General features: G+C 41.1%; 2 protein-coding genes across 7 annotated transcripts; one reads left to right on the top strand and one right to left on the bottom strand.

The window, feature by feature from the left end:
- Positions 1-12,188: 12,188 nt before the first annotated feature.
- LOC101487288 (interferon-induced protein 44) lies at positions 12,189-16,090 on the bottom strand. Its single transcript, XM_014410723.3, has 9 exons — positions 16,061-16,090; positions 15,452-15,497; positions 14,990-15,028; positions 14,838-14,871; positions 14,447-14,645; positions 13,912-14,058; positions 13,490-13,661; positions 13,289-13,389; positions 12,189-13,164 (listed from the first exon to the last, which is right to left on the bottom strand). The coding sequence occupies exons 3-9, from the start codon at positions 15,024-15,026 to the stop codon at positions 12,994-12,996; spliced, it is 861 nt and encodes a 286-aa protein (XP_014266209.3). The 5' UTR covers positions 15,027-15,028; positions 15,452-15,497; positions 16,061-16,090; the 3' UTR covers positions 12,189-12,993.
- A 7,606-nt stretch (positions 16,091-23,696) lies between these two features.
- On the top strand, positions 23,697-48,864 carry spag9a (sperm associated antigen 9a). 6 transcript variants are annotated; one of them, XM_023153810.3, is made up of 31 exons: positions 23,697-24,189; positions 27,647-27,767; positions 29,749-29,819; positions 29,916-30,004; positions 30,126-30,276; positions 32,319-32,405; positions 33,410-33,545; positions 33,670-33,763; positions 33,861-33,982; positions 34,965-34,979; positions 35,262-35,319; positions 37,232-37,384; positions 37,637-37,688; positions 37,789-37,919; positions 38,075-38,131; positions 39,697-39,858; positions 39,985-40,114; positions 40,371-40,460; positions 40,562-40,678; positions 40,788-40,974; positions 41,054-41,269; positions 41,349-41,568; positions 41,850-41,966; positions 42,207-42,287; positions 42,403-42,470; positions 42,656-42,804; positions 42,957-43,128; positions 43,388-43,501; positions 44,864-45,046; positions 45,364-45,501; positions 46,699-48,864. In XM_023153810.3, exons 1-31 carry the CDS (start codon positions 23,890-23,892, stop codon positions 46,815-46,817), a joined length of 3,900 nt encoding a protein of 1,299 aa, XP_023009578.1. In that variant the 5' UTR covers positions 23,697-23,889; the 3' UTR covers positions 46,818-48,864. The 6 variants fall into 6 exon arrangements, with proteins under 6 accessions (XP_023009578.1, XP_012776564.1, XP_023009579.1 ...); XM_012921110.5 differs by having other exon boundaries at positions 42,653-42,804; XM_023153811.3 differs by lacking the exon at positions 34,965-34,979 and adding an exon at positions 34,471-34,482 and having other exon boundaries at positions 42,653-42,804.
- Positions 48,865-71,796: the final 22,932 nt, after the last annotated feature.

Below are 71,796 nucleotides of genomic sequence, written 5' to 3'. Positions count from 1 at the left end.
ACTACTTTACAGAAGAATCAGCTGTTCTGCATCAGATAAGAAGGCACACAAATTATTTATGCAACTCCAAAAAATAGTTTGTGTCCACTATAACACAGATGAGAACAGCACAGGGATAAACCTGCAGGTCTGACAGCAGGTGTGTCACTCAGCGTTTACACTACAATCTGTCTTTGGTGGCTTTTTTGCAGCAACTGTGACGTTCACTAGTAGAACTGACACACAAAGCAAAACACGACTACACTACACACTAACTACACAAGACAACACACTAACTTGAGACACGGCAAACGTCACAAACCTCTCACATATCAAAACTCTCTCTCTCTCTTTCACTCACTCTCTCTCTCTCGCCGGTCACTCCTACTTCCCCCTCTTCCCAAACAACCAAATGCCACATGTTGCCATATCATTTTTTGATTGGTTGACATGGTACATTTTTCCACCAATAGGGAAGGAGTGTTTTTTCTTTTTGTTTTTTCACTCACAGGCAAAGCTGTTTGCTAGCGCTCTCCTTAGAAAATAGTTTTTACCGTTTCTTAGTTTTACCGAAAGCGCTTGGAACCATAAGCCAACAACAAACTGTGAGAAATAAACTCGGCTCTGCCTGTGAATCACTCCTTGCTTCTCTTCCTCCTTCATCTCCTCATCTCATATATCACTCTCCACTTGCTGTCCATCTGAGAACAAGGCACAACTTGCTATTGCAATAAACTATTATTTAATATTCCACACCTAATAATTCCTGCACTTAACCTATAATAAAACGATGCCGGAAAAATGTTATAGAAGCAAAACATTCCTGAATACCTCTCCAACATCTGGTACATGTGTTAATGTTACATGTGCTCTTTGTAATCCAGCTGCTGAGGGATCCACTGCCTTTAGTAGCCTCACACAGCTATTTCTGTCACTGTTTCGTACTCGTGTCCTTACCAGCCATGTCTGGACAATGTTATATAATGAGTAATAATTTTAAAAAATCTATACACACACAAGCAAGTACATATAGTGACATTTTAGACCTTCTTCAGAATACTGTATATACTATGGCCACAAGTTTCCATCATGGTGATGATCCAGAATCCTTCCCTTATTATTTATAACCAGAGCTACAATATACAATATAGATGATTCCATTTGTTTCACTATCCACTGTGCAGGCAGAAAGTTTATTAAATGTTTAAACTGCAGAGATACAAGAATTTTACTGGCGTAAAATAAGCATTTTGTCATATTTAAAATATCAATCTAATATTATCTATTTCCTAATTTATGTTCTTTAAGATACAGCGTGTGTTTTTTAAATATCACAATTTTAATAATCCATAATTATGTGGACATGCATATTACATCGTTTTTAGTGCAATATAATCCCCCCAGAAAGGCAGGAAAAGCCCGCTAACTTACTTTAAAACTAAATATGTTCCCTAAAATGGTGATAGAGCTACAGACATGTGAGTGAAGTTGGCCCCCCCACCTTCTTCAAATCCAACAAAAGTGGTATCAAACGTTTGTGCTGGTTTGTGCTGCTAAAATTGTCATTTGTGCTGCTTCTGTTTTAAAGATATTAATGAAAATGTAAAGGTCAAAAGGTCAACCAGCCCCCCCACATCACCCAAATCAAACAAAACTGATGTCAAACGAAACAAACGAGTGTGTGTGCAACAGCGCGACGAACATTACCTGTCCTTCTATTAACTGCACAAGTAGTGCTGGTCATAGCTGCTGGCTGACTGGTTAAGGCTGCCATGGGTCTGTAGCATGTGAGTGAAGTTGGCCCCCCCACCTTCTTCAAATCCAACAAAAGTGGTATCAAATGTTTGTGCTACGTTTGTGCTGGTTTGTGCTGCAAATATTTTCGTTTGTGCTGCTATCATTTTAAAGATATTAATAAAAAATTCTAGAGGTCATCAGAGGTCAACCAGCCCCCCCACATTACCCAAATCAAACAAAATTGATGTTAAACGTTTGTGCTACATTTGTGCTGGTTTGTGCTGCAAAAAATTTTGTGTGTGCCGCGATCATTTTAAAAATATTAATAAAATAACGTCTTGATGCGTGCTTAATCATCCAGGTAAGTAAATCCCAAAAGGTTGATTCTGTTCATCTGGACATTTTCAGTGGGAGAAACGTTTTGTCCCTCATCCAAGTGACTTCTTCAGTCTCAGCTGACTGCAGGTTTCTCCAACCTTATAAACAGTACATTTGCATAGTGAAGGAAACTAGCGCCACTGAATGAACAATGTGCTGGGGGGTTAGTTCCATGATAGGATGCAAATTCTTATGACCATTGATCAATGACAACTAATCAAAGCCTACTGATCAATGGCCATGAGTACCATTCACAGAAAGTGGGGAATGGCTACAATCACAGCACTGTAAGATGGCGAAAGATGTACCCTTGGGCCCCCCTTCTCAATTCAGAGATGGTTAGCATCCTGACAACCCAATGGACGAAGCTGTCTCTCAGTCTGCGTGTTCTGGCCCGGAGGCTCTTCAGTATCTTTCCTGATGGCAGCAAACTGAAGACACTGTTGAAGGGATGAGTGGAGTCACCTGTAATGGAGAGGACCTTCCAGATGAGGCAGGTGCAGTAGATCTCCTGGGGAGGGAGGCAAGAGAGGTCCCCACAATACTCTCGGCTGCTCTCACTACCCGTTGTCAATTTTTCCTGCAGAACCCAGTGCAGGAGTCATACCACACAGTGATGCAGCTGGTGAGGAAACTCTCAACTGTGCCTCTGTAGAAGGTGCTCATAATGGGGGTTGAATCTCTTGTGCTTCTCAGTTTGCAGAGGAAGTAGAGTCGCTGTTGGTCTTCTCCACATTCAGGGACAGGTTGTTGTTGCTGTACCACTCTGCCAGATGGTTAACTTCACCCCTGTAGTAGATCTCGTCGTGGGTCAGCAGAGTAAAGAGAAGGGGGCTCAACACACATCCATGGGTAGCCCCCGTATTCAGTGTTCTTGGGCTGGAGGTGTTGCTGTTGACTCGTACTATCTGCTGTCTTCCTGTCAAGAAATCTAGCAGCCAGTTATACAGCAAGGTGCTGATCCCCAGCAGATCCAGTTTGTGAATGAGTTGCTGGGGAACGATAATGCTGAACGCTGAACTGAAGTCTATGAACAGCACTCTGACATATGAGTCTCTAGTGTTGAGATGTGTGAGGGCTGAGTGAGGGGCAGTTGAAATTCCATCATCACTTGAGCGTTTTGACGAAAGCGATAATTTGATTTGATGCATGACTAACCGTTCAAAGCACTTCATAATGATGGAGGTGAGTTTGACAGGACGGTAGTCCTTAAAGCAGGAGGTAGATGACTTCTTGGGTACAGTAATGATGGTGGAGGCTTTGAGGCATGTGGGAACGGCGGTACTGATTTTGGCATCGGATCTCCACACACTGTCTAGGGATTGTGTCACCACGGTCTGCAGAGTGGGCTTGTAGTCTGTGATGGTTTGTATTCCTTGCCACTGCCTCCAAGTATCTCTGCTGTCGCTGAAGCTTTGCTGTAGCTGATGCCACGTGACAGGTTTGGCCTTGCTGTTCTTTGGCTCACCTAATTCCCGGCTCTGAAGGCTTGCATTTTTCAACCTTAGGAGCATTTAAACCTGACCTGTGAGCCATGGTTTCTGATTGGCCCAGACAGTGATAGTCCTGGTGTCACGACCTGCAGGATCGGCAAGGTGCTGATCAGAATCTCTCCACTCCTAGCCCTCCTTCTCTTCTCTTTTTCCCTCTCTCTCCCCCCTCTCTTCTTCTCTGCCCTGTTTTGCAGGGGCGGAACTCATGGCGGCTTCACGCCCTTGGTCCACGCTTTCCTGGATTGGGAACACCTGGGCCTCATCAGACCAGCTGGTATATTAGAAGGAGGAGATCAGCTGTTCAACGCTGGATTGTTGTGAAGGCTCTAGTCAGTACACGTCTAGCTCAAGTTTCCTGTGCCGCCATCTCAGAGACTTAACGAGTGTTTCTTTGTTCCTAGATTCCCGTGTTTTCCCCGTGTGGAGTGTGGAAGGAGTGACTGGTCGCTAGCGGAGAAGAGAGAAGTTGAACTGAGCGCGTGTGTGATTTTCCCTGGAGCCCTGCCCCTCACGTCTTGTATATAGCACTAACCCCGCACTGTCTGTACATACACTTGGTGAAGATCTGTAAATAAACCGTCTCTGTTTAAACGCTACTCATGAGTCCTGCGAGTGGATCCTCTAAGCAACCCGTGACACCTGGTCTCTGTGACATCATCGATGCATTTTGGGATGTAGGCAGTAACAGTTTCTGTATATTCCTGAAAGTCTGTGGTGTTGTCGTGTGTGGCAGCCTGTGGTGGAAAAGCAGTCTTGCAGTGCCTCTGAGGACCCTTCTGGCTACACCTGTACCTGCTTACGAACTGGTTTGGTGACTTTGACCAGGGGCCTGTGGGAACCCATGGCACACCTAGGTTTCTGCCTGTACTGACCCTTATGGAAAATAGGTGGAATTAAGACACAGTTCCAAAAGCAAACACAACTGATCAGTGCTGAGAGTGGTCCTGTTGCTGAGGTTGGCATGATCCTGTAATCTCTCATGAACGACCTCCAACGCTTCTATGACTGGGATGCAAGTGAAGACAGATGTAACATCTCTCTCTCACTGTACATGTACTGTTTATAAAATTAGGGAAACATAATCTGCACAAACAAAATAATTTGCAGGACAAATGTTTGACATCAATTTTGTTCGATTTGAAGAAGGTAGGGGGGCCAACTTCACTCACATGTGTTTATAAGGTTGGAGAAACCTTTCTAATCCAAGTCACTTGGATGAGTGACGAAACGTTTCTCCAACTGAAAATGTCCAGATGAACAGAATCAACCTTTTGGGATTTACTTACCTGGATGATTAAGCACGCATCAAGACGTTATTTTATTAAAATTTTTAAAATGATAGCAGCACAAATGAAAATTTTTGCAGCACAAATCAGCACAAACGTTTGACATCAATTTTGTTTGATTTGGGTAATGTGGGGGGGCTGGTTGACCTTTTGACCTTTACATTTTCATTAATATCTTTAAAACAGAAGCAGCACAAACGACAATTTTAGCAGCACAAACCAGCACAAACGTAGCACAAACGTTTGATACTACTTTTGTTGGATTTGAAGAAGGTGGGGGGGCCAACTTCACTCACATGCTACAGACCCATGGCAGCCTTAACCAGTCAGCTAGCAGCTATGAGAAGGACAGGTAATGTTCGTCGCGCTGTTGCACACACGCTCGTTTGTTTCGTCAGTTGCCACAAGACAACTTAACCAATGTGTACATAATAAGCTAAAACTCCTGTGTGCTATAGACTACAGTGTATGCTGTACACCTACTTACTGGTTTTGTCGCACCAGTCTGTCCGTCAGTTCATTTGCATTTCTCCTACAGCTCCGGACCAGAAACAATGCGCGTGCTCTTTGTGAGCTTGTTCCCGGTGTCGTGCCAAACTAGGTATCCCCGACAGAATTTGTTTCCCCTGCGTCGGGAGCACACGCTGGACTGTCCAAATCACGGACAAACAGTATCCCACATTGTTAATTTTTAGTTTACAAACACTTCTTATAATGACTAACTACTCCTGACGTTTTTGAGATGTTAGCTCTTTATACAACGAAGTTATAGTGGGATACAAATAATATCAGGCTGATCCTGCCACAATTTGTTCCCCCTGTGTAAATCACGGACAAACAGTATCCCACATTGCTGATTTTTCGTTCACAAACACTTCTTATTATGAGGCATTACTCCTGAAACTTTGGAGGATTTAGCTCTTTATATAGTAAAGTTACAGGAGAATAAAAATAGTTAACCTGCCAAAATGTTAATGGTTTATTAAAATAATCCCATCTGATACCCTGTGAGCAATAAATATATAATTTTCTGTTGTAACCCTCAAACTGAATGGTAATGTAACGATACTAATTTTTCACTTTTTCACAAAATGAAAACATCAGTACTTCCTGCGTGCTCCCAGCGCAAATTCTGTCGGGGATACCTACTTTGGCACGACGCCGGCTCGTAATCAGCGCCGTCAAGGGGGATTATTGGTTAATGGTCATCATGTGACTGATGCAAGCCAGGTCCTTTTATTTAGTAAAATGTGATTAATAGTAAAATATTATTGTGGAGGGGAACAGACAGGACTCCTCAAACACACACACATTAAAAAACAACATTTAAAAAGAAAAAAAAATTGCCTCAACAAAATGGCACTTTGGGCACCCACCAGGAAAGGGGGGGGGGGGGGGGTGCTCAAACCCCTCCCGTTTTGAAGAAAGACTGGGTTTGTGCTGCTGGATTATCATCTTTAGGTTGGTGTTTAAGTGGATCAGAAAGTGTGGAACAACCTTTAAGACTTCAGTGAGAGAATTTTGTTTTTAAAGCACAAAAAAACAACAAATGTTCAAGTTACATCAACCCAACAAAACCATTCTCTGGCATTAACATCAGCACAATAACTGTTTGCTGCGAGCTTCATGCCTCCAGTAGGTGTAAAGTGCGGGTGGCTCATTTTAGTCCACTAGTAATCTTAGCTGTAAGGGAAAACAGTTTGTGTGGAGAACAAAGGAGTGGTATCCTTTGTTCTATTGGTACTATATGAAGTATAAAGTAACCCCTGAATATCACCAGAAGTCCCCAAAATACTGACCATTTCCAGGTTTGCAAATTGCAAATCCAAACAATGCAAAATTGTTCATTATCACAAAATATACAAAGTGTAAAGTACAAAAACTATGCAGTACAAATCTGTGAAGCAGAACTGTCGGCTTGCACACTTTTCCTCAGTTCAAAACCGCTTATATACTGTGTTTAATACTGTATGAACTGCATAACGCTGTTTGATAGTCCCAGCCAGCATGAAAAGCATTAGCATCTCTTTAGGTCTGAACCTGGTGGCTTTCCTGGTGATTGTATTCTCCTACTCCAGTATGTTCTGCTCCATCTTTAAAACCGGCATCAATGCCACCGACTGGAGGAGCAGACTGCACAGAGATGTAGCTGTGGCCAGCAGGTTTTTCTTCATCGTGTTCTCTGATGCCCTCTGCTGGATTCCTATATTTTTGGTGAAAGTCCTCCCACTGCTGGAGGTGGAGATACCTGGTAAGAAGTGAAACAGCTGCCTTATAGTATCTTAGAGGTTTTACATGGATTTTTAATATAGGTCACTGTGTTACTTTATAGAATAGTTTGCTGAAAAGCATCAGCACAGTTATATTTCTCTAAATGTCAATCGCTTGTGAAATGTTTCCTTCCTCAGGATACCATCTCCAGCTGGGTTGTCATCTTCATCCTCCCCATCAACAGTGCCTTCAACCCCATCCTGTACACCTTGACCACCAGAGAGCAGGTGGAAGTTTTACTCTGTCACTGGCAGAGGAGACATACATTAAAGAAAGACGGCAAAAGCCTCACCTCGTCCAGATCTTTATGGAGACGTCACAGGGTCTGTGCTACCAGCCACCCGTTTACCTCCAGCAGGTGTCACTTATAAGCACAGAATCTCACTATGCCTGATGATGTATTTGTAGAGATACAGCATTTTGTAAGCTACTTTTTATTGTTTTACTCCATCTTTAAGAACAAAGTGTGCTTCAACAAGACTTTAACAGACGTTTGCTTGGAAATAATTAGCAGTCACTGTGCCGTCTCATCGCGCTCTGACATTTATAAAATGTGATGACAACCCCAGAAACAAACACCAACCACCCTCAGCAGATCACTGTCTCATCATACCGTTCAAGCTACGTGTTGACTTTATGTTTGCAATGAAATTTGAAATGAAACCATTTCCATTTATTCACTTACGTTCCTCCTTCTTCATAAGGTGATACAGGTACATCCTGGAGAGTCACGTAGAGGCAGACATCCACCACTGTTCACATTCACACTCACATCCAGGGTAGAATCACCAAATATCCTAAAATCAATATATTTGGTCCCAGATAGTGGTTTAACAGCTTTTTTTCTACTGATAAAGACCTGGCTTCCCCCCCCCCCCCAATTTCCAGTGAAAACATAACTTTTCTTGGAAATTAACAAAAACCATCTTTTTTAATGTCTGGGCAATGAGCTACCTAAGCTTTTTATGTAATTTCACACATTTATTTCTTACTATCAAAGCCCCAAAAGTCATTCTGTCAGATTTATTTTATTTATTAGCATTTCTTTATCACGTAGAAAGAGATGCACAATTTAAATTGCACTTCATAGTAATCTGTTATATAGGAGGGAATAAATGTGCAGTTAACTTCTTTAAACCGATAGAAAAGGGAGTTTCAGTTAAGATGAAAGTGAGCTATATGTGGCCCATGATGTAAAATGTGTTTTTCATCCCAGCCTTAAAATTCCTTAAGTCAATCAAGAAAAGTGTTTAGATGACTCTTGTAAAATGCACACATAGATCCTAACCCATCACTGTGGTGAACTTTTTATGAAATTTAGAAGCTGTGGGACAAACACAGAGGGACTGGCAAATACCAGTGACACAATATTAATGAATCACATATTTTTATATACAGATAAGCTTTCCAATTAATCTCTCCCCACCTACTGGTTTCTTTGTCTTCTTGCCCTTTAATTCCTCCATCCCCATCACTTTTTGGGTGTTTATCAGCTTGTTTAACTGTCCTCATTATTCTTGCTTTCATGTCATATTCTTCCATTTACATGTACTGCATCTGCTTTGACTGGACTAATGTTGAAACTGAACCAATATGCTGCAGACTCTTTGTGCTATAGTCATGCTGAGAACTGCTCTGAACTCCTCATTTGACTGACTGCAACTGGATGAAAGCATTTTGTAATTAACTAACTGACCAATGAGGAGACTGAATTGTGACACTCGAGACGTTGCAGCTGGACTTTTGCAGCTTTCTTTCATGTTTTGATGACTCTGATTTTTTCTATACCAGTCCACCAATGTACCTTTAAACAGCTGCTTTAACTTAGTGACAATCATTAAAGGTGGAGGAGTTTACACACTGAGGACATGAAAAAGGAAAGCTGCACAGATAAATAAAAATGGTTGTTTAATGCTTGCATACATTTCTCATTAATATGCCAAGCAATGGAATCCCAACAAGGCCCTTTTTTCCTGTTATGCTGTTTTGATGTGCATATGTTTACGTTTAGTGTATAAAATTCGGCACGGATCCTGTGAGTTGTGCGCTTTTATCAAGAATCCCTGTTACCTGAATACTGCAGCAGCTTTATTCCTGGGGTCACAAATCTTTACGTTTTGATGGTTTGCTGTAAAACACACACACACACACACACACACACACACACACACACACACACACACACACACACACACACACACACACACACACATCAAAAAACAGCTCCTCAAAGCACAAATTATGACTCATATAACTTTTGCAGATCCAGGCTCACGTTAACAGTTTCTAACCGTATTCAAAAGTGTTTCTCTCTATCTGCAGTGACACCAAATTCTATTCCTTAATAGCGCCATATAAAAGACTTCTTATAACTACATTGGTTCTCACTATGGGTAATACAAATTGTCCTCCTTGCAGATTTTTTTTTTGTATTAAAAAATATTAATAAAAAGTATACATGTTTAATACAAAAAATTATAAAAAATATTTGAAATAAATTGATTAGAAAAAAATTTCTAATCAATTTAAATGAAGAATGAAGTAATACATTTATTCAATTTAAAAGCATAATAAGTAATGTTTTTTGTGTCGTATGTTGAGGACTTTGTATTTTTTGTATTTCTAGCTTCATTTTTGTTTTAGATGTTTTAGGTTGTATGGTTGATAGTGTAGCAAGATTACTTTTGTAAAAGACACTCTGTTATCAATGGGAGTTCTTGGTGAAAAAAAAAGGGTAATAATAATCATGATCCAAAAATGAAGGTGTTTCACCTCCATATTACAGGGAGTGCAATATTATTAGGCAAATGAGTGTTTTGTCCACATCATCCTCTTCATGCATGTTGTCCTACTCCAAGCTGTATAGGCTCGAAAGCCTACTACCAATTAAGCATATTAGGTGATGTGCATCCTATATCAGGTGTGCATAATTATTAGGCAACGTCCTTTCCTTTGGCAAAATGGGTCAAAAGAAGGACTTGACAGGCTCAGAAAAGTCAAAAATAGTGAGATATCTTGCAGAGGGATGCAGCAGTCTCAAAATTGCAAAGCTTCTGAAGCGTGATCATCGAACAATCAAGCGTTTCATTCAAAATAGACAACAGGGTCGCAAGAAACGTGTGGAAAAACCAAGGTGCAAAATAACTGCCCATGAACTGAGAAAAGTCAAGCGTGCAGCTGCCAAGATGCCACTTGCCACCAGTTTGGCCATATTTCAGAGCTGCAACATCACTGGAGTGCCCAAAAGCACAAGGTGTGCAATACTCAGAGACATGGCCAAGGTAAGAAAGGCTGAAAGACGACCACCACTGAACAAGACACACAAGCTGAAACGTCAAGACTGGGCCAAGAAATATCTCAAGACTGGTTTTTCTAAGGTTTTATGGACTGATGAAATGAGAGTGAGTCTTGATGGGCCAGATGGATGGGCCCGTGGCTGGATTGGTAAAGGGCAGAGAGCTCCAGTCCGACTCAGACGCCAGCAAGGTGGAGGTGGAGTACTGGTTTGGGCTGGTATCATCAAAGATGAGCTTGTGGGGCCTTTTCGGGTTGAGGATGGAGTCAAGCTCAACTCCCAGTCCTACTGCCAGTTTCTGGAAGACACCTTCTTCAAGCAGTGGTACAGGAAGAAGTCTGCATCCTTCAAGAAAAACATGATTTTCATGCAGGACAATGCTCCATCACACGCGTCCAAGTACTCCACAGCGTGGCTGGCAAGAAAGGGTATAAAAGAAGAAAAACTAATGACATGGCCTCCTTGTTCACCTGATCTGAACCCCATTGAGAACCTGTGGTCCATCATCAAATGTGAGATTTACAAGGAGGGAAAACAGTACACCTCTCTGAACAGTGTCTGGGAGGCTGTGGTTGCTGCTGCACGCAATGATGATGGTGAACAGATCAAAACACTGACAGAATCCATGGATGGCAGGCTTTTGAGTGTCCTTGCAAAGACAGGTGGCTATATTGGTCGCTGATTTGTTTTTGTTTTGTTTTTAAATGTCAGAAATGTATATTTGTGAATGTGGAGATGTTATATTGGTTTCACTGGTAAAAATAAATAATTGAAATGGGTATATATTTGTTTTTTGTTAAGTTGCCTAATAATTAACACACAGATATCCCCCTAAAATAGCTAAAACTAAAGACAAACTAAAAACTACTTCCAAAAAAATTCAGCTTTGATATTAATGAGTTTTTTGGGTTCATTGAGAACATGGTTGTTGTTCAATAATAAAATTATTCCTCAAAAATACAACTTGCCTAATAAGTCTGCACTCCCTGTAAAATCACACTTCGTGCACAGCTCTCTCTCTCTCTGTACTTCAACAACAGTTTCCCGTCTAAAAATCTGTTTTCTTCATTATTCGCTTGCTTGTTACGCACAAGTCTACCGTTGTTTACAACGCTGTCGGCCGCTGTTTTTTTTTCCCTTTTACTTACTTCCAAAAAGAAAACCTAATTTCTGCCATTCAATAGGCTTCTGAACAAATTTAAACTTTTTAAAATTATGCAAAATGCAAAAAGCTTAACTGTGTCTCTAATAAAACCGCTGTAACTTCAGAGGTGATGTTCATATGTTGATTAATGGTTTTCTTTCGTTTTTGATGTGCTAGAATAGAATAGAATATTTTTTTTATAAAATCCCAGGCCAGGAAAACCTTCATGTTTTTCTGTGTTTTATCTTCAGCTACTTTGACACAAAGGCATCTGCTGTGATGCTCACACCTTTGATAAAGTCTTGCGAGTGTCAGCTTCCTTTTTATAGATACAAAAATATGTTAATGTACTGATCTGAATTATAATATTTCTGACTGTCTGAGGCAAAATTTCCCAGATTCAAATCAAATTGAATCGAATCGAATCAAATCAAATCAAATCAAATTGAATCGAATCGTGGATCAAATCGATTCGAGACCTTGTGAATCGGAATCAAATCGATTCTAGAAATCAGTGACGATACCCAGCCCTAATTTAAATAACCTTTATCAGATTTGATGGTTTTGTTACAGACTTCTCAAAAAGTGTTTTGCTTTTCTTTCACAAATGTGGGGATTCAATTGTGTTAAAATGTACAAAACAGTGATGTCATGTTCTGTGACGAGGACCCAGGCACAGAGAGACTTGATGCATTTAAGAATCTTATGATTTAATAAAGAAATTTGCAGACTTGCACAGAGATGGTAAAATTATGATGACTGATAACGGAGACGAAGACAACAGACGATGAGGACAGGGAGGAACAGGGGTTTAAATGCACCAAAGTGACAGTCAGAGAGAACTCGGGACAACATTTAAGGATGCAGGGACTGACAGAGACAGGTTTATCTTGCCTGGCTGGGCAGCTCTCTGGGTGCTCAGCACCCCCAAAGCTCTGATCCAAGAATCGCCCCTGAATTTCAGTACCGTCCCGGTGCTGGTAATTTTTCTTATACAGTTGAGGCCTTTTCTCTGTACCATTATTTAATTCCAGAGGTTTTCAAGTTATTTTCTTTTGCCCTTTAAGCAAACAGTATTATTAAAGTACTTCATGACTGGGCCAAGTGTCCTCTTTTTGGAAATCAAAATATGGTCATCCTAGTATAATATGAAAGCAGTATAGTTTTCTTACACAATTACATGTCTGTTCAAAGGTTGATAGATACAAGAGCAAAACACAAAAACTGAAAGCCAAGTCTACAAAGCAATCACAGAAACTTTGTCATGCAAGCAAAAAAAAAAAAGGCCAGAAGAGTTTCTAGTCTAAGGGTAAATGCTTTAGCCAAGGAAATGAGAATCAGCATGCAAAGAATTACTCTGACATTCTTGTTCAGACCCAAAAGTCATTTTAACACAACAATAAACAAGGTTCAGCAGGTCTGCAGTTTGTTGACGTAGTCCTCTCCAAAGTCGATCATCTGCTTCAGAGCAGCCAGTATCAGTGTGTCGATGTCATCATCTGTTTGGATCTCAGAGTGGTAGTTCTTGACAGGAAAGATGCAGTACAGTGGAATACCTGATGTCGCACTCACTATCTCCATCTAAATTTCAACAGTTTAACATTTGTTAGCATTTATTTTACTTAAAATTTACTTGAATTAAACTGTTGGTAATAAATAAATAAATATTCCAGCTAAATACTGAAAATTACCGCTAGAAAAGTACCTGTTCCTTCAACCAGGTGCTCTTATACACATTTCGTATATTTTTTTTGACTTCTGGACAGGCTTCATCAATTTTGGTGAGAATTGCCATTTGGGGAATTCCTGTCAATACACAGAATATTAAAGAATATCAGAGTTGGTGATGTTTGTCAGCTTATTGAATTCATTTTGGGTTTATCCTATAACCACGCTTGGCTCTTACCCATGTCCCTGGCTGCAAGTCTGACAGTCCTCATCTGTTTTATTATATCATCACTCATGAGTTTTATTTTGTTGGCATCGATCACAGACACTAAAACATGAACTTTGTCATTTAGAGTGGGCTCCTTGTTGTACTTATGATCATGTTCGGATAATGAAGATTGAGGATTGAACTGGAAAACAATGAAGTTAATTAAACTAAACAAGTATACGCAAATGTTTCACACACACATATACACATATGTATGTATATACATATGTGTATGTATGTATATATATATATATATATCTATATACACACACGTGTTTTTGGAAATCTAACTTTTAAATACACCGTATGTGTTATTTAAAGGCATAATTAAATCGTGTCATTGGATACACCATCAAATAGTGTCTGCAAAAATGCCTTAAACTTCATGATACCGTGTAACCATCTGTCACGTGCCCCTTCATGGCCAGTATGATGTCTTCCACCATAACTCCTGTGTCCTTCTCAAGGCCCATGATGTCAGTGAAGGCAAAAGGATAAAAAGTTCCTGGTCCTCCTTTTTGGATTTTGAAAGTTTCATACTGTAAAACAAAAGGTTTTAACGGTTCTGATAACAGGGTCACCTAATCACTGAAGACTACAAAGCTGGTTTCTGGTTTAGTATAAGGCTGATATCTGTGAGAACAACTATGGAGAAAAGTAAAGTGAAACTAAACTTCAGACAAAGATTCAAGAAGCAAAAAATAAAAAAAACCCCATCTGTCACGCAAGAGCAGACCACATCCTAAGACCTCTAAGTGCTAATCTTTACTGTGCTCTAGTGGAAAAACAAGAGACCTTGGTTCTACGTGCAGCTTTATAGCTGTTTAGTTTCAGTCCCCTAGTTTTGTTACAAATTGCATGACTTTTGTTTAACAAATTGCACAAAATACATGAGCTTGACTAAACCATACTAGGATTAAAACATACTTTTTTAGTGAAGCTCTTTCCAGAAGTTGCATCTGCCAAAGCATTTGCGGCCATTCTGCCTTGTAAAAGAGCATCAACTGAGTTGATGAAGCTGGACTTGCCGGCACCAACGGGTCCATGAAGAAGAATTCTGAGGTGCTGGAGCTCAGAGTTATAAGGCTGGTAATTATTTATGCTCTGGAGATCACTGGTTTTGCCACTGTTCAAAGAAGAATATTTATGAAGTTAAAGTCAAGAAAGTGAAACTGATAGTGGTGCAGATACAGTGGTGAGACTATGCTATGAACACCAATGAGAATGGGAAATTCAGCTGACAGCAACCGATTTTTGCAAGTAGATGATTTAAGACGTTTACGTGGCAACAAAAGCACATTAAGAGTCAAATACTCACATCCACCCCATTTTCCTCCATTCTTCACTTAAAGCTGAAAACATGCACAGAATTGACAAAAAAACTGAAAATACATTTTAAAGAAAGCAATGACTGATAATACGTAATTCTTTCTGATCTGTTTGACTTTATTGTGTTATGTATTATCTTACTCGGAGTGTTTACAGGTCGAGACTTTTGTCCTCCCATTGCTGTAAAACATTATAGCACAATAATACATCCATACATATGCATTGAAACATTTAGAACATAACACTCTTTGCCCAAAATCATTTGTGTCGTATTGTACTGTGTTGTGCTGCTCTACTCCCATGTTCTGGACCAGAAAACAGGGTTTGATCTTTCGTTTCACTCTATAATACTGAAGTCATTTTTGTACGAAGGTTTGAACTTTGAGAGCGTTTAAACAAGAGAGAAACGTGAAAATGTTGATGCCTGTCTGATAAAAGTGTATAAAGCATGGACTGAGGGATTTTACAGCCTTAAAACATCTATAATAATTGTAAAAAATAAAGTTCGCTACTTCGCGGATTTCACCTATCGTGGGTTATTATTAGAACGTAACACCTGCGATAAACGAGGGAACACTGTAATTTCATAAAATCATTACTCACCTACAAAGAAAGTCTAATATTGTTTTCTTTTGTCTTTAAAATTTCACTGGAAAATAGAAATAAAAGGTTGAGAGAGAAAGAAAGGAAGCAATTTTAGGTAGCACCACCAAATATAACTAAATAACAATAATAAATTACACTGTTGTGAAAAAATTACAAATACGACAGAGGTGCTCATCACTGTTATATGTTCAAGTGCATAGTGTGGAGCATGTCATAAGGCCTTGAGGCAATTAGATGTAAAACACAATATTTATGAATTTTTTAATTTGTAAATTGGTCATATTTGACCCGAATAGGACAGAATATTTGGTATACATATTCAGTAATGCGCATACATTCTTACATATATTTATTCTTATAATTCTCATATTCCTATTCTTATATTTTGCCTTGTTCTTGTGTTTCTTGTATTTTGCACACGTCTGTTGCTGTTGAAAAATGAAACATTTTTAGGTAGCACCACCAATTGTAACTGAATAACAATAATCAATTACATTGTTATGAAAAAAAATACAAATGTATAAAAAGGAATAGAAAGACTAGAAAGAAAATGTAACTTCATTGAAATGCAAAGAATAATGTCAAAGTTATTCTGAAAGTCATTACCTTCTCCTGTGTGGCTCTGGACTGTCTGACTGCAGTGGGGGCAGACAGAGCTCATTTATACTGTTCTTGCTACTTTCACCTTTCTTATCATAATTTTACTTTTACTTTCTTTTTTATTGATGTTGACTCAGTTTACTGTATACCACATTACTTGACTTCACATCACTGGAACTTTCACTACTTTTCACTTAAGATAAGATAACATGAGATGAGATAAGATGAGATAAGATATCTCATTTTATCTCATCTCATGTCATCTTTTCTTAGCTCATTTTATCTTAAGATAAGATAAGATAACATGAGATGAGATGAGATAAGATTAGATTAGATTAGATTAGATTAGACTAGACTTTGATTCCACAACGCTGAAATTGCGTTACCCCAGCTCAGGTACAGATGGCAGATGATAAATACAAAAATACAAACAAATACAAAATAAGTAAGATAATAAACTATATACAACGGTAGCATACACAGAATGTGATTATTGATAGAGGGTTGTGGAAATATGCAAGACATAAATAAAAGTATTCTACCACTGCTATTACTATGTAAGTAATAGATGTCTACAAATATCTATAAGTATAGACATGTGCATGCACACAAGACGTCCATACTAAATATACATATGCATACATACACATACACATATATCTATACCTGCACACGTCCATACATATAAAAGGTGCATGTGCATGAAGTATCACCATGGATATGCAAGGGAGCGGTCTCTTCGCTGTAACTTCCTTTTGCACGTTTAGAAACCACAAGTTTCTGCTCTTCTGCTCTTTTGCACCTATAGAGCAACTTGAGAAGAGGTTGCGCCATGTATGGTGTGACAGGAGATGACACACACACAGACACACTTGCTCACATACGCTTGCCTTGTCACGTATTTAGCTGAACTGTGTGTAAGCCAGTGGTTTGGACGTGCTTGACAGGCTGTCATACGTGGTTTACCAACCTGTTCTCACTCCCGACGCATAAAATACTGACGATTTGTCACGTCCCTTAACTTCTCAACGGAACAGGGTGCTCGCCTGGTACCCTATCAGCCCATCCGGGGAGCCGTCACGGTCCCAGCTCCAAACCCAGGCCCCGACTTGGTCTCGGAGACGGCTGGGGGACCCGTAACACATATTTGACGACAGTGTCGCCTTCTCCAACGCCTCATAGGCCTTGTTATGGACACACAGGTTGCTGAGGAAAGCTAACCACTCAGGTGGGGGCTGTGCGGCATGTTGGGAGCGGCTAGTTGTCTCCCATCATGTCTCGGGAGCACGTGTTGCCAGTTAAGATGTAAAACTGTGTATCTGCCAGAGGTGGGTCGAGTATTCAAAAATTGTACTCAAGTAAGAGTAGCATTACTGTAAAATATTATTACTCAAGTAAAAGTGAAAAGTAGTCATCAAAAAAGTCACTCAAGTAAGAGTAAAAAAGTAGTTGCTGAAAAGACTACTCAAGTAGTGAGTAACTAATGTCCAATTTTTTTTTTAAATAAATGCTATCAGACAAACAAAAATAAAAAAATATACACATTTTAGTATTTTCAAATAGAATATGTGTAAAAACATCAACAAAATAAAGCACAACAATTCTAATTTCAGTTTTTCACAACATAAAGCCTTTTTAACCAATATCTACAGTCAATAATATAAATATAAACAGTGCAAACCATTTCCAGTGACAAGATATGCTGTAAACTTTATATTCATTTTTGCTCCAAATGGCACAGCAGCCTTAGAAAAAACATTAGAACAAGGCAATTTCAACATATGTAAATACAAGGCAGCTCAGTTTACCATAAATTGTATGGGTGTGCGTCTATTTCTGCATATTTAGCAAAAATGTGCCATTTCTTCACTCAGTGAAGTGATGGTTAAGCTTCAGCAGCAGTTTGCTCTCAAGGTTCTTTCTGTGAAGCTGTAACTATTTACTGTTTAACTGTTTGTGCAAAACACATTGCTAGTATTAACTGAACTCCCAAAACAGAGCTACCCAAATCACTTAAATTACACAGTTGAAAGCACATGTTTATTGTTTGTGTATTTATACACAACTACTCATATATATTCAAATAATCAAAAAATAAAAAAAGTTCATTTTCCTTTTACTACCACACACCAAATCCGGTCCGTGGTACTTCCTGGCTTGTTCAGCCACTAGGTAACAAAAGCTCAACACTGCCAATAGCATCCTGGAGCACTTCCGTTGTGTTTTGGAGTTTGTACATGTTTTTGTTAGGATGCCTGGGTTGTTGACCCAGGGTATTTGAGTTTCTTATATTATTTATACTTTCTAGTCTTTGGTTTCTTTGAGTTCTGTCTTATGGTTTATGTCTCTGTCTTCTTTAGTTGCTCTGTCTCCCCTATCACCTGTATCCCCTTGTCTAGTTCACGTCTCTGTGTATCCTTAGTTCCTATATCCCCGTGTTCAGTCAGTGTTTGTGTCTGCCCTGGTCCCACGTCTCTGTTCCCTCTGTGGTGCCTGCCTGGGAGTCTGTGTTATGTTTCCTGTTTTACTTTGAAAGTCCATGTCTGATGTTAATGTGTCTGGTTTTGCTTCCCCTTGTCTCGTTAGGCCTGATTTGCCCCAGCTGTGTTTCCCTCCTGTTACCCATTCCCTGATTGCTCCTTCTGTGTATTTAAGCCCTGTGTTTCTCTGTGTCCGTGTCGCGATCTACTGTTTACGTTGCTGTGTGTTTTGGCAATCCGCTAGTGTTAGTTTATTTTTGACCTTTTTCCCCAGTTATGTTATGTTTGAGTTCAGCATTAAAGCTGTTTTGGTTTAAGTTCTGTCTCCGGAGTCTGCACCTTGGGTCCTATTCCTGCCTGCACACAGCCACACCTAACAGAAGATCGCGACCAGAACATGGGCCCAGCAGACTCCGTGTGGTATCGGCGACCCGCAGTTTCTGCCTTCCTCAAGGAGAGCGTGAGGCAGGAGGCTGGGCATGCCCAGGAGCTCCAGTCACCTTTCTATGGGTCACGTTTGGCTTTGGGAGGGCCCCGCAGCCTCCAAACTGCCATGGCTATGGCCGAGCCAGCGCCTATGCCTCGGGCGATCAGGTTGAGCACGTGCTCAATCTCTCCAGTCGCTACACCTCCGCCTTTACCCCTGGATTACCAGTCCGACAAGAGGGTTAAGCGGCGGAGGAAGAAAGATTATGTGACGCCGGACGTTAGACTCACTCCACTGCAGTCCTTTGCTCTGTTTTTGGGACTGCAGCGTTCTGAGCTTCATAAACTCTCTGATTCCTCATCGCAGCCCGGTCCGTTGGAGGATTTACAGCCCAGTTTGCCACCCCCCACTTCCCGGAGGAGGCGACGCTCACACCGTCACCACTCTTTTTCTGCGGAGCAACTCCCGGTGGTGAGTTATGATTGCTTTCGTTCCTCTGAGCTGGAAAAAAACAATCATATGAACACTGCTAAGACTGAGACTGTTAAGACTGTTAGACGTGGTGGTGGTAGGAAGCTAAAAAACATTTTAGAGGAGTCTGTGTTTACTGAGCCTGCTCCTTCGCACCATTGTGTTCCTGCTCCCAGGGCAGCTCGGGCCCAGCATCCCCCTGCACCTGTTTCAGTGTTTCAGGTGAGGGAGGCTGAGGTCCAGCTGGTCCCTGCTCTGGTGTCTAGGCTGGCTGAGCCTCTGCCTGTCGCTGCACCCGTACCAGCTCCTCGGGTGGGGACAGCAGCTGCCTAGCCGTTGACGGTGCCTGTCCCGGCTCCCAGGGTGAGGATGACCGGGAACCAGTTAGCTCCGGCACCCGTACCTTCTCCTCGGGTGGGAGTGGCTGGTGTTCAGCAGGTACCCGCACCTGTTTCTGACCTCGCTGGAGGCTCAGGTGAGCCCGTCCAGCAGTTTTCTTCAGGTTCTGGAGGCTCAGGGGAACTAGCTCAGCTTACTGCTAATCCACCGCTTTACCCACCATTACTACCATCTTTACAAGAGTCGATACATATTAAACTTCTCTCCATAGCTCAGACATTAGCTCACCTATCGGCTCAGTCACCTGCTCAGTTACCGCCTCAGTTGTTTGCTCAGCCACCTGTCTCTGCTGGAGGGCCCGAGGAACCGCTTCAGCCGTCTCTTCCTGCTGGAGGATCCGAGGGGCCAGTTCAGCCTCCTGTCTCCGCTGGAGGGTCCGAGGAACCGCTTCAGCCACCTGTCTCCGCTGGAGGGTCCGAGGAACCGCTTCAGCCACCTGTCTCCGCTGGAGGGTCCGAGGAATCGCTTCAGCCGTCTCTTCCTGCTGGAGGATCCGAGGGGCCAGTTCAGCCTCCTTTCTCTGCTGGAGGGTCCGAGGAACCGCTTCAGCCGTCTTTTCCTGCTGGAGGATCCGAGGGGCCCGTTCAGCCTCTTGCCTCGTCAGCTGGGTGTCCGGGAGGACCCAGCCAGCATGTCCCAGTGTCTGCTGATGGTTCTGGCGAGGCCGTTCAGCCACCACCGGCTCCACCGCCTGGTCCGGCCCCCGGCCTCTGCAGCTCCGCCTGGTCCGGCCCCCGGCCTCTGCAGCTCCGCCTGATCCTGAGGTCTCCATGCTGTCTGTTCCTGCACGTCCTGCACGTCCTGTCCGGCCGATGACTGGACGTCGTTGCCGTCATGGACAGCCCTCTGAACTACGCCGCCGTCATGGACGGCCCCCGGAACTACGCCGCCGCCGGTGCCTCCCGCCCTGCCGGCCTCCTGACCTGCTCCGCCGCCGGTGCCTCCCGCCCGGTCGGCCTCCTGACCTACTCCGTCGCCGCCGGTGTCTCCTGCCTGCCCGGCCCCCTGAACTGTTTTCTGGGCTCTTGGGCCGTCAGCCTCCGGGCCGCCCCCCTGAACTGCCCGGGTTTGGACTGTTGTGCTGTCAGCCTCCGGGTCAGCCCCCTGAACTTTTTGTGAACTGTTTTTCCTGGCTGCCTGCGCCTGTCGTGAGCCTGTTTTTTGTTCTGTTGCTTTCCGGGCTCCATTGTGTTTTTTTTTTTTTTTTTTTTTTTTTTTTTTTTTTTTTTTTTTTTTTTTTTTTTTGTGTTGTTTCTGGCTCCTTGTTTGGTTTTGTTTCGAGCCCTCCATCCTGTTTCCCCCGCCACCCGCCCTGGTTGGGTTGTTTTTTGTTTTTTTGTTTTTTTTTTTGTTTTTTTGTTTTGGTTTGGGCTGTCTGGAAGCCAGCCCTTAAGGGGGGGGGGGGGGGGGGGGGGTACTGTTAGGATGCCTGGGTTGTTGACCCAGGGTATTTGAGTTTCTTATATTATTTATACTTTCTAGTCTTTGGTTTCTTTGAGTTCTGTCTTATGGTTTATGTCTGTCTTAGTTGCTCTGTCTCCCCTATCACCTGTATCCCCTTGTCTAGTTCACGTCTCTGTGTATCCTTAGTTCCTATATCCCCGTGTTCAGTCAGTGTTTGTGTCTGCCCTGGTCCCACGTCTCTGTTCCCTCTGTGGTGCCTGCCTGGGAGTCTGTGTTATGTTTCCTGTTTTACTTTGAAAGTCCATGTCTGATGTTAATGTGTCTGGTTTTGCTTCCCCTTGTCTCGTTAGGCCTGATTTGCCCCAGCTGTGTTTCCCTCCTGTTACCCATTCCCTGATTGCTCCTTCTGTGTATTTAAGCCCTGTTTCTCTGTGTCCGTGTCGATCTACTGTTTACTTTGCTGTGTGTTTTGTCAATCCGCCAGTGTTAGTTTATTTTTGACCTTTTCCCCAGTTATGTTATGTTTGAGTTCAGCATTAAAGCTGTTTTGGTTTAAGTTCTGTCTCCGGAGTCTGCACCTTGGGTCCTATTCCTGCCTGCACACAGCCACACCTAACAGTTTTGGAGGTTTCACGTGCTTCTGTATTTGTACGTGCTTCTGTATTTGTACGTGCTTCTGTATTTGTACGTGCTTTGTCTCTAGGGGCCACTGTAAATATACTTATTCACTCCAGATAAAATGTAATAAACAAATTATATAATACAAAAAAACAACTATTCACATTTCAACTTTTAACTATTTAAATTTTAAGCTTTTTCCTTTTAAGCAAATTTAAAGTGAAACAACACAAAACACTGCAAACCACAAAACAATTAAATATAAATTAAAATATGAAAACAAAAAGAACATGCATATTCTCTGTCATATGGGCCCGCATGAATAAACTTTCTGAATCCTTTATCATCTGCAACTGATAATAGTTGTGGATGATTACTATACCTTTCTAATGTGACGTTGTTGTCCCTGGCTCTCTTTCTCTCTGCTCTGTTCCTGTGCTACTGCCAGTGTAACTACCGCCCCTCCCCCCCGCTGCTCGCTCATGTGCGAAGTGAAGCCAAAATAAGTGTCATAGAATGGGTGAGAGAGTTAAAAAAAAAAAAAAAAAAAAAATTACATGGCTCCCAATAAGGAGCCGGCTCGCGTCGTTCACTTCAAAGATTCGGCTCTAAGAGCCGATTCGTTCGCGACCGACACATCACTAGTTGATAACTTTTTCATTAAGTTAAGACCTGATTTGTTTGAAATTCATAGCCAGTGCTCTGACACAGAGCCATCAACCTCCGAATGCAGAAAGAGCATAGAGTATCCAGAAAACACATATGCTGCGATAAATGCACTGCTCTAGTGTCCCCTCTCAGTGCCTTTCAGCGGCACGCAGCAGCAAACAGGTTGTCAGAGGCCGAGATGATGATTAAGTTTAACATTGTCTACAATATTGCCAAAGAGTGCCACTTTAAGCACTGTAAGCCCACGCACTTTTCCAGTAACTCACCTTTCTTGTAGAACTGTGCTTTAAATACAGAACTTTGTGTTGATAAGATTGTTAGTTAATCGTTTACAAATAAATATTGTCTGTATGGACAGCAATTAAAAAAAAGTGAACATGTAAAACTTTTGTGCTGGTGCAGCTAAGAAAAAAAGCGCACCAGTGTAACCCTGGCAAAAAGTTAGTCTAGAGCCCTGGCATTTGTAACCCTTTTCTGGAAAATTTCTCTCCATAGTACTTTGCATGGTATGTCACTCATCTTTTATGTGTATGTAGAAACGTATATAGGCAGACCTATGTTTTTTATTTTACTAATGCACAGCTGGGGAATTACCCAGAATCTTATAATATATTTATTTACTTTTCACTATCTAAATAGTTGCACACAAATCACTTTGCACATTTTTTAAACCTCAGTTATTTTTAATCATATTATTTAGAAAACTTTCGAGGCGACTTTTTCTCCATAAAACTGCCAACAATTTTACGCCGGTAGCATGATGTGACGTCATCACGTGATATGTCTGGTCAACAACTCAGCTGTTGGATAGTTGCTTCACGTACTATGAGAATTGTTGGAATTACAAGTTGTATTGGACGAAATAAAATGCCTGGATTTGTTTGTCTCCTTCCATGTTCAAGATAAACGTGTCATTATCGTGCAGTGTAACAATACGTCTACATTTCTAAATTCAATCAGCTACAGGAAAAAAACATTTTGTTGTTTACATTTAATGTGAAAAAATACAGTGTTGTGTGTCTATATAATATTGTTTGTGCTATATTTTCAAAAGATAAACAGTATCTTTCGCTACTTCTGGGTCTTCAAGGGCTGGAAACTTATCCTTTTGGTTTTGTTCTCATGGTGATTGAGGAATTTGGGAGCTTCGGGGGAGCATTTGAACGCAGCACGGGACAGGCGAGGAAAAAATAGGAAGAAATCCACGTAGCCTGTCTTGCATCGTAATAGTACATTCGTACGCTGTTCTCAATGTGTCCGTTTGATTAAAGAAAAGCTGTCTTTATTTAAGGAACACGGGCGTTCATAGTGGCGGGGTAAGGCGGAGAAAAAACTGGTCCTGTTAGTTGAAAGGAAGAGGACTAAAAATGGAGCTGGAAGACGGAGTTGTGTACCAGGACGACCCGGGGACATCAGCGATGATGTCTGAGCGGGTGTCGGGCCTGGCCAACTCAATTTACCGCGAGTTCGAGAGGCTTATCGGTAAATACGACGAGGACGTGGTGAAAGAGCTGATGCCGCTTGTGGTGGCCGTGCTGGAGAACCTGGACTCCGTGTTCGCGGAGAACCAGGAGCACGAAGTGGAGCTGGAGCTGCTGAAGGAGGACAACGAGCAGCTCATCACCCAGTACGAGCGGGAGAAAGCGCTGAGGAAACACGCAGAGGAGGTGAGCTGAATGGATCTAAGAGAGGGGGAAGGAAAATATCAACATTCAGCATCCTTTTTTTTTCTTAAAGGAGGGCAATGAAGCCTGCCTCAGGTGCTTTCTCCTCCCAGCATCCCTGAGCGATGAATTAACCTATACACGTGGCCTGGCAGCATCCATGGTGTTCAGTGGGGATGTAAACAAGGCAGAGTCATGCTAACGGCTCACTGAAATGGCCCTGTCTCCTTGTTGGCTCTGTTTTCTTGCGGGATGATCTGTCATATAACTGTGTCTATCTATGAAACAACGCATCAAAGCCACATCCCTGGCAAATGCACATATGATGTCCTATTGCATCAGATAGTGAAGTCAGAAACAGCAGGTGAAGTGACTCAGCGTTTTGGGCCATCACTGTAACTGTAAAATACATATATGACGTTTATAAAACACATCAGTGTGAAGAGGATGGAGCTTGTGGAATAACAGTGAGGCATAAAATGTCACAGAAAATCCCACCACGGCTTTAACCAAACTACTCTTAGTGATGTTTACATCACTAAACAGCATAATTTCCATCATTCATGCATGTGCAAAGCCAAACATCCTGCACAACAGTGTTACTTCTTTAAGCTCTTATCTTCATATGCAGAAAATACTGTGTGCACAGATAGAGGACCACAGTTCAGATATCTAACACCTGGAAAATATCAGAAATATACATTTATATTTACTTAAAGGAGATTTCCAGTAATTTAGCTATAAACATACTTTTGGGTAAGTTTGGGTAATTTGTAAGAGACAAAAAATAAAGTCTAAATTGACATTACAGTCCTTCCGAACTTAAAAGTTTTTATTTAGAGCTGGAAAACACCTGCAACCTACATTTCCTGTAATGCTCTCGGATCTCATTATTTACAACAGACTCTCACAGCTGGGGAATGTTCACATCTTCCAAAGCGGTCAGGTTATAACACTGTTGTTGTGCAATAATTACTTACTTTGTAGGCCCATGCCTATGAAGACACAGCTTCTAAAGTTTAGGATGTGATATCTGAGTGGGTGCACATTGGCAGCAAAAGTGGAGCCCTGGATTTCGTGTTTCTGGCAGGGTTTGTGTGTTTGTGTGTGGTCAATCTGCCCTGAGCCCTCAATATGAAGGGTGAAGCGATGTGACTCGGACCTTCTGTCACAGCTGGCCTCTGTGGCTCAGGGGCAGTGGAAAAGCAGCCCGGTATGCTGTGGAACCTCCATCCAGTGGGTGATGCTGCACCTTGGTCACAGCAGCCACAAACACTCGTATACACAGTGACAATACTGCTGTTTCCTGCATTGTTTTGCAGTATAATGTGTTTTAAATAGACACAGAAACAATAAGCCGGTTTCCTGGGTAGGACTCTTTATCTAAAGCCCCGAGGAGGAGTGAGCAGGGGTACGCTGAGCCTCCTGGGAAGGCACAGTGTTACTTCCAGGTCATGTGATCCTTTGTGAGAAGAGGGGAACATCCTTCAGCTTTCATTTCTGCTTTTCTTTTGTTTTTGTCTTGGGTTTCAGTGTCAACAGACTGCCCTCCTTCCCACCCATTTTATCAGACCGATGAAGGGTGTGACATTTCTGTTTTTGGAAGTCGTTTTTAATGACACCTTTTACCCGCTCCTTCATTGTTTCATAACAGGTAAAAAAGGATAGCAGCACATTCCTGTCTGCTGTGATGTGTTTGCGAGCCTGTTTCCACTAAACTCGGATTTAAATTGAAGATAATCTTGAAAAATGAAGCAGAATAAAGCAGACGGCTGTGAGAATATCTTTAACTTTAATTACATCTAAGGCAGCAGTTCAGCCCATTAAAACTTATTTGCATCATCTTTAAATTTCTTGGGTGTGTCTGATCTGCACTGTTGATGTTGTTTGCTGCGGGAATACTTTCTATCATATCTTCACAAACAGGAAGCTGGTGTTTTAATTGTCTCACACATAGTTACTGCTTTATCTTAGGTCCAGCGTGACTGATTATTTCTATTATTCCTTATTAGTTACTAGCTAATTTCCTTCTGCCATCCCTGGGCAGTATTAACTAAACTAATTTTATTGGTTGTTTCTGGAGTTCTGGTGTTGATGTAATGTAAAGACTGGACAATAATACAGAGTAAACCCTGACAATGAAATTAATGCCTTTTGAGCAAGCACTTGGCGACAGTGGGAAGGAAAAACTTCCTTTATACAGGAATAATCCTGGAAGAAACAGGCCTTCTATGGTACTACTGTACTGCTAATATGGAAGACTGAGAATGTCAGCAAATGTTCATGCTTGAAACTTTTCATGATTCCTCATATTTCTACCACTTTCTTTTACTTTTATTTTATTTTAATTTACTAGTAGATTTCCAGTTTAAGATCCATAGTAATTACCTTAAATTTCACTTCTATGTAATTCATACCTTCAAAAACACAGTAGCGACTCCCTTAAAACCACGGCAAGCAGGCTGCTACTGATGAAAAAGAGTGTCATTTGGGTCGATCACTGAGTATAAGCTAAATTATGTCTTTGCAAGGAAGTTTCCTGCATCTGCTTGTACATCAAAGTAGGGTAAGATTCCTGTGCCCACAGGAAGGAAGAGAGCCACGTCAGGGCCTTGGCTTGCTAAGCTGGACAGGATGTGGACGTTGATACACACACATAAACAAAAGTGCATTTTCAGAGGCCGGCCTATAAGGAAACTGGGAGGAAGCGGCACTGCAGATCAGACTCAAGACACATTTGATAATCTGTCACAGTCGTAGGACCATTAATACTTTTAGGGATCCAGAGATATGTCCTTCATTTTCAGAAGCCACAGTTATATTTGTACGCGTCACATCAGTTTTCCTAAATGTTAATACTGTAAAACAGCGGTCCCCAACCTTTTTTGCGCCACAGACCGGTTTATGCCCAACAATATTTTCACGGACCGGCCTTTAAGGTGTCGCGGATAAATACAACAAAATAAAACAAGTACCGGTACCGAAAAAAAGAAGATTTATTCATAACACACGTGAAAAGACCAAGGAAAACCGAGTAAACGATAAAAACGATAACAAAATAACGCTGAAAACCGATAAAAACCCTGAAAACCATACATTTCACACCTGAGCCTCAACTCTCGCGGCCCGGTACCAAACGACTCACGGACCGGTACCGGTCCGAGGCGGTTGGGGACCGCTGCTGTAAAACAACTAAATTGTATTTATAATAGAGTTTTTATTCTAAATACAGTGACCAAATTACTATTTCAAACATGCATTTTGCAGTGGGGCAGAATTCCTCATTTGGTTTCATTACTGTCATGTAAAAATAGAACGCCCAAATTTAGGAACGGCGTCTTTTTTTTTCGTATTGCAAAACAAGCATCAAACAAGATCAGACTGCTGACAAACCAGCTTTGTTATGTTTTGCATTAAGTGTCAGTGAGTCCAACAAAACTGTGTTTGTGTGTGTGTGTAGAAGTTCATCGAATTTGAAGACACTCATGAGCAGGAGAAGAAGGACCTGCAGAGCCATGTGGACCGGATGGAGTCCCACTCCCGCCAACTGGAGCTCAAAATCAAGAACTATGCAGACCAGAGTGAGCAAAAACACACATTCATGCACATGCGCTTATATTATTGTGTACGTGCTTTCAAAAAAAACTTCCATGTCTGTCAGCATCCATGCGCTGAGATGAAATCTCATCGCTATTATAAATAATTCTGTCTGTTTCAGTTCCTGCAGTTAGTCTATTTTTCACTCCCTTACTATCTCCTTCCTCTCATGGCTTGATATGTATGCACACATTAACTATGCAGACTCTCACGCTCTCTTTCTTCATCTTTGCGGGGGTAACAGTAATGGGATTAAAGGATTTCTGTTATTCCCATCCTCCTAATGCGGCAGTACATTACCCGCCCATCTTATGGGTGGATTAAGAGGTAGAGGGGAAGCGATTGGTTCATACATTCTGTCTTGTCAGAAAAAAAGAGGGGATTCACACAATGACTGGTCCAGTATCTGGTGACTAAGTAGCTGGCTGGTTAAAGCAAATCATTCATTCACACAAAGCTGCGAGTGGGAAGAAAACAGGAATTTCTTTCCGAATCTGACTTACAGCAGAAGCTTTAACAAGGCAAACATAAGTATCCCAGTGGCTGGTGTGATGTGGAAAATCAAAAGTGAATTATTTATCGGTTATTGCTTTGTTGTGATTGCTGTTTGAGAGAATGATTCCTGCTCAGTAGGTTCAGCTAATTTGCTGCCACTCCCAGTAAATGGTAAATCATTCATTCATTGAGGTGCTTTAAATCCGAGTCCACTGAGTTAAACGGCCGCAGTTGCAGCAAGAAGTTAGGCAACAGCAGTATAGCTTAGATAATGTTAGTGCTTTAGTTTCACTGGCCTGACACGGAAAAGATCAATAATTAAGAGATTGGAGCTGAGTTTGGGGAATTCAGATTTAATTGATTAATAAAGCATCCAGCAGAGTAACAGCCTGATGAGGAAGTTTTAAACAAGTCATGCTTTATACTTAAAAAAAGATTTTTAACTTTCAGTCAACATGAAGCAATATTTTGAATAAAAGCAGCTGAAACAAATAAAATCAAAGGTTTACCTATTCAAATAATTCAACATTAATATGGAATCACTAAGAAGAATGTGCTTGGTATAAACTGAATGTTTACCAATCAAGCAAATTTAATCAGACCAGATTTGTTAAATTTAACCTTTTAAATTGTTCATATGTAACAAAATTAAGTTAGTTAAAATGAGCATTTCGGCCAAAACGTTTTTTGAGTGTAGAGCTTCACAGTGGATGATGCTGTTTGCTTTTTGACATGTAAACTGTTCATTTGGTATGCATTTCAGGATTTTAGGCTAAATGACTCATAAATCCAGTCAGGCTTATGGCCTTACATTCAGCTTCTTCTGCACCCAGTGATTACTTTATAAAACAACACACACACACACACACACACACACACACACACACACACACACACACACACACACACACACACACACACACACACACACACACACTCATCAAGGATTGCGAGAAGCTTCAGCTGTCCCCCTGCACAGCTTTTCTTTCTTCATTTTATTACTGGGATCTAGGAATGTGATGACTCATGACTGCAGAATAAAATTGCTCGATAGTGTCAAAGTACACACTGGCAAGGCATCATCGCACAACACACAGAAGCTTTAGCTGTTGTAATTGATAGTATCCGATAGCTTTAAACCCGTCTGTTGCAGCAGCTCGCTGCGTGGCTTAGGCTAAACCTGATGTGCTAATAAGGGATTAGATGTTTTTGTCACTTCGTAAGGCGCCCAGTGCTGAAAACTATTTGGGTGCGATTACCCCCCCACCCCCAGCCCCCCTATACTGCATAGCAGAGAAAAACTGCACGCCTTTTTACGTACGACTGTCATACACATGCAAAAACCTAATGATCACGGAGAAGAATTACAGTAATGTGACAGTGAGGTTCTGAAGTATTTAACAAGTGATTTAAAGTCTATAAGCTGGTTGTAAAGTAGCTGAGACTGATGAGGGCCTTCCTTTGTTTCAGTTGGCAGGTTAGAAGAACGAGAGCTGGACCTGAAGAAGGAATACAACTCCCTCCATCAGCGGCACACAGAGGTAGGTTAGAGAGAAAGGGAGGAGCGGAGCGTAACTCTGAACAGTGGTCATGACTAACTAGCTCCCTTTTGGGTGTTTTTGCTTTGAATTCTGCAGATGATCCATAATTACATGGAGCACGTGGAGAGGATCAAAATGCAACAGATCAGCGAGACCTCCGAGTCGAGCGCAGTCGGCCGAGTCAGGTGAGAGCGCATAAGTTTGTTTGCCAAGCCACTTTCATATCACACGTCATCGACAGGCAGCGTTTGTGGTCTGTTCTCCAATAAAAAGGGACGTTTTATAATTTTTTTTTAATCTCCCAAGGAGAGAGCGACCTCTTTCTTTGGGAATCTTCCCATCATCTGGCGGAGCGTCTCTGCTCATCCCAGATCCTCAGGCCAGAGCAGAGACACTGGGCACAGAGAGCTGGAGGTTCACTGACTCATCGCAGCCTCGCTCCAACACAAGTCTCAAGGTGGGTGTGTGGGTCGTACCCACCTTGTGATCTATCCTTAGAGAATAAACCTGTGTCTGGTTCAGGCCACGTTATGTCAGCCAGAAAACCGATGTGTAGAAGACACATTCATGCCTCGTCTATGAAGTCTGGATGTAAAAGGCCAACATATCTAATTTCTGCTTCTTAAAGCATCTTTTCCATAAATAAGCTGAAGGCTGTCGTCCAGGTCATGTTAAATAAAAGAAAAGCAAGTGAAATGAAAAATCTTAAATAATGACATCACTTGATTCAAATTGAAAATTAATAATTGATTATTTAATTAGTGCTTTTGCTGTATTATTAAAAAACACTGGCATTATGGAGAATGATATGATCGCTCTAATTGGATTTCCTGTTTGTGGTGGTTTTGCCAGAGGTCGAAAATAGAAGATAGAATAGGGTTTTTAAGCTTCGAGTCCATTTATAAATAGAGAGCCTTTGATAAGGCTCGGGTGTGCTTATGTGTTTTTTATGCAGGCATCTAACAAGGCGCCCTCTGTTTCTAGACTCTTCTTTAGCCATTGATGAATATGCAGACTTCCCCTGGTGTAGCAATCAGAGGAGATCATTAAATGTGTCACATGAATATTTATAAACGTTTTCTGCAGGTACAAATAACATATTTTACGTGTTATTTTATTCAGTATTTACAGTTCATTTAATTCGTGTTTTAAGTGGGGAAACAAAAATATATTTTTTATATATATCCACAATATAATGGTGTTGATGCTCCTTAAAGTCACTTGGGTACTTGATGGGCATGTCAGCGGTGTTTGTATCTGTGGCAGTCAGAACCTGCAGGGTGACAATGTTATTACATTGCACTGCTGCGTTTTTGTTAAAACTGGGACACCAGCTCTGCGGCACAGTGCATTCTGGGAATGATGCCGCTGTATGGCGTGCAGCCAGTCACTGAGAGAGGGAGGAAAAAAGAGGCTGGCTGGATTGTGATGGGGCCTTATGTAATCAGAGCTACAGGGCGGTTATTGCTAAGCCACCGCCTTTTGAACATGGGTGTCTTTGATATGCAAACATGGCGTCAGAGTTCAGGAGCGATGTCATGTTTATTTATGGGAGCGCGAGGTGCTGCAGAGGTGAGCGAAAAGCAAACGACAGGTTAATGACCTGCATGTGCTGGCCATGATCTAGTTTCCACATTAGTCATTTAAGTAAAACCATTTCATCTTAGCTCTGAAACTGGCATAATTATGTTTCTGCGTCATTGCATTTTACTTCATTCAAGGGGAGCGCTTAAATAAACAAAAGAATTAAAATGATTCATATGTAATATTACTGTAATGTAATATGTAAGTGCTGAAATTATAAAATACAAAAACTGAAAAAAATTGAATCAATATAAATATATTTGTGTACTTTTCATAACTAAACAATTGTTTTACTATTACTATTTCTGACTTCCTGCACAAATAGCTTTAGCTTTGCAACATGTCATTAGTCAAAACCTATTTTGATTCTATACAGAAAGTACAGTGGCCCTGAGAGGTCAAATGCACTGCACTTCAAGAACTCTAACACTGAAAATGACAAAAGCACACATAACACAACGGAAGAACAAAAGCTCACAAAAGTGACAAGCTAACAGTTAGCGGTTAATAGTGAACATGTATCTGCAGCATTATAAGAATCACACAATTACGTTATTGTGTCCCCAGAAACACTTCAGTTTTGTTTCATTTAACTTCTGTTGTGTTTTTTGTCCTTCTGCAACATTTTTTCTATTGGACGATATTTGCTTAAGTGCATTTGACCTCTCAGGGCCACCGTAGGAAAGAGATTTACAAAACAATAAACGCTGATTTGACTTGACTAAAGACTCATCTGTTGCTTGTTGATGATCTATAAACTATAATCACACATGCACTCACACACACATGCTTATTTGTATGTATGAACTGTCCCATTCACTTCACAGACATGCACACTATGAGGTGTTTGCATTTCTGTTGAACTGCTTCTGCACTTGTGAGCTGCATTCTTACTCTTCCCCCTCCCCCAAGCAGTTGGACTATGGTGACCCCCCAAAGGAAAGGGAGGGTAAGAGTGCGCAGGACTCTACTTGGGGGAATTCACTGGCAGACGACTGCAAGGTAGTTGGATGAGTGGCGGCTGGTACGAGCAGCAGCGCTCCTGCACTGGCCGTGCGCAGCACAGTTTATGTTTGCGTGTGTGTGGGCTTCTGTAGTTTGCTCCACTATGCTGTTTCATCTTTTCAAACACGTTGCTTTGTGCATTTGTAGACTCTCACGTCACAGACCAGCTGTGCTATATGCAACCATGTCTGAAGGCCTCATTGGGATCTTTCAAAATAAAAGTGCACATATGGAGCTGGTTAATTATTAATGTGCAAAAGTCAATAGCAGCTTGGTTGCATCTGGCCTCCAGTTTGTTTTTGATTTTGGGTAAAATGCATGAGTTGTATATATTTGACTTTATTTTTGCTGTATTTATGTAGCTCTTCAAACATTACTAATCACTCATTTTACATTAGCGTACATTTCATCTGTCACTTACTGCTGTAGTTATGTATTATTAGTTTTTGGATTTTCGTGGGATATGTGTAGTTTACTAGAGTTTAGTAAACTAGCAGTAGCTCCTGTTGTTGTCCTTATTTATGTTCAGTAAATGTTGTTTGAAGCCTTCTGCAGTCTGTGTCGTGTTTTTTGGATGTTGTGTTTGCGTGCCACTTTCTGTGTTGCTCATATTGTCTCTTTGTATCCAGCCAGAAAGCTCTCCTCAGTCCATTCGCAACGTTTAGTGTTTCCAGTATATTTCATTTATATGTGATTATCTGTGTTTTGTTGTGCTCCAATTTCACTAATATAATCTCATATAGGATAGTGTGTCAGATCTTTGTGGTGTAAGTGTGATTTTTTTCTTTCACCTTATAAGAAGTTGGTAAAAAAAAAAGCTCGATAGTTGAGGATTTTTACTTTGTGAAAAGTGCCCTCTACATAATGTAAGAGCGGAGAGAAATTGGACTCTTGCTGCTTCTGTTTCTGTGTCAGCTCTATCTTTGGTTTATTTTCTATTTTGGTACAGCTTCAGTTAAGGCATCGCTTTGTTGTTGTAAATGAATCACTTTTCATTACAGGATGAGCTATCAGACTTCACCGGCTCCAAGTCGGCCACACCGATGTCAACCACTGCCTCGGACATGGAGAGGGAAGATGGGAACAGTAAGAGCACAGAGGTGCAAGCTGCTCCAGGGACCAGAAGCATATCAGTAGGTAGGGTCACATATTCTAATACTCTTATGTTCAGGTTTACAAAACAACACCACAAAAACATTATGATGTTTACTTGCATATCCTTCCTTCTGATCTATATCATCTATGCTTGTGTGCTTTGCAGGTCAGCCTGAAAATGAAGACAGCTCAGATGTGAAGGACATCATTGAGTCCACCCCTGAGCTGGACATGGATCTCATTGGGTACAGACCCTGCAGGTAATACAAAGAGGACCTTTTGGGGGTGTTTTTCTTTTTTAAATGAAAGATCCATCAGGCAAAAAACATGACTTCCTATTGTTCTTTCTTTTGTCAGCACTCCTACTAAAGGCATTGAAAACATGGCATTTGACCGCAATACAGACTCCCTGTTTGAGGAGCTGTCCTCTGCAGGCACCGGGCTCATCGGGGACGTGGACGAAGGAGCTGATCTTTTAGGTGAGTGAAAACTTTACATAAAAGTGACTGAAAAAAAAGTGGATTGGTTAGTCCGAGAGTATTATGTAGAAAAGGTCACATAAAAGCTACATTTTTGATGTTTTTCAGATGTTTGACAGATGTACTATGTAAAGGTGTACATTTCAATGTCAGATATGTAAAGAAAAAATACTGAAATCTTAAAAGCCAGAGGTGAAATACATGCTGAATGATTCTGTAAGAAGCCTGAATACTTCTTTATAATCACTGCTTATTTTCTTTCTAAAAGGTCGTAAAGGTGATCTGCTGAATTCCCACTTTGATACTTTACTAGCAGATGTTGTTCTACTTTCTTTAAATTCATTGTAACTTCAACACCAGCTGTTTTCTGCGACGCTACACCGCTTGCTTTGGTCCAGCTGTTGTACAAAGTGTTAGCCATCTACCCATGTTAACATCACCTCTCTCTCTCCCGTGTCTCATTCTCTGGCTTTTGTCCATAATCCAAGTGGAGTACTCTGGTGTGTATGACCTCCAACCTTTCCTTAGCTAAACATTTTTCTGTAAAGTTCCTTTGACCTTTACCCATTACTCATTCTTTCCACATCCACCATTGTTAAAGGTTCTTCTTCATTGCGTCTTATATTAGGGTACATTAATATATTTTCGTCTGCCTACTACTTCAAAAAGATTTTGGTGCATGAATGATGGAGTGTAGTGCTTCCTTTTTTGGCCTAATTGATCTTTATACAGCTTTTATTTTTTTCATTAATTTTTTTGCTCTTGTACTTTTCTTCTCTTGAGTGCCGAAAATGTCAAATGTATGTTATCTTTAGAGATTTTACAGCATCTCTTCCTTTTTGCTTGTGGAGTCAGCAGCTACACATTCAGCTCTGGCTCCTTCATCATTTTGGTCATTTCACTGTCTCAAACTATATCCGCATTTCTCTCTCTCTCTTCCCTACTCTTTTTCCGCCTGGCTTGGATTGCATGGTATTCTCAGACCTTAGTTTGATTGGTAAGACCTCACCCACTCTTTCCATTCTTCTCATGTCTGTCATGTGACATGTTGTGCTGTGGGTTTGTGCGTTGCGGTAGTTTCATGTGCTGTGAGACCTACAGTAACAAATATCTCACTAGGAGATATTTCATGTCCAACGTCATGCCTGGTTGGATTTATTCTTAGTGTGAATAGTGTACTTCTTTATATGTAGTGTTAAAGTAGTGACAAATCCAGTTTGTGTTCAATTCAGATTTGTTAGGTGATAAAATTATAATGTTGTTTTTTAATTCTGTTCAGGAATGGGCCGGGAAGTTGAAAATCTAATTATGGAGAATTCACAACTGCTTGAGACCAAGTAAGTAGAATTTAATATCCATTTCTTCATCCTTTGTAGGGCTGTAATGACTCTCTCTAAATTTGGTTTGTTTTAGTTTTTTAAATGTTTTTGTTTTATTGTTGGAGATCATTAAGAGGAAAAAAGCAATGTTGAAAATATTGCACCCACAAACATCCATTGATTAGTATCTAATACTGTCGTTTAACATATTGATGTATTCTCATAACGTAGAATTAAGCCTTAAAAAATACATAGGAGTGAGTGCCACATTTTAGTGGTCACCATGTTCCCCCCACCATCTTGAATACAATGGTGGAAATGGACTTCTCTCTTCTGCCTAATCGCTGAGTTGTGTATGTTGCTAGAGACCAGCCACAAACAAAGAAAAAGGTGAAGGAGAACTCTTAGATGTTCGAGTGCCATGGAGTCAGATTTTTAATTCATGTCTGCACATTCACACGAAAGGTACAAAGAGTCCTTTCGTGTGAATTTGTACACGAAAGGTACAAAGAGTCAGGGCAGCACGGTGGCACGGTGGTTAGCACTGTTGCCGCACAGCAAGAAGGTCCTGAGTTCAATTCCAACATCAGGCCGGGGTCTTTCTGTGTGGAGTTTGCATGTTCTCCCCGTGTTTGCGTGGGTTCCCTCCGGGTACTCCGGCTTCCTCCCACCGTCCAAAGACATGCAGCTTGTGGGGATAGGTTAATTGGATAATACAAATTGTCACTAGGTGTGAATGTGCAAATGAATGTGAGTGCGAATGGTTGTTTGTCCCTGTGTGTTAGCCTTGCGACAGACTGGCGACCTGTCCAGGGTGTACCCCGCCTCTCGCCCTATGACAGCTGGGATAGGCTCCAGCACCCCCCACGACCCTGAAAAGGATAAGCGGAAGTGGATGGATGGATGGATGGTACAAAGAGTCATGAACTGAAGTCAGAGCCCTAACACATGAAAATGTGCATGCCTGTTTAATTATTACTGTCAGCAGATTAGACTCTCTCTTCTCTAGAAGAGCAGCAGCTGTTTATAAGCTATCATTATGTCAGATAATATTAGGCTTAATAAACACTTCCTTTGATAAACAGTCTGATGACATTTTCACATTGTATGAGAGTTTACTCGCTAGGTGTCCGAGTTCAACAATGTGAGATCTTGTTTAAGGAATGTTTCACTAACAGCTGCTAACAGATTTTAACAGCTGCTAACAGAGGCTAACAGCTGCTAACAGAGGCTAACAGCAGAGCTTACTGACAGAAAAGTGAAGGAAATTTAGCTAACAAGGTAACAGTGGACAGCCTACCCAAAATAGCAAAAAGGTCCCAGAGTCACTTTGCTATCAGAGTACACTGACGATAGATTAACAGTGGCAAGAGTTTTTGAGGTGACTCAGGCATAACAGCATAGAATACCTAGAATAGAAGTATTTACCAACACATATCCACTTTTGAATTTCTTAATTTATTGGTAAGTGTTGATCAAATTCAAATATATTAAAAGAAATAATGACTATTAAAGAGGATTTTTTTTCTTACACAAACAGTAGTAGAAACACGCTGGCAGGCCACGGCTATTATGGCATACAGCCTAGATTTAATGTTTTTGATCTCTCTTGGCTGACTAAAACATGTCTGCCCTACAGTAGCTGTCCTAGCTAGGATTATGCACTTCAATTGGGATAATTAAAAAAACAGAATTCAGTTGACTGCAACCCACTGACATCTATGGGGTGAAATTTTACACACTGTACCTTTAAGAACTGTTTTTTGGTTTTTGGATCACTGTGTCCTGATTGGACATGCAGCACTATATTACTGACTTTTGAAATTCATGATTTCAGTGTAAGTTTTAGAATCACTGAATCCTTTGTTTAAGCTGCCTTTTGTCTTGAAAACAGAGATTAAAAAACAAACGTACTAAAATGTCCTTCCAGGAACGCCTTGAATGTGGTGAATAAAGACTTGATTCAGAAAGTCGACGAACTGACAAGTGAGAAGGAGATGTTGGAGGGAGATCTGGAGGCTTTGCTGCAGGCAAAATCCAAGCTGGAGGAAAAGAACAAAGAGCTGGAGGAGGAACTCAAAAAGTAAGAGCTATGAGAGGAATCTGTGATGTTTAGTTTCTGTCTTTAGTCACAAGGACGATGAAGCACGCTGCTGCAGGTAATTCACTGTCGGTCGCAAAGTATAAATCCTCGCTGACACACTTTACTACTGTGCTATTGGAGCTAAGTAGCAGGAGTCTCTGCTTGGCGAGTGCCTAATGGTATCTCTCCAAATAGAAACTCTGGCTACGCCCATTTCCTATAGACATTTGTGTAAAAACTTATATTTCCCAGAGTACGCCTGGAGATGGAGGAAGCAAAACATAAAGCTAACGAAGAAGAAGAGGTGAGTCCTGTATCCTGTGTCTGTTGTGTGGCTCATTTATTTGGTAGAATTCATGCATTTCTGTGTGGTCATGTTTGGGTTTAATTGTGTGCCGGTACAGAGTGATTTACCTACGGCTCAGAAGAAGCGTTTCACCAGAGTGGAGATGGCCCGAGTGCTGATGGAGAGGAACCAGTACAAAGAGCGACTTATGGAGCTGCAGGAAGCTGTGCGGTGGACTGAGATGATCAGGTGATGAAGCAATGAGTGGTGGACGGATGGAGCAAAGTGCATTTGATGTTTTGTTAGGGTTATAACTTTGTGTTATACATATAAAAAAACATATATCAACATATCCGGACACATAAACTAAAGATTGTTAAAGATTGTCGTCTTCTCTTCTTTAGGGCTTCAAGGGAAAATCCAACTATCTCAGAAAAAAAGAAATCCAGCATCTGGCAGTTGTGAGTCTTTTTGGATTTACTGCATTATTTACTGTTTGTCTTTTAGTTTTGATAGGGCTGCCACGTTGCCTTCCAAGTTGAATCCTGACTTTTTTTGTCATTCAAATATTCAAATACATCTTTTTTCTTATCTTTTCCGGGATGTGCCATTGAATTGGCAGCATTAGGTAAAGATGATTTGACAGACCTCCCCACTAAACCTCTCTCCTACCCTACCCCCGTTTAACACAGAAGTGCTCCTCCATTCTGAAAGGATCCAACTTTGATGTGTCTTTATCCATAATCTTTGCTCTCAGTGCAGTGCATCAGTTGTTGTTATGACAAACTGCTCAGATGTTACTCTCCTTTTGCCCCCGGACTTTCCTGTCTCCTGCCTGCTGTGTGCCTTTTGATGTTTTCCTTACTCTGTCTGCTCATAGCGAGCAAAGGGAAACTACATATACGAGTATATGTACATGTTGTGTTGCTTATGTCTACCACGTCAGACTGCACATGCAAGTCGGTAGATTTGATTTCTATTATTGCGGAATTTTAATATCTAAATTGCCGTCCTTAGCCTTGGTAAGCTCACCTCTGTAGCTTTTTAACATATTCTCAAAAATCTGAAAGAAAAATCAAAAAGCAGTACGATATCGTTCTGCAGTAATAAAACAGGCTTTAAGCATGTATCTTTGTCTTATATATTGTACAAATTCACACTCACTGGTCACTTTATTAGGTATACCCTACTAGTATCGATTTGGACCACTTTTTGCCTTCAGATCCAACAAGATTGTGTCAATGCTTCAGCAGCCTGAAGCATTGATACAAGGCAGGATGGCTTTGTGCTTTCATGGTGTTTAGCCAAATTGTGACCCTACTATCTAAATATAGCAGCACAGCTCGAGACATCAGACCAGGCAACTTTTTTCCATTATTTCATTGTCCAGTTTTGTTGAGCCTTTCCTGTTTTTCACTGACAGAGGTGGTACCCGATGTGGTTTCTGCTGCTGCTGTTCTTGCCTATCTGCTTCAAGGTTGAACATCTTGTGCATTCACAGATGCTCTTCTGCATACCTCGGTTATAATGAGTTGTTATTTGAGTTCACCATAGAAATGGTTGTTGGGAAAATTTCAGTAGATCAGCAGTTTCTCAAATACTCAGACCAACTTGTGTGACACCAACAACCACAACAGCCACATTCACAGTCACTTTAATTACTTTCTTCTGCACCCTGATGCTCAGTTTGAAGTTCAGCGGGTCATCTTGACCACATCTACATGCCTAAATGCACTGACCTGCTGCGATGTGATTGGCTGATTAGATGGTTTTGTTTACAAGCAGTTGAACAGACATGCTTTATAAAGTAGCTGGTGAGTGTATATTAGTTAAGTTTTAGTTAGATATAATAGGGGAGTGCTTAGCTCTACTTTGACTCCCAGCATGCTTTATGTCACTGTACAGTAAATGTTGGTGGTAGTTCCTTGATTGTCTGGTTTGTTGGTGACACCCCTGCCTTGCTCTTTCCCTGCGCTCCTGTCGGCTCTGTTTCCCTCTTGGCTTTCTGTAACTTCGCCACGTGCAGCTTCAGCAGACTGTTTAGCTCCTCCTCCAGTGCCCCTGCCGTAAAGTTTGAATCCCAGTCCAATACGAAGTACAGCACTCCGGGCAGCACGGTGAAGAGGAGCAGCACTTTCTCCCAGTTCCCCACGGAGAAGTCCAAGACATTTGACTTCCTCAATGAAGAGTAAGTAATGAGGACGTGTGACTTTGAGTTCTGTGGATTTTACCAAGTTGGAAATTCATTAATGCACCTGTCTATAAAATGTATTATCAGCTGATGGCTTTGTGTCTCTCGTGGTTCTCCCTTTAGTAAGGAACAGTGCAGTTCTCCATCACGTAAAGAGCAGAAGAGAAGCCAGTACAGACAGGTCAAGGCTCACGTGCAGAAGGAGGACGGACGAGTCACTGCGCATGGCTGGAGCCTGCCCAGCAAATACAAGGTGGGAAATGAAAAAATTGCTTTGCATTAGGTCAGAGATGCGATCGGCACTTTTTATTTTGCTTTGTTCGCTTTAGAAGAAGAAATCGTTTATTTTAAATGGCCAGCATATCCTGTGCAGCATAATAAGGTGTATCCTTTGTCTGTTCCAGCCCTGTGTTCATGTTCACCTGAGAAAATTTAAAAGTAGTGGTTTTAAAAGTCTTAAAATAAACTTTATTTACAATATTTAAGTTTTGACTGTTCTACCATCACAGGTAGCAAACGGTGGACAAGTGGAAAACAAAATGAACTTACCTGTGCCGGTTTACTTGAGACCTCTGGACCAGAAAGATGCTTCTATGAAGGTGCTTAAATGAATGAATAGACAACTCTAAGCATACATGCAGGATATTGTTGTTATATTTTAACATTTTGATGTTTCTAACAAGCTCTTTCTGTCCCACAGCTGTGGTGCGCTGCCGGGGTCAACCTGTCCGGGGGTCGGGCATTTTCCTCATCAGAGCTTTCTAAGCAGACAAAGGGTTCTCAGAGCAGCTTGGATCAGCTGGAGCAGGAGAGTAAGGTGAGTAGTTTAAGGAAGGAAGAAGCTCTTTGGAGGCAGTTGTGACTTCTGATAGTTCTTTATGTTTTATACTTTGAGTCGATTCGCTAATGTGTTACGTTGCTGTAAGGATCGGGAAAAAGGGGAGAAAGAGAAGGAGCTGATTGTTCAGGATGAGATGTCCAGTCGTGTGTGGGTGTGCACTAGCACCCACTCCTCCACCAAGGTTATGGTTCTGGATGCCACTCAGCCCTCTGACCTGCTCGACAGCTTCTACGCCTGCAACACTCACATTGTCTGCATCGCCAGTGTGCCAGGTAGGTCCAGTGGTCACGCTTTGTGTTTGTTGGGGTAAAAATTATTTTTCTTACTGGGTCATTTGTGGTGTTTTGTCAGGTGTGTTGGAAACTGATTATCCAGCAGGTGAAGCTGTACCCCAAGACCTGGAGTCCAGCCAAGGGGATGCGGCGTCACTGGCTGGCAGCGTGGCCAGTGTAGGCTCAGCAGGCAGCGATAGCGCCTCTGCAGCCGAGGGCACCACTGCCATTCCCCAGACAGCTAGTGCAGGTGTTGCCGACCAGCCAGCTGAGCACAGCGCCACCTCAGCCTCTGGTAGTTCTCTACTAAAAAAAATGTTTAGATAGAGTACAGTATGTGTGGTTTGACAGCTGTGCTGTGCTGTGATCCACAGCTCCCACTGTTGAGTTGTCCAGAGAGACCAGTCCAGCAGAAGATGGGGTTCCCACAGCGGAAGAGGCAACAGAAGCAACGGAGGCTAATGCTGGCGTGGGCGAAGAAGGAGAGGAAGATCAGGGGGCTGACCAAAACCAGCCAGGAATCTACACGGAGCACGTGTTCACCGACCCACTCGGGGTGGAACCCACTGACTCCTTAGTTGCTGAATCACAGAGGTGAGAGTGAATATTGGTAGATGCTTTAGTCAATTCTTAAGATTTTTAAGGCATATATGACAATTGCAAATTTAAAATCTTGAAATGTATGAACCCTAGAAGAATTATGTCCAGACATTAATTTACACACCTTAAAAATAAAACAGCCTAAACTTGCTGTTGCAAAATAAAAGCACTGGTATTTTTAGCTTACAGAGGAAACCATAAGAGCAGCTGTGGAAACTCGGCTGCACGTGTTTACTCCATGTTTTCTTAATGAAGGACTGTTTTCCATTATCCAGGGGATCCAGACAGGATGGGGTGACTTCTCTGGCAGAAGACTCGGACCCATCAGAGACTGAGGTCCTGAGGATGAGCAGTGCACTTCCCACCATGTGGCTCGGTGCTCAGAATGGGTGGTAAGTGAGGCAGCAGCCACTAGAGGGAGCTATTAGTTCAGGGGAAAAAGGAGGAGAAAATTTGATGAGGTTGTAACTTCATGGAGAAAATTTGCTTTTGGTTATCATGCTGATTTTGGTGTTTATTTATTTATCAGCGGCTGTGTTTTTGTCATAGTGTTTAATCATTCGGTTACATTTTCATGTCTTTATTTAGTTGATAATCAGGAGTTTTCCTCTGCTCGACTTTCCTGTCTTTAGTCTGTACGTCCACTCGTCTGTGGCTCGGTGGAGGAAATGTCTTCATGCCATCAAACTGAAAGACTCGATCCTCAGCATAGTGTGAGTAAAAAGTTGGTTGTGTTTTTATTTAAGGACTTGCACACACACAACAAATGAACATTTAAAAATAGACTAATAAACATACTTTTAAAAGTGTCTTCATAACCTGTTGCAGGCATGTTAAAGGGAGGGTCCTGGTAGCACTGGCTGATGGGACATTAGCAATTTTCCACAGAGGCATTGGTAAGTCTGTAACTTAGACTGCTTGCAGTCGGTCTCCGACAGCAAAAAGTCCGGTTCATCAGCAGCCAACCAGTGGTTTTTGCTAGTCACAGGGTGGTTGCCGTCTTATTTTCACTGTAGTGTGACTGAGCCACGACTAATTTTATGCCACAAATTGCCAAAGTCTTCTTGTTTCTTCCAAGCAGACGGACAGTGGGATCTAACCAACTACCATCTGCTGGATCTGGGCCGGCCCCACCACTCTATCCGCTGTATGACCGTAGTCCACGATAACGTTTGGTGCGGCTACAGAAACAAGATCTACGTCATCCAGCCAAAGGCCATGAGGATAGAGGTACAGCTGTCATTGAAAGTTAATAAACCATATGTTGTGCAAGTTATTTTTCTGTTCCAGTCAACTTCAACCAATTAAACCTTATTGTTGTCATGGGAACATCCCAATTTACTTCTAACATTACGCAATTGCAATCTATCGCGCCCTTGCAGAAATCCTTTGACGCTCATCCTCGGAAGGAGAGCCAGGTACGGCAGCTGGCCTGGGTTGGAGACGGCATCTGGGTGTCCATCCGACTGGATTCAACTCTACGCTTGTTTCACGCCCACACCTACCAGCACCTCCAGGATGTGGACATTGAGCCCTATGTCAGCAAGATGCTGGGTATACAAACTGTTTGTTGCCTAGCAGTTAATCAGCACTTTTGTAAATCATCTCAACAGACTTCTGGTTTTATGCTCACTCATTTATAGGAAATAATCCCTAGATAGAGTTGATGTATGAACGCTAAGGCAACATACATGTAGAATTCAGCGCTTACTTTCTGTACACACACGTAGTAGAGTGATATTTTGAACAGTTTAGGAGGTCGCAACGTTTCTTCTTCAGATCTTGGATCGAACATCTTCTGTGTGTGTTGCAGGTACAGGTAAATTGGGTTTCTCATTTGTGAGAATCACCGCTCTTGTCGTATCCTGCAACCGACTGTGGGTGGGTACAGGAAATGGCGTAATCATCTCCATCCCGCTCTCTGAAGGTACAGCACAATCTCATCAGCTGCCTGCTTAAATGTCCACTTTTGTTTCATAAAGCAATGCATCATCAAAATGTTCTTTTAGCAGTGTTTATTCACTGAACTCAACTCATTACTGCATTAGGAATAAATACATACTGTTAGCTTTTATGCTCTATTTGCATTGCAGAACATTAGTTTCATCATTTTAAAGTGTCCAAGTCTTTATGATTTAAATATTCTGTGGGAAAACTGAGATGTTGTGAGGTTAAACTGTTTATTTTTGAGTATTCCTGAGTACAAATATATTCATATTTGGCATATGGTTGAATTGAAGCATGCTATTAGTTACGTAAACGCGCGGCGTGTTCTTAATATCAAATCCCTCACTGCTACCTCCACCGTCTCCTTTTATTCTTCTTTCATATTTCAACTCATCTCCCAGATGGCCATTCTGATGCCTCAGGGACCGTCATTGTGTAGCATCACCTTCTCTCTTAAAATCCATAAATTCTCAGTCTCTTCTCGCTGCGTATCTGTGCTGTAAAAGACAGTGGCATTGCCATGGATACAAGTCTCACATAGCTTACATAGTGCAGTTTGATGGGTTTATGCTTCAAAGCTGGGCTCTCAGTAGATATTGAGGAGTGCTGCTCTCTTTAAATATTAAAACTTTTCCAAGGGTGTACCTGCGTTTCCTGTCACCATCTTCTTTCTTTTATATCAGTGTCTGTGTGAAGGCTGTACAGTTCTCTGTGTTTTTATAATCAGGGTCTGTTCTTATGTCTGCTTTAACCTCTAACTTTAGGTTTTACTTAGAGGTCAGAGAATAAAGCGTTCTTCCAGAATTTAGCAGACAGGCTCCTCTGCGCTCTGACTCACTTGATCTACATACAGTTCGACTGCCTGTGTCACAGACTGGTTTCAGACCAGGCCATAACTGCGATAACTTCTTTCTTTTTGCTCCCTGTATGCTCAGACCTGATTTTATTATTTTGATTATCACCTTTAAAGCACATCTGGGTCTGGCCCCACGCTACATAGCAGAAATATGAGCCCTTTGACCTTGGAATAACTGGTGTGAGGATTTATTTAAATCCCTTCTTAAATACACTTCTGCCGACTTCCTTTCTGTGATATTGTATCTACATAGTTTTTCTGGTATTAATTGTTGTAACTACTTTTATCTTTTGGTAGTTTGTCTTGCATTTTTGTTTTTTTGATTGGCGTTTTACCTGTTTCCTAACTTCACCTGTTTTTGTTTGACCTCGTTTGTTTTTCCGTTTTCATTTACCTTCCAACTTTCCTGCTTTCGTTTATCCATGAAAGCACTTTTTTCAAAGAAGCACATAAAGTGGGCAGATGACACTTTACTGTATTCTTCAGCTAACAGAACAACAGGAACAGTGCCAAATCGCCCGGGCAGTGCTGTACGGGTCTATGGTGATGACAGCTCTGTGACAGACTGTGCAATGCCAGGCAGCTTTGTGCCATACTGCTCCATGGCTCACGCCCAACTATGTTTCCACGGACACCGGGATGCTGTCAAGTTTTTTGTGACAGTGCCAGGTAAGAGACAAGTGCAGAGAATCTGTGGGAACATGTTAGGTAATGTTAGCCATTATCAAAGGAAAATTAGCAGCCATGTTGAAGTTGATGTGAAGTTTTCTATGATTGTAAAGAGAATATGAGTGTGAGTGTTTGTTGAACTAAAGAGCACAGTTGAATCAGTGATATGAATTGTACGATCTAGTTTGTCATAGATTAAATAAACAAACCATTAAATGAGAACGTAATCGGTAGCTAAAGTAACAAGAGAATGAAAGAGTCCCTAAAACACTATCTTTTGTTCTCAGTTTCTTCATACTTTAAATTAACTGTCACAGGTCAGGCGATGCCACCTCCAGGTGGTGCAGATTCAGGCTCTGATGACCCTGCATCTGAATCCTCTGACACAGCAACTTCTGAGACCAAAACCTACCTGGTCATCAGTGGAGGGGAAGGCTACATTGACTTCAGGATGGGTGGGTGTAACACAATCCATGTACAAGTGTATATTTATACACAGCAGAGGTTTTTATTCTGAAAAGAAACAGCTGTTTACTAGACTTTTTGGAGTAAAAGGCTTGAATGTGTCCCTTCTGGTATGATGTTTGCTTTAGGCCTTAATCACACAGGCTTAAAGACTGGTTGGCAAACCTCTGGCAACCTCAAGTCCCCAGGAAAAATGTATGATCTCTGTTAGGCAAGTGGTTGCTGGAGGTTGAAGGCTGTCGCCATGTGAAATTGATCTCAAAGCGGGTGCTGAATAAAAAATTTCTTTATGATTGCGATGGTCGCTAGCAGATTGCAGCAGTTACTTAAAGTGCTAAAGCATTAAAACAAAAAGTTTTACGTTTTGAAAAGACAAGTAAACAATAAATTACACTAATCCAGACATGAAGAAAAAATGGCATGAATAATCATTTTCCAATTTAGAACTCAACAATATTTCTGGAGTGATTTAAGAAAGAGTGAACCAGAGATTCAAAATGAGCATGAGCATTTGTGTAAGATTTATATCTTAGAAATAAGTTGTGCTTAAAAAACATATACAGCCAAATGTCATCTGCATAGCAGTAAGAAGAAATGCTCAGGAAGTTCTCAAAATGTGTTAAACACAAAGCAAATATTACAGAAACATTAAGGGCCCCAAAACAGAACCTTGTGGTACACCGTGAGCAAGAGAAGTGGAAGAGAACCTGACAGACATGATGAGAATCACTTCTTTTTACTCTGTAGAAACTGTGATGCAAATTAAAAATGGACAACGTTTCCCTTTGAAGTCAAAATTATGCCAGGCTGCTTAAACCAACACATTTAAAAAGTTCCAAATGTCTCCGGTTCTGGTTTGTGTTGTACTTTTTACAGTTTCACTGCCACTTGGTGAGTAGTTTGTGGACAACTCAGGAAACATGGAAACTACTGGCAACCATGGTGATCTTTTAGCAATGAAACCAATGGCAATGAGATTTTCACTACAGCAGCATACAGCTCTTTGTAAACAATTTCACACTAGCAACTTCAAGTAACCTCTAACAGCCAGTCAGCAACTGTTTCTTTCATCCAGCAACCCCCTTTACCCTCGGGTCCCTGACCACTTTCTAGACCTGTACAAATGTGGCTTTTGCAATTGATTCCACAACTACATCCAGCAACCTTACTCATCATCTTCTCCACAGGTGATGAAGTAGGCGAGTTGGATGGTTTATCCGAATCGACAGCCAGCCTGCAGTCGGCGCCTGCCAAGAACGAGCGGAGTCACCTCATCGTCTGGCAGGTCACGACTTCTCACGATTGAAAAACTTCATAGACTCTTGTGTTTATGCCAGGGGTGCCCACCAACCCCTGCATGCCATTCTGGAAGTTTTTAATTTGTTCTTAATACCTGAGTAGTTTACTACTTTGTAAAGAAATCAAAAAGAAAACAAACAAAGAAAAAAAAACAATTATTTTTAGTCCATGTTTTGTAAATTTTATTGTTTATGAATCTGAAATAGGTCAAATGAAGTATATGTTAACTTTAAGAATACGTCCAGGCGTTCCCTTCTGCATGTTGAAGAAGCTGGTGCGCACACAGGGGAAAGGCTACCTTTTAGCACATCGTGTGGGATGGGCAGTTTGATCAGGTAATTGTCTGTTGCTTTGTATCTCAAACGTTAAAAAGGCTTTCGTTGTAAACAAAAAAAAGGCACTTACCTGAAGTTGAAGTCATCTAAATAAAGAGCAGGCAGTTTTGAGTTAAACTGAAGTATATTTTATAGTAATCAGACTATAGCACTACATGTGTTAACCAGCACCGACGTCTTTCCTGTGTTGAACATTTTAAGACCTGAGCATCAAAAACCTGCAAGTTATAAACGTATAAAAAGGTATCGAATTTCTTGTCACCGGCGATATCAGGCTGATTACTCGACTGTATTGTTTGTTTGGTATTAGAGACATAGCTTGCAGCAAGTGGTGCACATTAAACACACTGTTGCATATTTAAATGTGCTTTTATGCAGGAAAAGCTGTAGGCTACAACATTGTTTGGGAGTTCGAATGTCCCACCAGTTGCAACAGGCTGATGTTTTGTTCTATGAATCATGTCTAAGCACTTTGGGTACTTCAAGGTTTCCTGTGGTTAGAAGAACTAGTTTACTGTAGGTTAGCAGTAGCCTGCATGAAGAAACCCCTCGTGCCGTAGGTGAGGAAAATCTTCCTGTGCCGCCAGCTCAGTGCTTCCTGTTTGCTTCAGCTCGTCGGCACTTTAAATTGTTAGATGTTAGTCGCTTTGGAGGAAAACTGCTGTGTCCTGTTTGTATGAAGGGAACAAAATGTACAAATATTTTTTAGGAAGATGGTCCCAGTAACCAAAGGATGTACGAAGAAGTATCTCAAAACTATTTCATTTGTAACTCAAATATTTGGGAGCGCGTGCGCGCATATATTCAGGATTTAAGCTCAAATGATGCAAATTTAACTAACAGCAACATTTCTGTGTGGCACCTTGAATCGGACGGCACTAAAGAGAGACTCTCCTGATTCCTTCATCATTCCATGTTTCATTGTTACACACACAGATTTCAGGCCTATAAGGCACATTTTCTTTATTCTTTTGTTGTTATTTTGGGCATTGTGTGTGTTTTGTATCCATTTGTGAGACACTTTGATTAAGAGATGAGTATTTTCATGATTTGACTGTAACCTGACAGCAGGATGCCAACATTAAGAAGATGTTGTAATTTGTTTTTATATGTGAAGCCTTGGTCTTCAGTCCATTTCAAAACAGTAACTTTATATTGTGTTTTTGCCATTCCAGTATTTATTTCCTTTGCTATCGAGCCTATCTTGGTTCAGAATGTAACTTTCTACACGGGCAGAGTATCATAGGCGGCTATTGTGAACAGAATAGTCTAACGAGTTTACATGATTGTTAATAATGGTTAAATAAAATGGATTAATGTCATTATGTTGGAAATTTTTCACAAACCATGAGATCAAATTGTGCAGAGAAAAACTTTCATTCATGTACTAAGCTATGCATGTTTTTTTTAGAGAACACTGCTATATTATCGGCTAAATCTCGGTTTATTGCCACCGTTTTGGGTGGGGTGGATGTCAGTGTATGTATGTGCGTGTTTTGTGTTTAGAGTACACATGTACACTTAGGAGTGTCTGCCAGTGTGTGTTTGATTTTCCAAGTGTGTGGTGTGTGTCTGCTTAGTGTATGTTCATCCTTAAAAACAAAACCCAGAGGCTGGTCCCATTTATTTCTCTGGGCGCCATAAATGGTGGTCAATGTTTGCTAAAACAGTATCATAGCCTTATTTTTAACAATCTATTAAACTCAGTTTCATGGATAATGTGCTGGTATTGGTGTCTGTGTTTTTCCCCAGTGGGAGGCATGGTGTAGGCATAGACTGTTTATAAAAAACCAACATGATGTGACCTGTTGGTTACTGAGGTCCACTGTAAAAACCTCAAGCTGAGTAATTTCACTGTTTCTGTGATGAAACCAGATGTGTGAGGAGCACATGTGTCTGACAGAGAAACCAAAGGACACTGTACACTCATGAGAGGAGTGATTTTCAATCACAAAATCAGCCTTCCTTAAAAACCCCCACATTTTTCAGTCTGATGGGAGCTTTGCGCTCATTGGCAACTTCATGGGTCTAATCAACCAATCACGTTGCAGGAACACATTACAGGATGTTCTGACGTTTAAACTCAGCATAAGAATGATGTTACGGCCCGTCTAGGCGCAACCAGACCACAACATAAAGGGTGATCCATCCCCGTCCAACCCCGAGCAGCACGTCACACAATGAATACTTTGTGACAGTAAATACAACTTACCTAGTCAAAAGAACTAAACCAAACAACAATTACTTCCCTCCCTACCTAACAAAAACAGGAGAAAACTAATCAAACAAAAAGGCGGTCCACGCCTACATGCTCCTACATTAAACCAACATAGTGAAACAGTGAACACACGGTCGGGGTTGGGCCGAGGATGAATTAACTGGCAGTCCCTGGAGGTGTCTTCTTATGCGCTGCCTCCCGGTCGTTAGCCAATCGGTAGGATCCATCCACCCTGGATGCACCAATCATGGAGGAGCACCTGCACACTCAAATTTACATATTATAATTACGACAACAGTCGTAACAATGAGGAAGAAAGGTGATTTAATTCATTTTAAACAAAACATAGTTGTTGGTGGTAGACAGGTTGGTCTGATCGTTTCAGAAACTGTTAATCCGCTTGGGCTTGGCCTCACAACCATCTCTAGAGTTTATAGAGAATGTGCAAAATAGAGATTTCTGGCGAGCTGTGGTTCTTTTGACAAAAATGCCTTGTTGATATCAGAGGAGAATGGCCAGAATGCTTCAAATAACAAGAGTAATTCAAGTAACCACTCATTACAACCAATGTATGCAGAAGAGCATCTTTGAAAGGAAAAAAAGAGGAACCTTGAAGCAGATGGTCTACAGTAGCAGGAGACCAGACCAGCTGTTGTCAGCAGAGCTGGAAACTGAGGCTACAACTTACAGGGAATCATCAAAAATGGACAACAGAAGATGGAAAAAATGTTGCCTGGTCATATGAGTCTCGATTTCTGCTGCATCATTCAGATGGCAATTTCAGAAATCTTTGTAAAGCACATGAAAGCATGGATTAATTTTGTGTCCCCGTGATTCAGGCTGCTGGCGTAATGGTGCGGGCAATATTTTCCTGTTCTCTTTTTTATCAGCTGAGCATCTTTTGAATGTCACTGCCTGACTGTGTCAGACCCTTATGATTTCTGGATGCTTCCGGTTGGATAATGCGTAATCGCAAAGCATTATCCTGAACATAGCAATGAGTTTACTATTCAGTACTCAAATGGTCTCCACAGTCCAATCCAGTAAAGAAACTTTGGGATGTGGCGGCCCATTCCATGATCCTATCATGTCAATATGAACCAGAATCACAGCAATGTTTCCAGCGCCTAGTTGAATCTATTCGACAGACAATGCAGTTCTGAAGGTAAAAAAAGGGGGGGTCCAACCCAGTACAAGCAAAGTGCCTGATTTGACCTCCTAATAAAGTGAATGTACACAACAAAAAGAAGTTGATTTTGTATTTGGTAAGATTTGATATTAGCAATAAAGCTCATAAAAGTATGAGCAAAGTGACTTTTAGACTTGCTCCAACAGGCAGTTGGCAGTTGGTAAAAGAGAAACTGCTTGTGTGTTTAAGGCACGTCTGAATTTGCTAATGCTTACGGGTAAAGTACCACACCCGCACAGTCCTGATGAAGCATACCAGTTTAACAGAAATAAATCAGCCAATTAATGAGTATTACCTTTAGGTGTTTTTGTGGTTTGTTTTAGGGTTGGAAAATTTGACAGCAGCATTTAAAAACAAACAAACTGTTTAACACTGTGATTTGAACAGACCTCAGATGTAAATCTTTCACCGTTGTTTTCCCCTTTCTGTCCTTTACTAATATCCTTTTATGCCCTCTGCAGAAATGAATAAGCAAAAGTCACCCCATGACTAAAGAAACACATCATTGAGGTCAACATCTGTGTAGAATGAAAGATAATCAGGTTTTTTCAGTTATATTTGAGCTTTTAACACAACTGAAATGTAAATCTTTGAAATCTATGACTTCTGCTGCCACCAGATGGTGCTGTATGTTTAATTCTAAAACGGACTGATGCATCACCTCAGTTTAACATTAATCGTAATGTCATTTGAAAACATGGCACCCTCTTTAAACGGCACCATGGTGCAGCTCCATGATTGTTATGATGGGTGGACTTGTGCGAGCATGCTAACACATCCAGGTTAGGCACACAGGTTAGGTTAACCGGCACACAGGTGTGACCACAAGTCTCTTTGCATCCCTTCACTGACCTTTCCAAAAATGTACTTTGCGTCAGATGAGCACACACCACCTCAATAATAAGCTGAGAAAGACCATGCTCGAACCTTCCACCAGCCTTCCTGTGGTTCATGTAAATGTTGCATGTGATTTTATGGTCATACATATCAACTAGCATAATGAAAAACAAACAAACCGTGAGCTCAATTGTTCTCTTACCCGGCCAGTAGGGGGCCTTGGTGTTCACATCTCCTGTAAGATGCAGCATCACCACATAACAACTTCCATGAAATTACATCACAACATAAAGCCCACCTCCCACCTCCGTCTTTCCCATCCTCCCTCCTTTTTTCCACCCCCCTTCTCCTTGTAAGCCATGCGGGGGCTGGCATCGAGGGCCGCGCGTACATACAAAGAGGTTTCTGACGTCAGTGGGTTGACAGGGGATTCTGAGGATGTAACACGCCAGGCTGCTGCTGCTGCATTACAGCTGAGATGCTGATAAAAAGGCACTGATCCCAACTTTGTGGTAAAAAAAAAAATCAAAATACCGTGTACACAATTTCAGGATTGCAAAACAGACTCATGATTTAATATCCGAGTAATTTATGCATCAAAACATGAAAATACACAAAGCAATTTCATCATTGTTATCAACAATTGAAATGTTCAGACCGAGCAGCGGTGCAGGAACAGCCTGCAGGTAAAAGCTTTGCTAAAAATGTGAGGCACTTAAGGGATTTCAATCCTGTTTGGGGATTTTCCTTCACTTAGCAGGGATGAAAGTGAGATGTCGGTTGTTGTGCTCTCTGGGCTCATTGTTTATGGTGTAGCTCGGGTAGAACACAGATTACAGTAAAGTGAACCCAGCGCCCCTCGGTATGCTAAAACAGGGAACGACTGATATGTAACATCTCCATCTGCCTGCTCTGCTTCATGAAAATCAATCCTTGAGTTGAGTCAAGGTTGAATCTTTTGAAGTGCTTTGTTTGCAGTTAGTTACAGGGATGAGTAACACTATACAGTGAAGATATCTGCAGGGGTTCACACATGGAAAAGTACTCATCATTTCTTTATAATAACTACAAATTGTACATTGAATAATGAAACAACTATAGCATTTTAATCATGATCCATATGAGTTAATGTTGTTCTTGTCAAGTCTGCAAGTGGGGGCTAAACAACTGAGCAGTGATGGCAGTGAACGTATATGTCTGTAAGTGTTGAAATTATGATTAAGTAAGAATAATTGCTTCATGATTTCATGCTTTTATCTGCAGTCCTGCAGACCTGACTGAGAAATCATGAATATTATTAACAGCTCATGAATCATGATGACTGAAAAAAAGTCATTTATGTGTGGTGTCTGGCCATATTATTTAAAGGTCTTGTATTCTGAAGAAACGGAATTCTTTTCAAACAGTAATTAAATCCCTAGAATGAAAACATTTCTCTAACCGAGCGCATCAACAGTTATGGCGGCTGGTCTTCCTGTTTAAATCAGAATACAAAAGCTGCATTAATTAGATGAAAACTATTATGTTATAATACCTGACAAGAGAAACAAAACAAGAATACATAATTTTCATTCATAGGACAGTAAAACATGAAATAACCTGATAAAATTCATTACAAATACAATAAACACGCAAGGAAAACCTGCAGCCATCATCCCCTTATGTCTGCAAGGTCATTCAGCCTTCAGCTACACCGGCCAGCCTAAAAGCTCTGGCTTGCTCGAAATGTCTCAGGTCTAACTGTCTAAATGCCTAAATACCTCTTCCTTGTCCTGACTGAGAGGAACAAAAGGACTTCCTGTTTCCTGTCCAGGCATTTGTAGTTTTTGTCCCCCTTCAGCTGTTGTCTACTACAACCAGGCAAGATGCTCAAAACATGTCACGTCATTAATTCTTAAAAAAACAACTAATTTTCTACCAGTACATTTTCCATTTGTTTTGTTTGTTTGTTTGTTGGTTTGTTTTTTTAAATGCATTTCCCTAAATGGTATATGGCAAAAAACCAAACCAATCTGTGGTTTAACAGTTAAGGGAAAAATATGCAAAAAACATAAAAACAAGCAAAAGTTGTTTTTTTTTCTTTAAATGTATGGCCAAGTTTCCAGAAATAGAAAAAGTCAACGTGTGTTTAAAAATATTTTCACTAAAGGGTTAAAGGTCCTTTTTCCTGTTCCTTTTTATGGAATCAGTGAATGTGCTTCATTATAAGAAAAAGCCAATGTCACTGCTATGAAATGCATTTTCTTTTGTTGTACCCTCACAACAGCTTTGATGAGTTGGTGTTTGTGTAACGGCTGCAGCATGTCAGCGTGATGATAGAGCTGTGTGTCGGTTCATTTAGGAGACATGTAAAAATCAGAGCAATTCTCTGCTAGTGTTGGTGGGGGAGGCTGGATGAAAACAAATTCAGGAAATGAGAAGTCAAGAAAACAGAGGAGCCAAAAGGATGGGGAGGGCGTCAACAAAGAGAGGCGAGAGGAGAGGCTCGGCTGCATCTGCTACTACTAGTTTGTAAACAAGGAGGGAAGTGTGTATCTCGTGCATGAGCATGCGCAGCATCCATCTTGAATCTCTCTGTGAATACTATTTTTTATCATAAAACCAATTTCCGGGGGCATCCACATTAGTGTTTTTTTTCTTTTGTAGTCTCCTAATTTACCATGAATCACTTCTGGTCTTTTTCAACAGATGCCCGAAATGCAAAAGCCTTCATTTGTTTTGTGTCACAGAATTTCTCTTAGTAACACCAACCCGATACACGTGCCTCTAACACATACTGCTGCAGACCTGCAAGCGTGTTTTTCTCTGAGCTTCAGGTTCACAGGCGATGCTCTGCTGCTTGTGCTGGGCATCACAAATTCATATTACCATGCCGTCGGAAAAAGCTTTTTAATCGAGGCCTCAACAATAAAAAAACGGTAACATAAAGAGGGAGCATGACCTTGAATAAAACTCCTCAGAAATGACTGAAGAAAAAAAGAAATCTAGTCTTAAAAGATTTAAATGTTTTATGTACTGTATATTTTGTGGATGCCGCTAAGGTCGCAGTGCTCTAAACTATTCACCTGACTGATGTGTTGTGGACATAAAGCACAGGAGCGTGGTGTGCTCCTACGTCTGTGATTTAAAAGCCTCCTTTGGTTGCAGTGAGAATGCCCTTGGCCTCCCGTTGAAGTGTGCAGTATTTTTACTGTGATGGGCTAAGCATTTTCTAATCCAATACTGCACAGCATGACTGCTTCCTGAGAGTGTTCACGGCATGAAGGAGCCTGCAGGTGAGACTTCATCACAGCTGAAGCTGTTTAGCTTAAAAATAAAAGCAGACGGTTGATATGGTGGCTGTGGTGTGTGTTGCTGCATGTATGCCTATTTATAGCAAATGACTACAGTGCTTAGGGGACTGAACCGGGGTTGAAAGCTGTGGCAGGGCTTAGTGTGACACTAAAAATGAGACAGAGGTTATATATGGGTGCAAATAGGATCCTCGTCCCAGTTTTTCTTTTTTTTTCTCCTCCTTCCATTTTATATTTAGGAAGTGTATGCAAGTGTGAAGTTTAGCCCTGTGAAATTCTTCCAGAATCTACCAACTCTTTCGCCTCATTCCTCCATTCCTGAATATTCTGAACAGCTGGAATCAGACAATCCACTGATCATGCGCAAGAATGTTGTTGTAATTTGGGCTTTTTACTGAGTTCTCTAAACTGTTCTTTTTCCGGAGTGGAATGATTGTGTCTAATAAATCATTAAAGACTTTTAAAAACACAATAATTTTCAGCCCAGTTCATGGCAGGCTTGAGCCTTGGTGGTTCCTGGGTTGTTCTTGAACATCCTAACTAATTTCTTCAAATCTGAGGGAAACAGTTTAGGTCTTCTTCCAGACCTTAGAAACGTTGTGCTACATGACAATATCTTGCACTTAGGTACAGTTGTTTTAAGTGATGATCTTGGGCTCTGCAGTTGTTATGAAACGGCTCAAAGAGACCCTCCCAACTTGTGTAAATCTACAATTCTCCTTCTTAGATCTTGAGTTTCCTGGACTTCCCCGTTGTACTGAGTATTGCTTAATCCAGGCAGTGCTGTCAAATAAATTCCCTTTTATGCTGGTCGAAATCAGTCATACCAGTCATGATCACTAACGGGAAGTTAATACGTCTTGGCTTTGTCAAGTTAAAAGACAATGTAAAATTTTCGGCATCACTGTTTTTGTTAAACTATTAAGCATTAAACACCACTTATTAACTGACTTAAGTAAGTGTATCGCTACATTTGAGTCTGTATGTATATTTTTTAAACCCTGCGTTGATTAGAGAAAATCGATGCCCATAAGAGTGGATGGTGGTGAAGTTAAGATGGATGAAAAGAAGAAAACTAGCAGAGAATAAGAATCGCCTGTCCAGTGTTTGTGGAAGGCAGTCACTGCACTGAAAGAGAACTTTAAATTATTGACCACTTTTGACAATGTTGAATCATGTGTTGTGTGTGTATGAATATATATATATGCTGCCTGTTTAATCATTAAAACTCTGCTGTGTGTGTGCAGATGCGTGTGCTTTTGAAAATGTGTTTGTGTGGGTCCGTGAGGGGCAGCACCAGCAAGCCTCCCTGCAGCCTGAGTGACATCACTGCCCAGCAGAGCATGACAGGCGCCAAAGCCACAAGCAAGCAGGGATATGTGGAGAATATTATCCACCTTCCTGCTCCTTTATTTATCCTCTCCACCCAGAGGGTCTGGTTACTCTTTCATAAGTGACGTAGACATACTCCTGTTATCACTTCCCATTGTTCACCCCATCCTTTTTGCGCTGTTTGGCTTTTGCATGCAGGCAGCGACTGGAAGAGTTTGTTATCATGAGTCACTCTTTTTTTAGTTTTGAATTGTGTGATTCATGAGGCCAGTAGTGGGTTTCTCTCGAGAGAGGCACTTAAGGCTTTAAGGCAACTGTACACTTTCTGACATCCACTTCTGTGCATCAGCGTTTTATCTTTTGTAATCATGCATGTAAAAGAGACCAGAGTGACTGCAGCCAGTGAGAAAAGGTCTTAGCAGATAAGGCTGCCTGCACCACACTTTACAAATGTTATATATCTTGAAACACAATAATTAAAGATGATTAGCATACATTTCTTTTCCGACAAGAAGAAGTTGAGTAGAAATTGGGATCAATCAGTCGATGGGAACTAGGCCCATTTTATGCACTTCAGTCAACTAAAAGCAACCAGCCTTCAACATGTTACACACCTGTATAAAATTCAGACAGACAAGAGAGAAAGTGTGTTTATGCTTCAGTGAATGACAAACACAATCTGCCCACAATGCATCTGTATACACCAATAAGGAATAATGTTATCTCCATTTTGCTGCCAAACCAGCCCCAATCAATCGAGGCATCGACTCCACCAAAGCCCTGAAGCTGAGCTGTGGTATCTGGCACCAAGAAGACAGCAACACATCCTCTGAGGTGTGAGGTGAGGCCTCCATGAATCAGCCACATCCCACAGATGCTCAGTTAAATTGAGATCTGGGGGGTTTTGAGGCCAAGTCAGCAGCTCAAAGTCGTTGTTCTGCTCCTCAAACCATTCCTGAACCATTTTTGCTTTGTGGCAGAGCACATCATCCTGCTGAAAGAGTCCACAGCCATGAGGGAGTACCGTTTCAATAAAAGAGTGTACATGGTGGTCTGCAGCAATGCTTAGGTAGGTGCTACATGTCAACAACCACATGAATGTCAGGACCCAAGGTCTCACAGTAGAACTTTGCCTGAAGCATCACACTGCCTCTGCCAGCCTGCCTTCTTCCCATAGTGCATCCTGGTGCCAGGTGTTCCCCAGGCAAGTGATGCAGATGCACTCGGCCAGCCACGTGATATAAAAGAAAACATGGTTCAGCAGACCGGGCCAACTTCTTCCATTGCTCCATGATCCAGTTCTGATGCTTAATGCCCATGTTTGGAGATTTTAGAAGTAGACAGGAGTTAGCATGAGCCCCCTGACCATGCGGATATGGATACACAACAAACTGTGGTGCACTGTGTATTCTGACATCTTTCCATCAGAACCAGCAGGAAAATCTGCAACAATTTGAGCTGTGGTAGCTCATCTGTCGGAGTGGACCACTCCTCCCTGTTACATCCCACCCACTAACAGGTGCTGCAGTGAAGAGATAATCAGTATTATTCAGTCCATCTGTCAGTGGTCATAATGTTATTCCTGATTGGTGTTTAAAAGAGGGAATTTGCTACGGTGATGTCACCCATTTGAATGTGTGGTCCCGTCGTGAAGACTCATAGTCATCATTTTGTCTGTCGCTATCTTGATGTTTTGAAACTGGAGATGAAAAATGATGAACCTGACTATCTAATAAAGGAAATCATGAACACATCAGGAAAGTGTTTACTGAAAGGGTTATGAGTCTGTTATATATTATTTTAGGTAATCGTTAACACTTTTGTTATTTATTTATTATCTGGGGATATTTAGTTAGCACTCTGCACTTTGGTAAAAAAATAAAAATAAATTGCACATTAAGAAGCAAAAGTTTGCACATGAGAAACCTCTTATGTCATGTCTCGTGTCATTTTTCTCTTTCTCTTGTGTCCTCTCCAGGGTGTAAACGTCGACATACATCAAAATATGTAAAAAACAGTATTTGGCACCAGGATGACCAATGGACCAGACTGTAGTGCATAATCTGAAGCTTTGTTTTTGTATCTTGTGAGAATTCAGCTGATTTCACAAGATTTACCTTTTGCCTTCAGTTTATTTTGGTCAGTTCATCTCTCTTCTCATCTCTGAATTGTCTTTCCTCCTTTCCATCTCCTCTGCCTCTCCATGTGCAGTCCTCCTTGACACCCCATAGAGCGGTCCCACTGGTGCGCTTCATCCTAGTTTATGATTTGTGCTGTTTCTGATGTGGCCCCACAGGGTTTGAGCTGTTCTGATTTCCTGCAGGGTCTGGCTATGTCAAACTCAAATGAAGACCCCCAGAGAGAGGTTCGGGGTAATACTGCTCTTTCATCATCAAAAGCAGCAAAAAGCTGGCTTCTTTATGTGTGCAATGTGTGACAGAGGTACTGTATATACATGCTGTGCCTGTTGTCTGCATATCAGTGTGTGTGTATGTGATTGGCACTGTGGCATTAAGTGGCCTGCTGAGCTTACAGGTCTTGTTTGAAGTCATACAGGCAGATGATTGATACTGATTAGTCTAAATCTCACTGAGGTGCTATGCACTACATTTCTGCTTAATGCACTTGATTTGATATTCATTTGATATTCTCCTAAAGAGGATGCCAGTGACTATTGTAGACAAAATTATTGTAGAAATTTGTGGCAGGGTTAGTCAATTTTGCTTTTATGTAGAGACAGAACAACATAAAGTAGGCGGGATGGTGCATGGATCCATCCATCCATCCATCCATCCATCCATCCATCCATCCATCCATCCATCCATCCATCCATCCACACATTTTCTTCTGCCTATCTGAGGCCAGGTGCAGGGCCAACTACCACAGTTGGTATATATGTTATTGTTACTTGACTCTAGATATCGTTTGTAATTTTGAAGGACCATGTCTTCACCATGTCTTTGGACTGTGGACTGTGATCCAGAGAGAACCCACAGAGGACATGCAGAACATCAGAACATGTGCAATCATGTGTCATAATAGTGTGAAGCATGATGTGTGTGTTTGTTACAATTTTTGTGGGAAACGTATTCAAAGGGAAGCCATTTTTTAATTTCCAGTTGCTAATGGCTTAAAAAAAAAGGGTCCTTTTATTCGACTCAGCTTGCCCACTCACAAAGATAGAGATGTGCAGTATCCTCCAATACAGTATGTTTGTTATTTAACTTATTATTGGGGACAGATACAGTTCTACAATATGACACCAATTTATAGGTCACAAGCAAACATTTTTAAAATGGCATCCTGCTTACTGAATATAATGAGCCGTCGTCATTTAGCAGCAGCACTGATGCGGTTCATTACACAGCAATATCAATTAGTTTACAGCTCAGAGAACGTGTGAGTGTGCAGCACCTCTATGAATATATATTACACAAACTCACTCGAGTGCTTTATATGCCCCACACACGTGTCATTGGACCGCATGAGAAATCAAGTTTGAAAGCTGGCCTGCGTTCTTTCATAATAATCGCCTCCTGAGTCACAGTTTCGAGGTAGCTCATTAAAATGCAAATGTGTCAATTCATAAGTGCGACTTGTTTTACGTTTAAAATGGAAATGTTTACGCAAACCGCTGAGCTGCTGTGCTCATGCAGACTGAAGCTGATATGTGCTGTTGATTCTGCGTTAAAGAACCATCCTCTGCTTTTACCCTTTCAGCGGTGTGTTTGCTCGCTCATAAGGGCCTGTGATATTGTTTCAGTAAAGGAGCTTACAGTCAGTCATCTTGTGTTTAGTCTTCAGTAAACAAATTATGCCCAGGACCATTTTTCCATGTCCAGAGGTAAAGCCGAACTTGGCGACTGATATTTCCAGGTTAGCTGTCACTCTGGTGACAAAGAAACGTCGAGACATGAAACTATAACCTCTGGAAAAACTGTGCAACTTATGCAAACACATAAAAATGCAATTTGTTACCAGGGGATATTTTTGTGTACTTTGCAAGATGAGGAGGATATTTAGATGTAGTCATTGTGGCAGGTATGATGTTGGAAACTGTTTTCTTTCTCTCTTAACTTGCTGTTTTCTTGCCAAGACTTGAAAACATAGCACTGACTTAAGTAGTAGTAGAACAGCATAATAAAATAAATGGTAATATAAAAAAAAATATTATGGGCAGTAGTAGCTGGATGGCAGGAAACAAAAACTGGCACTTCTGAAGCTTTACCTGAAGGCTTACGGACAATACTTCCTGTATCATCTCTGCTAGTCAGCATTATCTTTGGGATCGCTGAAAAACATCGTTACACGGTCTGTGGTTCAGGTGTCCTGAGACTTTATGGAAAAGAAAGTGAGCTTGAACAAATCATAGGCTTGATTAAACACAATAAGACCCTAAGTGCCAAATAATAGTTTATTTAAATAAATACAATTAAATTAAATGTATTTAGAGTAATCAAAAGCATGCCGGTATATCATGGACTGCATATCATGATATCTGCAGTACTGTGCAACAGTCTCGAGCCACACCTCATTTTTTTAATACTTTGCTTCCAAGAAGTCAGAGTTTCTGGTAATTTAAAAAGAAAAAAAAAGTCTTAAGCAATAGTTCTCCAGGCTTTCTGAAGATCTTTCAAAGTTTGTCTTTGAACACTGCTACACTGGCTACTTTTTCACTTTTTCAGAGCAGTTGTTTTTAAACCACTGGACACTGAGCTACAGATCATTCAAGCACGAAAAAGGCACCTAACTCGACACATGAACCAGTGTTGTGTCTACACATAATAGACAGCTTAGCACAGAACCACTTTTAAATGGTTTCTTTAGGCATTTTGTTACTTGCAGCAAAAACATTTAACAATTTGTTGCAGTTTCTTTAGCTGAATCTATGAAAAATGCCAAAGATAACACAGTTTGAAAGTCATAAAGTACTGTAGTATTTTTACTGTTTTAAAGTAGTAGTTTTGGACAACAATGTGATTGCCAAAGAGCTCATTTGCATGTGCCAGAATCTGTGTAGTACCTATGGAGCCAGCCGCTTCGAGTAGCCGTTCAAGGAACTTCATGTTTCAGTCTCGATTGTTGCCTTTTGATGCATTTGCATAAACGCCACACATACACGAGCAAATGTTTTGCTTTTGTGCACCATGATGTGATTACGGAGCAGCTTTGGGTACAGTGGCAGTCCTGTGGTGAGACAGAGCCATAAATCTCTGACAGGGACACAGAGACAGATGGAAGCACAGAGAGAGTCTACAATTCATTTACTGTAAGAACACCACATGTCTTTGGTGCAGGGATGATTTGTTATTTTCACTTAGCCGTTTGTGTGGCAGAAGGTAGGCCGTTTATTCAGTAGGCGAGTGAGAAGACAAACTACGCCACCTGAGCAACTGCAAAAATATTTTTTTTATTGTTCAAGAGTGTTTGAACTGTTCCCTGATTAAAGGGGTGTGTGATTTAAAGTGACTTACTGAAGTAATTCAGCCAAAGTAAGCTGGATCTTGGGTTCATATGGGAAACAGAAAAAAATATAATTGGGCTGTGGCTTGTGAATGGTGTCTGGCTACACTAAAGACCGTATCTGCTGATTCTGTCACCTAAGCTCAGATACTGTAACCACAGTCACACAGCAAACAAATGAACGACCTATTATTTTTACACAGATTATGGTGTTACGTTAGGTCACACACTCTTCAATATACCTTTGCTTTTACTTTAAGCTTTACATCAAAACACTATGACTATAAATTACAGGGAGTTTGATTCGAGCATTGGGATTTGCTTCAGTTTGAAGGATGAAAGAGAAGCATGTAGGATCAGTTTCTGCCTGAAGTGAGCACTTAAATTGTTTACACTCTACTCTTTATTTATCCCACTGTTAATATGTAATTGTAACAGAGGAGTACTTTAACACAATTCAGTACACTATCTATACACGATCAATGTTGGGTCCGTTACTAAAACAAAGTACATATTACACATTACCTGTTACTTTTCTTAAAGTAGTAGTACATTACATAATTACTCAATGGAGAAAGGAGTTTGTTACAGTACTTTCTCTTTATTCTTATTAAATGACCTGAAAAGCATTATCTCGTTATCACCAAGATATACCAAGCTGTGATGGTTGCAGTTACAGCCACACAGTGGTAACATCCACTAAATATTAGTTTAGAGACTTATACATAACACTGCATTCACATTTTCATTCTTTAAATATAGTATTTAATTTGCAGGATAATAACTAGTTTTAGTTTAGAATTCATTTACATACTCGCATAACACTATATTCTAAAATAAGTGCGCACATTTTAGTTTACACTGTTATGTATGATTTAATCTCTTTGTTTTCTGAGTTACCTCTTAATTGCCCCTTGGGGTTAAATTAAGTCTTTCTGATTCTGATTCTGATTGATTGAGGGGGCCAAGAGGTGGGAAAGGGGCGGGGCAAGCCTAGATGGAGAACTGCAAATTGGCTTATTTAATAACTCTGGAGCATGGGAGGAGATTGGAATTTGTTATGTTAGTTTCAGTCAGGTTTTGTGTGTTTTACCCCCTTTTGTGTTTTTGTGGACTGATCAGCCACATTTTAAGTTTCCCCTTTGTCTCATTTAGGGAGGTTCGTTTGTTTGAGTTACCAGTACTGTTTGTTGTCAACTTTGAGTAGAATTGTGTTACTTTGACCTCTTTTATGGCCGCAGGATTTAGATTTTTTTTGTATTATTTAATCAACTTTGCTTTGGGGTTAAATTAAAAAAAAACTTTTTTGGACTTTAACCTAGGCGTGAATGGTCAATCACACAAGCAAAGATGAAAACCACGACAAAGAGAGTGTAAAGCCATCACCACAGTCACTACTTCAGAAACATGAGCATGTATAATTGGAGGCTGCCAGGCTGACTACTCATCAGTTTTTTTGTTGTCTGTTGTCTCCAACAGTCACAGTCTGACTTGAACTGATTACGCTCACTCTCAGACAGATGGGCGAAGGTTTGCACATAACTGCAGTCTAATGTATAAATGCAGACAGATTTCCAGCATATTGCAATCAATCTGAGTCAGTCTGCACTGATGAGCATAACCTATTCCTAACAATAGGGGCTCTCTTTGCAATGGGGGACTTGACTCAACTCACTGCCAACTGGCTGGATTGTGGGCTCTGTATAAAAGCAAGTTTGCGAGCACCTACAGGGTGTCATCCTGCTGTCCAGCAACAACTACACCACTATTTGTAGCACTTTAAGCATTTAAAGTGAATTCTTGTTTAATGTGAAGTTCCATGTATGTAGATGTAGATTGCATGTATAAAGATGGAAACAGTTTGGGGATTTTCACTGAGTTAGCACAGGTAATCGCTGTAATATCACAAACACCTTGAATGTAGTTGCTGGCTTGACTTCATTTAATTGAAAACTGATAGCAGACTGACTCTGTCTTATTGCTGTTTTATGGCTATCATGACTGCAACTGGCCACAGACTTCACTTCATCTCTCTGCATGTCTTTTTGTCTTATTTCATCCCTTCATCACCAACCGGTCATGGCAGACACCCGCCCCTCCCTGAGCCATGTTCTAATAGAGGTTTCTTCCTGCTAAAAGGGAGTTTTTCCATCCCGCTGTCACAAATTGACTTCTCATAGTGGGTCTTGACTGCTGAGGTTCTCTCTGTCTTATTATTGTATAGGGCCTTTACTTTAGAAAATAATGTTGTGATTTGGAGCTCTCTGAATAAAATTGAATTGAAATCTTTGAAGCAACCATATCCAAGGCAATGAGACTGCAAGTTAATTGTACATCACAACAATTTTTCTCATGCCGTGGTGTCCAATGCTTAGTGAGAAATAATTAATTTACTTAACTAAACAAAGCTAAACTCACCAGGTAATGACTATAATTTTATTGTTGTGGCAACAGTGGAGACATCAACTCTCAGCCTCCAACCTGAGCAGGGCCTCCCCGTGTGAAGTTTGTGTGTTAATATTGTTAATATTGACATCATGGAAAAAATCCTAAGTAAGTCTACTTTTGTAGTTCTGTTTGTTTGCTCAACACTGCAGAGTCATCAGAGCCGATCATAAAATCAAATGAAATCTGGGTTAAAATCTTCCAAAACTGTTAAAAAACCTGTGTGCAATTGCGCACCACGACCCTAAAATTATTTAATAGTCCCACCGTGCATTTAGCTAAACGTCACTGATGACTCCCTGTGTTTCTGTTTTTATGAGCACGCTGAGAAAGCAGTTGAAAATGTGTTCCCATGACAACCTCCATCCAGCGTTAGAAACATGAAGTGTCTGGGAATATCCGAATGTGTGTGAAAGAGCAGAAACTGACACATGACGTGGGTGAAGCAATCTCAAAAGGAGAACAGAGAACACTAGACATAAATACAAAGCACGCATTTGTAACAGCAACCTCTTTCCCCCCTGAACATGACGCAAACTAAGCACAGCTCAACCTTTTTTTGAACAGCCCCAAGAGGGCACCTTCAGTTCATTTTCTCATGTGAATGGAAAATGCTGCTTTTCCATTTAGGAAAGCATGCTTACAAAACAACACATTTGCACTCCATGCTTGTCACGTATTCACAGTGTGCGTCTCCTCATGTATTAACCAAGAGGTTTGCATAACGTATCAAATATCTCTTCAGTATCATTTCATATTAGTATGAACAAAAACCTAAAATAATAAAATAATCTTTGTTAAGAGGGTGTAGTGAAAGGCTCGACCACAGATAACGGCAGAGTGATTGTGCCTGCAGTATCGTGATGTTTGTTTGAGATCAAACACTGATATACACTACCTGGCCACTTTTTTAGGTACACCTTGCAAATAGCAGTTTGGACCCTCTTTTGCTTTCAGAGCTGCCTTAATTCTTTGTAGTAGAGGTGCTACAAACGTTCAGAGATTTTGGTCCAATTGATGTGACAGGATCCCACAATGGTGGACGTAAACACCCAAAGGTGCTCTATTGGGTTGAGATCTGGTGACTGTGGAGGCCATTTGAGCACAGTGAAATGTCATGTTCAAGAAACCAGTTTGAGATAATTCCAGGTTTGGAACATGATGTGTTATCATGGACGCAGAGGATGGGTAAACAGTAGTTATAAAGACATGGTCAGCAACAATACTCAGGTAGGCTGTGGTGTTTCAACAATGCTCAGCTGGCACTAAGGCGTCTCAGAGTGTGCCAAACTAATGCCCCCCACATTATTACATGACCAGCAGCAGCCTGAACTGCTGATCGAAGCCAGGATGAATCCATGCTTTCGTGTTGTTTACACTAAATTCTAACCCTACCACCCGAATGCCACAGCAGAAACCGATACTCATCAAACCAGACAACATTTTTCCAATCTTATAATATGCAGTTTTGGTGAGCCTGTGTGAATTGTAGCCTCCGTTTGCTGTTCTTAGCCAACAGGAGTGCCACCTGCTTTCTGGTAACTTTGCGGTTATTTGAGTTACTTTTGCCTTCTTATCAAAGCAGTATGGACAATCTCCTCTGTCCTGTGATATTAACAACACATTTTCGCACAAAGAACTGGTGCTCACTGGATATTTTCGTTTTTTTCTGGCTTTTTTTCAGGCTATTCTACAAACCCTAGAGATGGTTGTGTGGGAAAATCCCCGCAGACAATCACTTTTTGAAATATTCAGGCCAGTCTGGCATCAACAATGAATGCCAGATTAAAAGTCACTTAAATCCTACTTCTTCCCCATTCTGATGCTTGGTTTGAGCTTCAGAAAATTGCCTTGACCATATCTTCTTCCTTAAATGCACTGAGTTGCTGCCATATGATTTGCTGATTAGATATTTGTTTTAATGTGCAATTGCATGGGTGTGCCTAATAAAATGGCTGGGAGTTTCTGTATTCCACTGGGCTTTCCCACACACTGAAAAATGATCCTAACTAAAATGATACCTTATGTATTACAGTGTGAAAGCCTATGGGCCTGGCACACACTGAGGAAAAGTAAATATACCCAACTACTAGCATAACAGTTTGCCTCGCTAAGATAATAATCTTGGGTTCCAGCAGTTATGAAAACAGTCACAAAGTAGGTCATGGTTTATGATAATGCCTCTTCTTGCGTAAAAGTTCATGTTGTGACATGTTTCTGGCACCTGTCAGCTTACAGCCTGAAGTAGCTGCTCAGTGAAACCCCACACCTCCCACCTGTATCTTTTTCTTCACATTTCCCTTCTTACAATTGCTGGGTGTTATTTGAATCCTTTTCTCCACTTTTCCCTCCACCTTATCTTTTACCTTCCCCACTCAGACTCCTCTTGTCCGTCCCTCTTCTTATCTTATACAGAGGAGCAGAATCTATTTTCCATATCTGTTGTTTTAATGTTCATTGACATTCAGTTTGTTGCCCCAAAACAACTCAAAAGTATCGTGGCTGCTTTTCTCCTTCTCCCCCCAATTTTTATAACCAACCCCTGCAAGACTGAACACATCTTCAAACTTGCAATTTTCAGATACAATCTGGTCGAAACTCCCATTTACAAACCGCCCCTCTAGGGATGTGAACCCGTATTTCATACATGTCAAACTAAATTGATTTCTGCTCCCTCCTTCTCCTCGTGCGTCTATCTCTGTCTCGCTCAGACACATATGAAATACAGCCGGATGGATTGGCCTTTACCAGACGTTATACACACAAGACATACAGCACAGGAGAGGTGAATTAAATTTAGTAATGTGTCTGCCAAGGTTGAGCTGCAGTGAGGGGAACATGGCTGTCTGACCTCTCGGACGTGAACATCAGTCTCTTTCGTGACAGCGTGAGGTGGACGGTAGTATATCTTAGCCAAAGGGGAGGCCAGCATTTCAGAGTGTAAAATCCCCATCTTTGTAAAATACGTTGGTGTTTATGAAGGTGAAGGGTGCATTTAATAGGATTGTGAGGAACAGATTCATGCAAGGACTGGTTGGGAGGCAGTGTTGGGGATGTGCCTGTTTCAGCTTCATGTTAAGCAGTGTGAAAACTTTATAATGAAGACTAAGGCAGAGTTAAATGATGTTCGACTGCACCATATCAACATGCTCACAACATTTCCGATCAATATAGCGGACTTGTTTGGTTCCCTTTACCATATGTTTGGTGTTACCATGGCGACGTAACCGTGGATGGCACCTCCCGTGTTCACTGACACTGAGGTTTGAGCGATTGCTCTTTTCTCCAGTGTCAATTTGGCAGCTTAGGTGAGAAAATCCCAGTGTTTGTGAAAGTTATGTGGGCAACACTCCCGACTCCAAGAGGCATTTTCCTCCCTTTGGGAATCAAAATAAGCCTCCTAATACCAAACCAGTCACTTCAGTTGTTCTTGAATCTTTTGTTTTTCCTTTGCACAGTGCTTTCACCATCTTGTTGAATTACCTGCATCTAATTTTCAAAGCCAATATCATTACCAATCGAGAGGTGAGGCGTGACCTTTACATAAGCCAGCCTCTTTCTGTGTTTGTTTTCGATTGGGTCTGTTTCTAGATAGTTTTCCACAGGGTCATTAAGTCACAGTGCTTGTCCTCACAGAGCTGCGAGCTTTATCACTATCTGGTTGTGTAAACTTTCGCCGTGGAGCATAGATTTCTTATAGGCCAAGCTACAAAAAACTTAGTTGAACTACAATCACTATTGTTTGATTTGATCGTGGAAGAAACCCTGAAATAAGCAAATCTTACCAGAGAGGTCACTTGTCCCTAGTTTGACCCAGCTGTGTTAAAATGTTTGCGTTTAGGTCTTTAAAGGTTAAATGGCCTTCATCGCTGTGGTTATAATAATAAACACTGTGTTAATGTTATGGAATCATCATGTTTGATAGAAACAATGCAGGTCATCAGCTGGAAAAAACACAAAAACAATATCTCTTTGTATTACCTTCAATTTTTTGTTGTTGACTTATCCAACAGCCCGCATCTTCCCCAGTATTTATAATACTACTTGGTGTTACATAATTTCCTCTTTTTCATCTCCATTGTCTTTTGATCCTTTGCACATTTGACAGAAAGAGATAAAATGATGCTTTAAAATATACAAGAGGTTTGCTTAGTCACTAAAGAAGAACTATTTAAATCTCTTTTATCCCTCTATCTCAGCCCGTCTCAGTCTGTAAGCTCGCATACTCCCACATTCCAGTTGTCATCCCTCCCTGCCTCTGTTGCAGCATTTTTCATTCTGAGCTGTTTAAAAACACTCTAGATTTAGACCGCCTTAATTAATTCCCAAGGTAGAAGATTATATTCAACTGTTCAGACTCAGATGTTGTAAAGAAACTGGGGGGGTAAAAACAATGAAAGTGTCCGCAGCATCCATGTCTTTTCATGCCTTATTTTGTTTCCCCACTTTTCTCCACAGTGGCTCCCTTCCCTATTTCGACCTATTTGTCAACCAATCAGCAATCGACTGACAGATAGGTCATCAACCTCTAGTGAAGAGCAGTTTGTATTTTGGAAGACTGCACAGGAGCATGTCCTGGAACATTACATATATGTGAATTATTTGTGTATGATAAGCAAGCACAGTATTGTACTTTAAACAACGCTCTCAGAGCAAGCAAAACTTCTGGCCTGCAGTGGCCCGCCACTGAAACTCACACTTAAACTAAAGCAACAATTCAATTTGAATTAAATTACACTATATTTATATAGTGTCCAAAGCCACTTTGTACAGTAATACAGCAAACATCCCACCAATCAAACTACCCTGTATGAGCAAGCACTTGGTGAGAGTGGGAAGGAAAAAATCAGTTTTGACAGGAAGAAAGCTCCAGCACAACCAGGCTCAGGCAAGGGCAGCCATCTGCTGAGACTGTTTGGGGGTGATGGGAGAGAGAAAAGACACTGTGAAAAAGAACCAGAGATTAATAATAACTAATGATTAAGTAAAACGATTTAATAAAATGATTAACGATTAAATAAACTAATGATTAAAGAAGAAGAAGAAACATGCTACAGTAGAGCTATGCAAGCTAAACCCACAAGGCTAATATTAGTTGATGATATAGTTAGTATTGCTAGTCACTAGCTAGAGTGCTAGTTACTGCTACACACACCGACTCCCACACAAACCTATCTAACACAAGTGTGTTAAGTAGATTTGCAGTACAGCATGTGTGACCAGTCACATCCTTGAGGAGAGCGGCTGAGGAGGCAGAGAGCTTTAGAGGGTAGCTTTGTTGGGGTATGAATAGCAAGGCTAATCACCGTAGGCCATGGGAACCAGCTAGCTGTGGGGCTAAGTAAATAGTGGATTGCAGCTCGGTGTCACAGCCAAAGAGCTGCTCTGCCGGGCAAGGCTGTGACCCACAGAGGGAAGGGATTGAGGTCAGCTCGAGGCTTTCGGCTGCCAAAGCTAGCTCAAGCTTATGCAAGGGGAATATACAAGGGGAATAAGGAGGCTGCAAGGTACTTCATTGCACGTACAAAGCAGATGTGTGCAGGAAAGGGAGGGAGGAGCGAGAGATAAAGATTCACCTTTTGTGAGATAGTGTAGCTTTATATAATGACTCAACAGCGGCCTAAACCCCGCTGACCCACGGCTTTAACATCGATTGGATTAGTATCAACACCAGCAACAACAACAGGGCTCTGCTGTAATTTTTTGTGCATATATTAGTAACAGATATGCAGTGGTTTGGATATGCCAGGTAATAATAAGCGTATTCTGCACTCAGCGAGGTCACATTGTCTTTCACAGCTTATTTGTCAGAATTTGCAAGTAGGCATTTCTCCTAAAGGGGAACATTTGTTTTGCCTCTTTTAGCTACAAATCATATTAACATTACCACAGCTCCTTTGTTTTATTCACAATGCACACCACAGCAGATGTATTATATTTTTTTCTCTATGTATTTGTCAGTACGATTAGTCGTACCACATTTTTGTCCTGCCAATTTGCATTGAAATGGTCGCTGTTTAGTTAAAAACTGACACAAGGTGTGATTCACAGCGAATAATATGTCCTATTTAAAGTACCCAGCGGTCCTCAGGTCCTTCAAGATCATAGAAACCTGACAACACGTGCCCTTCAATGATTACCTCAGAGCTCGAAAAACATGCGGGCTCTAATTGAATCCTATCATTCTGCGCCTCATACGAGGGCACCACATCTCAACCCTTCTGCCCAGTCACTGTCCATAAATTGTTCATTCTTTATTGACTCAGGCTGTCGATATTTCTGATACGTAAAGGGAGCTGTTAAAATTCATGAAGGGTACGCGGGTCGCAGCGAGCATAAAATCCATGCACAAAAACTCTAGAGAAATTCTTTCAAATCAAATGCAAAACATGATTTGTTTGCAGCTCTGATTAAGTTTATCAATTTATATCCAGTGAATTTTGTAAAAGCATTAACAAGGAGCACCTCTGGGCAAAAATCAATCTGCTTCTTCATGTGAAGCAGTGCTGTGAGGATATGAGGAGTGACCTGAATTAAAATGACATAAAGTGGAAGAGGAGCAGAATAAAACAGGAGAGGAGAAAAATAAGCAGCATTACAAGCTTATTTCTTACAAATGATTACAGAGCATGTTCCCCTCTGCTGCAGAGGTCGAACATATTTGCTAATGTAGTAACAGCTCTCTTGCTAATTTATGAGGGCAGCGTTTCTGTTTTTGGGCTGTATAGTCGACAGTGTGACCTGTGAATGTGCCGGGTCGTGACACTTTGGTGAGAGGTAACACCAAAGCTATTGCCTGTTAGCTAGTGACTAACTTAGCTCTATGCTTGCTCAGATCAACAGATCAACAGCAGAGAGAGTGGCGGCTGCAGATGCATCATGTTTTCATTTCTCTGAGCGTATCACTCTCCTTTTCCTCTTTCAAACCCCCCTCCTCTGTTTTTAGATCATTTTCACCATTTTTTTTATTATCATTTAGCTTTTTCCCCCTCCCAATGTGTTCTCTGTTGTCATCTTCCCACACTCTAGTGTTTCTTTTACTCTCTCTGTCAGCACCTTTCCATTCCTTATAAACCCTAAACAGCTAAACAGTTTGCCTGGAGATTTGGAGAAAGGTGTCTTTTTGCACTCTTTCCCTCTTTTTCACAGCTATGCTTACTGTAAGGGACATCTTTTCAGTCATCGTGGGCAGCAGTTCTGAATGATGACGAGAAACTAAGCAAGACTACGAGGATCATTTTATCAGCAAGGAGCACATTTGTAAAAATGCCACGCGAGCCTGAAAGAAAAATGCTGCAAATGTAAGGCAGCGAAGTCATAACCATCCATCTGAAAAAAGAAAAAAAATTACCATGCACATTTGACATTTTCAGCAAAATAACTGCACATTAATCACCATAAAGAACAATTTCCTTATTTTCTCTGCTGTGGACGGTCTGCAGTTGTGTGCGGTGTTGACAGGGTAAACATGCAGGGGAAGGCTGGTCACCGCATCCGTAAATGTCATGACCAGGTTGCTCTGCCAGTGCTAAGTTTTTCTGCTTGCAGCTAAATTCATGCCACAAATAGCCAAGAGGAAATATAAAGGTGCAGAGGAATGTTGGGGGGGGGGGGGGGCATGACTTCTTTTTAACAGCCTGTAAGTAGGTTACCTCACTAGTTTGGAAAATGCACAAATATCTGTGCACTGTTGAAACTCAGAAGCATAAATGTTGCTATTGTTTATGTTTGAACAGAAAGAGAAACAGAGCCGCTGTATTTATGGATTCCCACACAGGCGCTATTTAAGGATTCATAGTCTAATGCTGTTCATAGCATGTTTTTGTATTCGGGCTGAGCACTATGCAAACATTAGCAAAATGGATTACAATTTG

Source organism: Maylandia zebra, linkage group LG4 (genome assembly GCF_041146795.1).
Source record: "Maylandia zebra isolate NMK-2024a linkage group LG4, Mzebra_GT3a, whole genome shotgun sequence".
NCBI classification, from domain to species: Eukaryota; Metazoa; Chordata; class Actinopteri; order Cichliformes; family Cichlidae; genus Maylandia; species Maylandia zebra.
Note: the sequence above shows the minus strand (reverse complement) of the source record. Positions and strands in the feature narration are given on the sequence as shown.

Excerpts from the sequence above, each read along its gene's own strand:
- LOC101487288 (XM_014410723.3), bottom strand. The coding sequence starts at position 15,026 with ATGGGAGGACAAAAGTCTCGACCTGTAAACACTCCGA. Across the intron at positions 14,872-14,989 it reads TCGACCTGTAAACACTCCGA|CTTTAAGTGAAGAATGGAGG; the intron begins GTAAGATAATAC and ends GCATGTTTTCAG. Across the intron at positions 14,646-14,837 it reads TGGAGGAAAATGGGGTGGAT|TGGCAAAACCAGTGATCTCC; the intron begins GTGAGTATTTGA and ends TTCTTTGAACAG.
- spag9a (XM_012921110.5), top strand. The coding sequence starts at position 23,890 with ATGGAGCTGGAAGACGGAGTTGTGTACCAGGACGACCCGGGGACATCA. Across the intron at positions 40,115-40,370 it reads GCCTGCCCAGCAAATACAAG|GTAGCAAACGGTGGACAAGT; the intron begins GTGGGAAATGAA and ends CTACCATCACAG. Across the intron at positions 43,502-44,863 it reads CTCCATCCCGCTCTCTGAAG|CTAACAGAACAACAGGAACA; the intron begins GTACAGCACAAT and ends TGTATTCTTCAG.